This window comes from Panulirus ornatus, chromosome 64 (genome assembly GCF_036320965.1).
Source record: "Panulirus ornatus isolate Po-2019 chromosome 64, ASM3632096v1, whole genome shotgun sequence".
NCBI classification, from domain to species: Eukaryota; Metazoa; Arthropoda; class Malacostraca; order Decapoda; family Palinuridae; genus Panulirus; species Panulirus ornatus.
The window spans coordinates 21,529,643-21,601,731 of record NC_092287.1 but is presented as its reverse complement, the minus strand read 5'-3'; the positions used below and the strand labels follow the sequence as shown (position 1 = coordinate 21,601,731).

The 72,089-nt window shown below is 39.9% G+C and overlaps 2 protein-coding genes across 11 annotated transcripts in view; both read left to right on the top strand.

Annotated features, from left to right (window-relative positions):
- LOC139746342 (receptor-type guanylate cyclase Gyc76C-like) overlaps positions 1 to 24,068 on the top strand; it is a 366,650-nt gene extending 342,582 nt beyond the window's left edge. For all 10 annotated transcript variants that reach the window (XM_071657506.1, XM_071657505.1, XM_071657507.1 and 7 more), the window contains 4 exons: positions 21 to 197; positions 12,032 to 12,189; positions 15,001 to 15,282; positions 20,993 to 24,068. In XM_071657506.1, the coding sequence (XP_071513607.1) occupies positions 21 to 197; positions 12,032 to 12,189; positions 15,001 to 15,282; positions 20,993 to 21,593 (1,218 nt within the window). In that variant the 3' untranslated portion in view covers positions 21,594 to 24,068. The remainder of the gene's footprint in view (positions 1 to 20; positions 198 to 12,031; positions 12,190 to 15,000; positions 15,283 to 20,992) is intronic.
- Positions 24,069 to 40,314: 16,246 nt separating this feature from the next.
- On the top strand, positions 40,315 to 66,888 carry LOC139746147 (queuosine 5'-phosphate N-glycosylase/hydrolase-like). The gene is made up of 4 exons (XM_071657012.1): positions 40,315 to 40,537; positions 52,536 to 52,670; positions 54,640 to 55,182; positions 59,126 to 66,888. The coding sequence occupies exons 1-4, from the start codon at positions 40,394 to 40,396 to the stop codon at positions 59,321 to 59,323; spliced, it is 1,020 nt and encodes a 339-aa protein (XP_071513113.1). The 5' UTR covers positions 40,315 to 40,393; the 3' UTR covers positions 59,324 to 66,888.
- The last annotated feature ends 5,201 nt before the right edge of the window (positions 66,889 to 72,089 follow it).

Sequence of the window (72,089 nt, the reverse complement as noted above, 5' to 3'; positions counted from 1 at the left end):
TATTTTTCTTTCCCTAATAGGTGGTAAGATTCCTGAATGACTTGTACACCCTGTTTGACAAAATAATTCGTGGCTATGATGTTTATAAGGTGGAGACCATTGGTGATGCATATATGGTTGTATCGGGTTTACCTAAACCTAATAATGGGAGACATGCTGGGGAGGTTGCTTCCATGGCTCTTGAACTACTGGATGAGGTGAGTGATTCAATTTTTCTAATTAAACTGGACAGACTCGTGTCATTTATTCTAATATATTTTATATCTTTTTGTGGCTTGCCAGATTTCCTACATGTGTATGTCACTCACATTAGGTAGTAGAAGCCAGTAATAAAATTGTTTATGAGCCACTGAAGACACTGCACTAGAATTGCCCTCTACCAGTGGCCTCTTAAGCGTGAGACACTAAAGGCTGAAAGTGGCACTAGAGTTCACCAACTATGCAGACTTTTGCTATAGCTACCCCCCTTGTTGGAGACCCAAAGGGAACAGGTATCAGAAATAGATAAAGGGCTTTATATTCTCTATATTTTCTTTTACTTTTTTTGTTTTCATTAGAAATCTTTCCATTTTATCTATAACTGCTTTTTTTTGGCTGCCATGATAATGATACCAATTCTGTTTCAGAAAACAACCATATATTACCTGTAAGCAAATTATTATTATTATTATTTTCTATTATACTTAACCAGTGTTTCCTGCATCAGTGAGGTAGCACAAGGAAACAGACAAAGAATGGCCCAACCACTCAAATACACATATGTATACATAAATGCCCATACACACACACATACACATATCAACATATACATACATATACTCGAACAGACACATACATATTTATTTATTTATTTATTTTGCTTTGTCGCTGTCTCCCGCATTAGCGAGGTAGCGCAAGGAAACAGACGAAAGAATGGCCCAACCCACCCACATACACATGTATATACATACACATCCACACACTCAAATATATATATACATTTATTTATTATTCATTTTGCTTTGTCGCTGTTTCCCGCATTAGCGAGGTAGCGCAAGGAAACAGACGAAAGAATGGCTCAACCTACCCACATACACATGTATATACATACACGTCCACACACGCAAATATACATACCTATACATCTCAACGTATACATATGTATACACACACAGACATATACATATATGCATATGTATATAATTCATACTGTCTGCCTTTATTCATTCCCATCGCCACCTCACCACACATGAAAAACAACCCCCTCCCCCTCATGTGTACGAGGTAGCGCTAGAAAAAGACAACAAAGGCCACATTCGTTCACAGCTCAGTCTCTAGCTGTCATGTAATAATGCACCGAAACCACAGCTCCCTTTCCACATCCTGGCCCCACAGAACTTTCCATGGTTTACCCTAGATGCTTCACATGCCCTGGTTCAATCCATTGACAGCACGTTGACCCCGGTATAGCACATCATTCCGATTCACTCTATTCCTTGCACGCCTTTCACACTCCTGCATGTTCAGGCCCTGATCACTCAAAATCTTTTTCACTCCATCTTTCCACCTCCAATTCGGTCTCCCATTTCTCCTTGTTACTTCAACCTCTGACACATATATCCTCTTTGTCAATCTTTCCTCACTCATTCCCTCCATGTGACCAAACCTTTTCAAAACACCCTCTTCTGCTCTCTCAACCACACTTTTTTTATTACCACACATCTCTCTTACCCTATTATTACTTACTCGATCAAACCACCTCAAACCACATATTACCTCAAACATCTCATTTCCAGCACGTCCACCCTCCTCCGCACAAATCTATCCATAGCCCACGCCTCGCAGCCATATAACATTGTTGGAACCACTATTCCTTCAAACATACCCATTTTTGCTTTCCGAGATAATGTTCTCGACTTCCACACATTCTTCAACGCTCCCAGAATTTTCGCCCCCTCCCCCACCCTATGATTCACTTCGCTTCCATGGTTCCATCCACTGCCAAATCCACTCCCAGATATCTAAAACACTTCACTTCCTCCAGTTTTTCTCCATTCAAATGAATCTCCTAATTGACTTGACCCTTATCCCTACTGTACCTAATAACCTTGCACTTATTCACATTTACTCTCAGCTTTCTTCTTTCACTCACTTTACCAAACTCAGTCACCAACTTCTGCAGTTTCTCACATGAATCAGCCACCAGCGCTGTATCATCAGCGAACAACAACTAACTCACTTTCCAAGCTCTCTCATCCACAACAGACTGCATACTTGCCCCTCTTTCAAAAAGTCTTGCATTCACCTCCCTAACAACCCCATCCATAAAGATTTTAATCAACTATGGAGACATCACACACCCCTGCCACAAACCAACATTGAGAACCAATCACTTTCCTCTCTTCCTACACATACACATGCCTTACATCCTCAATAAAAACTTTTCACTGCTTCTAACAACTTACCTCCCTCACCATATATTCTTAATACCTTCCACAGAGTATCTCTATCAACTCTATCATATGCCTTCTCCAGATCCATAAATGCTACATACAAATCCATATGCTTTTCTAAGTATTTCTCACATACATTCTTCAAAGCAAACACCTGATCCACACATCCTCTACCACTTCTGAAACCACACTGCTCTTCCCCAATCTGATGCTCTGTACATGCCTTCACCCTCTCAATCAATACCCTCTCATATAATTTCCCAGGAATACTCAACAAACTTATACCTCTGTAATTTGAGCACTTACTCTTATCCCCTTTGCCTTTGTACAATGGCACTATGCAAGCATTCTGCCAGTCCTCAGGCACCTCACCATGAGTCATACATACATTAAATAACCTTACCATCCGGTCAACAATTCAGTCAACCTTTTTTTTTATATATTCCACTGCAATACTATCCAAACCCACTGCCTTGCTGGCTTTCATCTTTTGCAAAGCTTTTGCTACCTCTTCTCTGTTTACCAAATCATTCTCCCTAACCCTCTCACTTTGCACACCACCTTGACCAAAACACCCTATATCTGCCACTCTATCATCAAACACATTCAACAAACCTTCAAAATACTCACTCCATCTCCTTCTCACATCACCACTACTTGTTATCACCTCCTCATTAGCCCCCTTCACTGATGTTCCCATTTATTCCCTTGTCTTATGAACTTTATTTACCTCCTTCTAAAACATCATTTTATTCTCCCTAAAATTTAATGATACTCTCTCACCCCAACTCTCGTTTGCCCTCTTTTTTGCCTCTTGCACCTTTCTCTTGACCTCCTGCCTCTTTCTTTTATACATCTCCCAGTCATTTGCATTATTTCCCTGCAAAAATCGTCCAGATGCCTCTCTCTTCTCTTTCACTAATAATCTTACTTCATCCCACCACTTACTACCCTTTCTAATCTGCCCACCTCCCATGCTTTCATGCCACAAGCATCTTTTGTATAAGCCATCACTGCTTCCCTAAATACATCCCATTCTTCCCCCACTCCCCTTACGTCCTTTGTTCTCACCTTTTTCCATTCTGTACTCAGTCTCTCCTGGTACTTCCTCACACAAGTCTCTTTCCCAAGCTCACTTACTCTCAAAACTCTCTTCACCCCAACATTCTCTCATCTTTTCTGAAAACCTCTACCAATCTTCACCTTTGCCTCTACAAGATAATGATCAGACATACCTCCAGTTGCACCTCTCAGCACATTAGCATCCAAAAGTCTCTCTTTCACACGCCCATCAATTAACACATAATCCAATAACGCTCTCTGGCCATCTCTCCACCTCACATATGTATACTTATGTATATCTCTCTTTTTAAGCTAGGTATTCCCTATCACCGGTCCTTTTTAAGCACATAAATCTACAAGCTCTTCACCATTTCCTTTTACAACACTGAACAGATTAACAGATTGACAAAGGATATATGTGTCAGAGGTGGAGGGAATGAGGAGAAGTGGGAGGCCAAATTGAAGGTGGAAAGATGGAGTGAAAAAGATTTTTTGTGATCGGGGCCTGAACATGCAGGAGGGTGAAAGGCGGGCAAGGAATAGAGTGAATTGGATCGATGTGGTATACTGGGGTTGACGTGCTGTCAGTGGATTGAATCAGGGCATGTGAAGCGTCTGGGGTAAACCATGGAAAGTTGTGTGGGGCCTGGATGTGGAAAGGGAGCTGTGGTTTCGGGCATTATTGCGTGACAGCTGGAGACTGAGTGTGAACGAATGGGGCCTTTGTTGTCTTTTCCTAGTGCTACCACGCACACATGAGGGGGGAGGGGGATGGTATTCCATGTGTGGCGAGGTGGCTATGGGAATGAATAGAGGCAGACAGTGTGAATTGTGTGCATGGGTATATATGTATGTGTCTGTGTGTGTATATATATGTGTACATTGAGATGTATAGGTATGTATATTTGTGTGTGTGTGTGTACATTGTGTATGGGGGTGGGTTGTGCCATTTCTTTCGTCTGTTTCCTTGCGCTACCTCGCAAACGCAGGAGACAGCAACAAAGCAAAATAAATGAATGAATAAATATATATTTATATTTTTTTTTTTTTTTTTTTTTTTTATACTTTGTCGCTGTCTCCCGCGTTTGCGAGGTAGCGCAAGGAAACAGACGAAAGAAATGGCCCCACCCCCCCCCCCATACACATGTACATACACACGTCCACACACGCAAATATACATACCTACACAGCTTTCCATGGTTTACCCCAGACGCTTCACATGCCTTGATTCAATCCACTGACAGCACGTCAACCCCTGTATACCACATGGCTCCAATTCACTCTATTCCTTGCCCTCCTTTCACCCTCCTGCATGTTCAGGCCCCGATCACACAAAATCTTTTTCACTCCATCTTTCCACCTCCAATTTGGTCTCCCTCTTCTCCTCGTTCCCTCCACCTCCGACACATATATCCTCTTGGTCAATCTTTCCTCACTCATTCTCTCCATGTGCCCAAACCATTTCAAAACACCCTCTTCTGCTCTCTCAACCACGCTCTTTTTATTTCCACACATCTCTCTTACCCTTACGTTACTTACTCGATCAAACCACCTCACACCACACATTGTCCTCAAACATCTCATTTCCAGCACATCCATCCTCCTGCGCACATCTCTATCCATAGCCCACGCCTCGCAACCATACAACATTGTTGGAACCACTATTCCTTCAAACATACCCATTTTTGCTTTCCGAGATAATGTTCTCGACTTCCACACATTTTTCAAGGCTCCCAAAATTTTCGCCCCCTCCCCCACCCTATGATCCACTTCCGCTTCCATGGTTCCATCCGCTGCCAGATCCACTCCCAGATATCTAAAACACTTCACTTCCTCCAGTTTTTCTCCATTCAAACTCACCTCCCAATTGACTTGACCCTCACCCCTACTGTACCTAATAACCTTGCTCTTATTCCCATTTACTCTTAACTTTCTTCTTCCACACACTTTACCAAACTCAGTCACCAGCTTCTGCAGTTTCTCACATGAATCAGCCACCAGTGCTGTATCATCAGCGAACAACAACTGACTCACTTCCCAAGCTCTCTCATCCCCAACAGACTTCATACTTGCCCCTCTTTCCAGGACTCTTGCATTTACCTCCCTAACAACCCCATCCATAAACAAATTAAACAACCATGGAGACATCACACACCCCTGCCGCAAACCTACATTCACTGAGAACCAATCACTTTCCTCTCTTCCTACACGTACACATGCCTTACATCCTCGATAAAAACTTTTCACTGCTTCTAACAACTTGCCTCCCACACCATATATTCTTAATACCTTCCACAGAGCATCTCTATCAACTCTATCATATGCCTTCTCCAGATCCATAAATGCTACATACAAATCCATTTGCTTTTCTAAGTATTTCTCACATACATTCTTCAAAGCAAACACCTGATCCACACATCCTCTACCACTTCTGAAACCGCACTGCTCTTCCCCAATCTGATGCTCTGTACATGCCTTCACCCTCTCAATCAATACCCTCCCATATAATTTACCAGGAATACTCAACAAACTTATACCTCTGTAATTTGAGCACTCACTCTTATCCCCTTTGCCTTTGTACAATGGCACTATGCACGCATTCCGCCAATCCTCAGGCACCTCACCATGAGTCATACATACATTAAATAACCTTACCAACCAGTCAACAATACAGTCACCCCCTTTTTTAATAAATTCCACTGCAATACCATCCAAACCTGCTGCCTTGCCGGCTTTCATCTTCCGCAAAGCTTTTACTACCTCTTCTTTCAAACTATTTGCCATTTCCCGCATTAGCGAGGTAGCGTTAAGAACAGAGAACTGGGCCTTTGAGGGAATATCCTCACCTGGCCCCCTTCTCTGTTCCTTCTTTTGGAAAATTAAAAAAAAATAATGAGAGGGGAGGATTTCCAGCCCCCCGCTTTCTCCCCTATCCCCAGGGGACTGGACCTTTGAGGGAATATCCTCACCTGGCCCCCTTCTCTGTTCCTTCTTTTGGAAAATTTAGAAAAAAAAAACGAGAGGGGAGGATTTCCAGACCCCCACTCCCTTCCCTTTTAGTCGCCTTCTACGACACGCAGGGAATACATGGGAAGTATTCTTTCTCCTCTATTCCTTATATATAATTTTTTTTTATACATATTCACCATTTCCTGCTTTCTCAAGGTAGCATTTTGAAGAGAGGACTGAGCCTAAGAGGGAAAATCATTACTTGGCCCCCTTTTCTGTCGCTTCTTTTGGAAAAGCAGAAACTGAAGGATAGGATTCTTGGAAAGGTAGTATGTGTGAGGAAAGAAACTTGGATATTCTGGTTCTGAGTGGAATGAAGCTCAAGGATAAAGGGAAGAATGGTTTGGAAATGTCTTGGGAGTAAAGTCAGGGGATGGTGAGAGGACAAGAGCTAAGGAAGAGTAGCACTACTCCTGAGGCATGAGTTGTAGGAGTATGTGATAAGAGTGAAAGGAAGTAAATTCTAGATTGATATGGGTAAAACTGAAAGTGGACGGAGAGAGATGGGTGATTATAGTAACTTATGCACCTGGTCATGAGAAGAGAGATTTTAAGAGCCAAGTGTTTTGGGAGAAGCTGATTGAGTGTTTTAGCAATTTTGGTGCACGAGACTAGGTATGAGTGATGGATGATTTAAATGCAAATGTGAGTAATGTGGCATTTGAGGGTATAATTGGTTTACTTGAGGTATTCAGTGTTTTGAATGGATATGTTTGAAGAGCTTGTGGAGTTGTGTGCTGAAAAAAGGCTGGTGATTGGGAATACCTTGTTTAAAAAGAGATATACACAGGTATACTGATGTGAGTAGAAGAGATGGTCAAAGGGCATTTTTAGATTGATTGATATGCATATAAAAGAGAGACTTTTGGATGCTTATGTACTGTGAGGGGCAGCCAATGGGATGTCTGATCATTATCTTGAGGAGTCTAAGGTGAAGATTTGCAGAGGTTTTCAAAACAGAGGAGAGAATTTTGGGGAGAAGAGACTGGTGAAAGAAAGTGACCTTAGAAAGGAGACTTGTGTGAGAAAGCACAGGGAGAAATTGAGTTTAGAATGGCAAAAGGTAAGAGCAAATAAAATGAGGGAAGTGGGTTAGGAATGGGATGTATTTAGGGAAGCAGTGATGTGCAAGAGATGCATGTGGCATGAAAAAGGTGGAAGGTGGGCAAACTAGAAAGGGTAGTGAGTGATGGGATGAAGAAGTATAGTTGTTAGTGAAAGAGAAAAGAGAGGTGTTTGGACAATACTTGCAAGAAAAGGAGTGCAAATGATTGGGAGATATATAACAGAAAGTTGCAGGAGGTCAAGAGGAAAGTGCGAAGGTTGAAAAAGATGGCAAATGAGAGCTTGGGTGAGAGAGTATCATTAAACTTTAGGAAGAATAAAAAGATGTTTTGGAAGGAGGTAAATAACATGCATAAGAGAAAATGGAAACATCAGTGAAGGGGGCAAAGGGGGGAGTGATAACAGGTAGTGATGAAGTGAGGAGAGGATGGCATGAGTATTTTGAAGGTTTGTTGAATGTTTTTGATGTAGGGTGTTTTGTTCAGGATGGTGTGCAAAGTGAGAGTCAGGGAGAGTGGTTTGATGAGGAGAGAAGAGGGGATGAAAGCCTTGTGGAAGATGAAATCTGACAAAGCAGCAGATTTGGATGGTATTACAGTTGATTAGTTGGTAAAGATATTCAATGTATGTATGGATCATGGTGAAGTGCCTGAGAATTACCAAAATGCATGCTTGGTGCCACTGTACAAAGGCAAAGGGGATAAAGGTGAGCGTTCAAACTACTGAGGCATAAGTTTGTTGAGTATTTCTGGAAAATGTATGGGAGGGCATTGATTGAGAGGGTGAAGGCATGTACACACTATCAGAATGGAGAGGAGCACTGTGGCTAAGTGATAGAGGATGTGTGTATCAGGTGTTTACTTTGAAGAATATATGTGAGAAATACTTAGAAAAACAGATGGATTTGTTTGTAGAATTTATGGATCTTGAGAGGGCATATGTTAGGGTTGATAGACATGTTTGTGGAATGTCTTAAGAATATATGGTGTGGGAGGTAAGCTGCTGGAAGCAGTGAGAAGTTTTTATCAGGGCTTTAAGGCATATGTACGAGTAGGGAGAGAGGAGAGTGACTGGTTCCCATTGAAGGTCAGTATGTGGCAGGGATGTTGATTTCCCCATGGTTGTTTACTTTGTTTATGGATGGGGTGGCTTACATGAGTTTACATGAGAAAGACAGACAACAGGAGGCCTGATTGGCACATGACTGGGCTGTCTGGTGAAAAAAGAGAATTAACTTGATAAGAAAATATAATTCAACTTACCAATTTTTTAAGCTATCACCTACTCCCACTGCTGCACATTAGTCTTTTAGTGTTCCCATAATCATTGTCATTTATACAGTTTATTTCTGGCATTTTTTTCAAAGTATACCTGAATTTATAAAATAATTGTATAAACAACTTTTGAAGGTATTTATAGTCTTAGCATTCACTGATGGTAACTTATTCCAGTGCTCAACACACCTATAGGAAAAGAAGCTTTTCCCATGTCCATACTACATCATTTAGCTTTGAGTTTTATTCCATTTGTCCTGGTAACAGTATTTTCCTGTATTTTGAATAGATGTTTGTGATTTAATTTATCGAACTTGTTCAGAATTTTGAGCACTTGGATTAAGTCATCATGATGTCTATGCTTTTTAAGGGAGAAGAGATCCGGTCATTTTAACCTTTCTTTGTAGCAGATTTTTGAGGGATGGGATTACTTTTGTCACATGTCTTTGTACTTGCTTTAATTTTTCATTGTTCCTTTTATAGTATGGGGACCAAAACTGGACTGCATATTCAAGGTGTGGTCATACTAGAGAATTATAAAGTGTAAGAATTGTTCTCGTGTCTTGTAATCTTTGTTTCTGGCTATGGAACCTAACATTTGGGTGCCTTTTTTACTTGCTGCTTGACACTGTTTAGTATTTCAGGTTGTTGCTAATGACAGCTCCAAGGTCCTTTTCTTCATTTACTTTAGTTGGAGTTTCCGAATAGTTTGTCGTCATAATGTATATTCTTGACTCCAAAGTGCATATCTTTACACTTGTGTACATTAAACTTCATTTGTCATCTGTCTGACCATTCTGCTAGTAAGTTAAGATCTCTTTGAATCATTTTGCAGTACCAGTGTTTACAGCTCTACTTCCTTATTTAGTATCGTTGGTAAATTTGGAGATCTTAGATATGAAACCAAGATCTAGGTCATTGATGTATGAAAAGAATTGGGCATAGGACTGAACCCTGTAGCACATCACTCATTATATCTAACCAACTGAGGCTTTGCCATTTAATACTACATGCTGCTTTCTTCCGGCAAGCCAGTCTTTGATCCATGTACAGATTTGTTCATCAGTTCTGTGTGCTTTAAGTTTATGTAAGTCTCTTGTGAGGTACTTTATCGAAAGCCTTTTGGAAATCTAAATATACTACATCTGACGATATTTTTTCATCCCATTTCTGATAAATAGAATAAGAAATTCCAGCAAATTTGTTAGGCAGGATCTTCTTTTGCAGAAACCATGTTGATTTTCCAATAGTGTCCCTCTAGAAATGTGACAGTTTTATCATATCATTTTTCCCATTGTTCTACCCAACACTGACGTAAGGCTAATTTGGTGGTAGTTCAAGGCACACTTTTTGTCTCTTTTTTATATATAGGAGTAACATTTGCTAGTTTTCAATCGATTGGCACCTAATCATCTGATAGAGATTTGTTGAATATTTTTGTTATGGGGTATTTTAGCTGTCTCCTGACCTCCATGAATAATCTTGAGCTAAATTATCTGGGCTGTTGGATTTGCTAGAGTTAATTGGTCCAGGTATTTAAGTATTTCAGAGCTCTTTATTTCTCTGAACCTTCAACTCTTCTTCGTCAGATCCTTTAAACATACCGAATTAAAAGAATAATTTAGTATGGTAGCCATTTCCTTGTCATCAGTAGTTAGTATGTCACGTTTATTTCATAATAGTTTAATTCCTTCATTTACTGTCTTGCTTTGTCGTATGTATTTGAAGAATTAATCAGGATGATTCTTAACATTCAAGGAAATTCTTTTTTCTTCCTTGTATTTACTGTCTTATGAACTTCTTACACTCTCTTTGGATTTTGATTGATTCCTGGTGATTTTCATTGGTTCCCATTGATTTTCTTTCTTTTGGCAAATAAGTCCTACTCTCCTATTCATCCATGATGGTTTTGAAATACTGCAGGGTCTCTTTCATAATTTGTGGAATTTTTTTCATTTTCATTCTCGAGTAGTTTGTTTTTAGAATTATTCTACATTTCCTCTACTGTGCAAGCATCAAGAAGTTTTGTCCAATTGGTACTGGGAATTTCATGTCTGATGTTTTCAAAGTATGCTCACCAGTAATCTGAGATCAAGAGTTTGTTGTCATTTATTTCATAATCTAAATCTTTCTCTAATATAATCGAACTGTAATTGTTGTTTGACAAACTTTCACCTACTTTGCAATAGTTTATTGAGTTTGTGTCACTGGTGAGGACAAGATCAAGAATGTTTTTAACTCTAGGTGGTTTTTTGATTAACTGTTCTAGAAAAGTGTCTTCAATCATTTCCATTAGTATCATTCCCTCTTGATCACCTGTTGACATATTCCCATTTATGTTTGGACTGTTGAAGCCTCCTACTATTATAACATCTTTACTGTTTACTTTAGTTTTGGTTGGTAGGTAAATGCTAGAGTTTTGGAGAGAGGGGTAAGTATGCAACCTGTTGGGGATAAGAGGGCCTGGGAAGTAAGTAAATTGATGTTCGCCATTGATACAGCACTGGTAACTGGTTTGAATGAGAATTACAGAGGTTGGTGACTGATTTTGGAAAAGTGTTTGAAAAGAGAAAGTTAAGGGTAAATGTGAATAAGAGCAAGGTTATTAGGTTCAGCAGGGTTGAGAGACAAGTTAGTTGGGATGTAAGTTCGAATGGAGAAAAATTGGAGGAAGTGAAATGTTTTAGATATGTGGGAGTGGACTTTACAGTGAATGGAACCATGGAAGTGGAAGCGAGTCATAGGATGGGGGAGGGGGCAAAGTTTCAGGGAGTGATTGTGTGTGTATATGCATATATGTATATATGTGTATGTGAGTGGCCGAGTCTTTCTTTGTTTGTTTCCTGGCGCTACCTCACTGACGGGAAACTGCAATCAAGTATGAAAAAATATATTATTTATTGTTAATTTTAAAGAAAAAACTGACTTACAAATATAACATTTAAAAAGAATTCCACTTGTAGTTGAATCATGTGTTTTGGATAATTTTATTTAATTCTTTATTGTAGGGACCAAGATTCTTTGGAATTTCCATTAGATTGATTTGATGCAATTCAGGATATATGAATGATTTCAGTCTTATACTGTATTCATCTCAACTGCACAAGATCTCATCTATGCTGACATTTCTGTGTATTAAATTATGGAGATATGTTTTTTTTATTTATTTGTAATTTCTTATATCTAAAGGTTAAAAACAAATTCATCATCCGACATCGTCCTGATAAAAAGCTTCTGTTACGTATTGGCCTTCATACAGGCCCAGTGATTGCTGGTGTTGTTGGCCTCACCATGCCAAGATACTGTCTGTTCGGTGATACTGTGAATACTGCATCAAGAATGGAGAGGTAAGTACCAAACATAGCAGTATTTCTAAATCACAAATGTTAATGATGTGGAGATCAGTCGTTCTAGCAATCTGATGTTGTATGAGTTATTGAAACTAATGATATATGGGGGTTATATTCCTATCCAAAAATTTGCCTCTCCAAAAACCTTACCTAAACCTATAGTGGGGAGGACTAAGCTGATCAAAGAAGTGACATACCATAAAAGTAAGATGAACACTTTTAAAAATCAACAGAACCTGTGAAAACCTTATGTAAAGAGAAGTGTGGTAGTTAAAGGAGAATTTGTAAGAGAGATCAGTAGGTTGGGCTGAAATTATTGTGACATATTGAGAGAGAATGAGGAAAGGATAAATGAGAGGGTATAGATACTAGAAGGGGAGGGAAGAAGGAAAAGGTGGAAATGAAGAAGGAGGTGCAAGAATTGAAGGCTTGGGGCATTAACATGCAGGAGAGTATGAGGCACAGAAAGGGTAGAGCAAATTATGGGGATGATGTACTTTAGGTAGGCTGAACCAGGGCATGTGATGTAGTTAGGGGAAACCATGGAAAGGCTGTAGAGCCTGATTGTGGATAGGACACCAAGGTTTCTGTGCATTATACATTACAGCTAGAGAGTAAATGTGAGCAAGTGAGGCCATTTCTTCATCTGTAGCTGGTGCTATCTTGCTAATGTGGGCATTGGTGAAAGAGACTTCCACCCCCTGCATCATTGGGGTAGCACCAGGAAACAGATGAAGAAAGGCCATATCTGATCACATCCACATATGAGCTGTCATATGTAATGCACTGAAACCACATCTCCCTGTACACATCCAGGCATCACAAACATTTCCATGGTTTACCCTGGATGTTTCACATACCCTGATTCAGTCCATTGATGGCATGTTGACCCCAGTAAACCTCATTGTTCCAATTCACTGCATTCACATGCATGCCTTTTACTCTCCTGAATGTGCAGGCACTGTTCATTCAAAATCTTTTTCACTCCATCCTTCCATCTACAATTTGGTTACCCAGTTCTCTTTGTTCCCTCCACTTCTGACACATTATCCTCTTTGTCAATCTTTCCTCTTTCATTCTCTCCATATATCCAAACCATTTCAATACACCCTCTTCTGCTCTCTCAACCACACTCTCTATATTTCCATACATCTCACTTAACTTTTCATTATTTACTTGATCAAACTTCCTCACACCACACATTGTCCTCAGGCATTTACTTTCCACACAACCTTATCTATAGCCCATGTCTTGCAACCATAAAATACTGTTGGAACTACTATTCCTTCAAACATGCTCATTTTTGCTCTATGAGATATTCTCATTTTCCACACATTCCTAGAACATTGGCCCCCTTCCTCACCCTCTGAGTCACTTCCACTTCCATGGTTCTATTTGCAGGCCAGATCACTCCCAGATATCTAAAACACTTCACTTCTTCCAATTTTTCTCTATTTAAACTTACATTCCAACTAACTTATCCCTCAACCCTGCTGAACTTGATAACCCTACTCTTATTCACATTTACTCTCAACCTTCTCTTTTCATACACTCTTCCAAACTCAATCACCAGTTTCTGCAGTTTCTCACATGCATCATACACTGAAGCTGTATCGTCAGTGAACAACAATTGAGTGGCTTCCCGGGCCCTCTCATCCCCAACAGACTGCATGCTCACTTCTCTCTCCAAGAATTTGTATTTACCTCCTTCACCACCTCATCCATAAACAAATTAAACGACCATGATGACATCCTACACCTTTGCTGCAAACTGACCTTCACTGGGAACGAAACTTTCTTGCTACTCGCACACACATTTTTGATAAAGATTTCTCACTGCTTGTAGCAGCTTACCTCCCACACCATATATTTGTAAGGCCTTCCACAAATCATCTCTTATCATCCCTATCATATGCCATTTCCAGATTCATAAATGCCACATACATATCCATCTGTGTTTCTAATTATTACTCACACAGTTTTCAAAGCAAACACCTGATCCACACATCATTTACCACTTCTGAAACCACACTGTTCTTCCCCAGTCTGTTGCTCTGTACATGCTTCACGCTCTTAGTCAATACCCTCCCATACAATTTACCAGGTATACTCAACAAACTTATGCCTTTGTAGTTTGAACACTCGCCTTTATTCCCTTTGCCTTTATACAGTGACATGATACATGCATTCCTCCAATCCTTATGCACTTCACCATAATCCATACTTGCATTGAGTATCCATACCAACCAATCAACAACAGAGTCTCCCCCTTTTGTAATAAATTCAACTGCAATAACACCCACTCCCACTGTCTTGTTACATTGCATCTTCTGCAAGGCTTTTACCACCTTTTTTTCTCTTCACTATACCGCTATCCATGACCCTTTCACTTCACATACCACCCCAACCAAGACACCATGCATCTGCCTCTCTTCATCAGACATATTCAGCAGTCCTTCAGAATACTCACTCCATCTCCTCCTCACTCCATCAATACCTGATATCACTTCCCCCCTGGAATCAGTTTCTCATGAGAAAGACCATTGAATGGTTGAAACATTGAGGTATATCTCAGCTCCAACCTGTTTGTTTCCATACCATCCTGTTTTCCACATGTCTCATTATGTATATGCAAATACTCCAAAATCTGAAAAAATCCAAAATCTGAAACACTTTTGGTCCCAGGCATTTCAGATAAGGGATACTCAACCTGTGATTTAATTTCTCGTTGATGATATTAGCTTTATACCGTATGACATTGTAACACTGTCATCCATAGTATGAATTACCTTTTTTTCCCACATAAAGTAATGGAGAGCAACTGAAGATCCATATATCTAAGGAATGCCACCAAGCACTATCAGATCTTGGCGGATATGTGATGGAGGAGCGTGGACTAGTCAAAATGAAAGGGAAAGGAGAAGTCCTCACATACTGGCTTATATCAGCTACACTTCAGGCCATACAGCGTAGAGATTGCAGTGAATCCCTGTCACCGCCTTTGCTCCAGCTCAGTGAGTACGACTCAGAGGCGAAGCGTCGTAGCCCCAGACTTTCATCTATGGGTGGCCGGACATCAAGCAATCCCAGGTGAGCTTGATGCTAAGTGTAACTGATATTTTTACTCTTCAGCTTAACATATGGATGTAATGTAAATGACTGCAGCTGTTCAGTCTAAAGTTTTAAATGTACACCATTTCAGGAAATATATTTTTCTCCTCAACTAATATAAGTTTATAATGATGGAAAAATTCATTAAATATTCTCCCATTTGGTTCTCACCATTCAGATCTTATGTACAGAATAGGTAAGATAGTAAATGAATCACCATCTCATTATTAAAAGAAAGAAATGTAATAATTTCAGAATGATAGCCTGCTGTCTTTTATCCTTAAATAGTGGTAGTTGTATTTATTTGACTAACTGGGAAAGTCTTTGCATTCTTTCTACATTGCCAAACCACCTCAAAGTATTATGTTTCACGAATTCTACCACTCCACAATTCATTCCCTTTGCATTCCCTGCCATACCACATCTCTCATACATCCCTTTATATATTTTTAGTCACACCACATGTTCTTCTCAAATAGCTCATATCCACAGCTTAGATTCTTGAACCCTGTGACTCATTCCATGTCCATGTTTCAGTGCATAGGGTAGGGTTGGGGGTACAATGCTGTCCCTTAATCCTCTCTTCATTTCCATATTTACACCTCTACCCTTCATTATTCTATTAAGGGACCCAGTGACTCTTCTACCCTGTACTGATGTCTCCCTTCTCTCTCCTTCCAGAACACCAAACTTACCCAAGACAGCCCCTAATACTTAAATTCTTTCACCTCTTCCAGTCTTTCTCCCTCATATCCAAAGCACAATTTAGTACACTTTCTTCTTTCAATCTGGTTTTACAAAATCTATACTTTCACTCTGTTTCCTTTCAAACACCATTACTTTGCTTTTACTTGCATTTACCTACCTTTGCCTATGCTTACACACATCACAAAACACATTTACAACCTTCTGCATCTCCTCTTCACTCTCAGCACAGCAAACAACACAGTATCATTTGCAAACAGGCTTGCCACTATCTACCATATCTCACCACCACATTCCATCTCTGCACTCCTTTTCCCTAGTTTTGCTTTCATCTCTCTCTTATCACTCCATCCACATATATATCAAAAATCCATGATGACATAACACAGCCCTACCTCACACCTACATCCACTCGTACACATGCATTTGTTCCTCTGTAAAAGGTTTTCTCACCATCCAACAGTTGTCCTTAACACATCCCATAAAGCATTCCACTCGATGTCATCTTTACCACAAAAATCTGATCAACACCTTCCCTACCTTTCCTAAAACCCCCTGCTCTTTATTTACTATGAATTCAGTCACTTCCATCACTCTGTTAATTAAAATTCTTGCATACACTTTTCCTGGTAGAGGATGTGTGGATCAGGTGTTTGCTTTGAAGAATGTGTGTGAGAAATACTTAGAAAAGCAAATGGATTTGTATGTAGCATTTATGGATCTGGAGAAGGCATATGATAGAGTTGATAGAAATGCTCTGTGGAAGGTATTAAGAATATATGGTGTGGGAGGCAAGTTGTTAGAAGCAGTGAAAAGTTTTTATCGAGGATGTAAGGCATGTGTACGTGTAGGAAGAGAGGAAAGTGATTGGTTCTCAGTGAATGTAGGTTTGTGGCAGGGGTGTGTGATGTCTCCATGGTTGTTTAATTTGTTTATGGTTGGGGTTGTTAGGGAGGTGAATGCAAGAGTTTTGGAAAGAGGGGCAAGTATGAAGTCTGTTGTGGATGAGAGAGCTTGGGAAGTGAGTCAGTTGTTGTTCGCTGATGATACAGCGCTGGTGGCTGATTCATGTGAGAAACTGCAGAAGCTGGTGACTGAGTTTGGTAAAGTGTGTGAAAGAAGAAAGTTAAGAGTAAATGTGAATAAGAGCGAGGTAATTAGGTACAGTAGGTCAAGTCAATTGGGAGGTAAGTTTGAATGGAGAAAAACTGGAGGAAGTGAAGTGTTTTAGATATCTGGGAGTGGATTTGGCAGCGGATGGAACCATGGAAGCGGAAGTGGATCATAGGGTGGGGGAGGGGGCGAAAATCCTGGGAGCCTTGAAGAATGTGTGGAAGTCGAGAACATTATCTCAGAAAGCAAAAATGGGTATGTTTGAAGGAATAGTGGTTCCAACAATGTTGTATGGTTGTGAGGCGTGGGCTATGGATAGAGTTGTGCGCAGGAGGATGGATGTGCTGGAAATGAGATGTTTGAGGACAATGTGTGGTGTGAGGTGGTTTGATCGAGTAAGTAACGTAAGGGTAAGAGAGATGTGTGGAAATAAAAAGAGCGTGGTTGAGAGAGCAGAAGAGGGTGTTTTGAAATGGTTTGGGCACATGGAGAGAATGAGTGAGGAAAGATTGACCAAGAGGATATATGTGTCGGAGGTGGAGGGAACGAGGAGAAGTGGGAGACCAAATTGGAGGTGGAAAGATGGAGTGAAAAAGATTTTGTGTGATCGGGGCCTGAACATGCAGGAGGGTGAAAGGGGGCAAGGAATAGAGTGAATTGGATCGATGTGGTATACCGGGGTTGACGTGCTGTCAGTGGATTGAATCAGGGCATGTGAAGCGTCTGGGGTAAACCATGGAAAGCTGTGTAGGTATGTATATTTGCATGTGTGGACGTATGTATATACATGTGTATGGGGGTGGGTTGGGCCATTTCTTTCGTCTGTTTCCTTGCGCTACCTCGCAAACGCGGGAGACAGCGACAAAGCAAAAAAAAGAAAAAAAAAAAACTTAAGAGACATATTTCTCTATAGTTCTACATACATTCTTAGCACCGTTTCCTTTGAATAATGGATCAATAATAGCTTTCACCCCATCCTCAGGGACAACCTTCTGTTTCCATGCTAAATTGCTTATAAGATGAATCCACTCTATCCCACTTTCTCCTCCATACTCCAGCATTTCAGCCATAAACCCATCTACTTCAGGTGCCCTCCTACCTTCAGCCTCATTATAGACCTTCTTACCTCCCTTTTTGCTATAGGCCCTTGCGCTTATATCCTCTTGCTTCCATCCTCCATACCCATGCATGTAACAGCTGCTGCCTTCCCTTCTCCAACATTCATTAGTTCTTCAAAAAACTTTTTCCATTTTTCCTTCACTTCCTTCTGATTCAGCAACTCCCCTTCCTTACACCTCACATTAACGTTTCCACTCTTGCATCCACCTCTTTCCTTTTTTATCTCCTTCCAGTATAGTTTCTTATTATCACAAAACATTTCATTTTCTTCCAAAATCTTCATCTACTCTTTCTGTGCTTTCCTCTATTAGCTTCTTAACATTCTTCTTGCATATTTCATATTCTTCCCTCCTCTGCTGAACTTATACTGGTACATTCTTATTGAGTAATCTACCATATGCCTCTTCTTCCCTTCCACAGCATTTCTAATGTGTTCTGTCCACCATGCACTGCCCTTGTTATTCCTATATCTCATGGCCCTGTATCCAACTACTAATTCTACAACCTTTGATAATATTTCTCAAAACATTTGAAACACTTCATTCACACTTGACTGCATTCCTACATTTACTGCACTTCCATCTAAGCTTTCAGTTACCTTCCTTTCATACTCCTGCCTACATTTTTTTCCGATTCATCTTCTTACTTGCCAACACTTTTACCTCTCCATTCTTCCTCACATCATACCTCCACTTCTCCCTGATCTCATCCCCACAAGAACCACAAAATGGCCAGTCTCTCCAAAGAATCCTCTCACAACTCAAGCATCTATCATGGCCTTCCTCAATTTTTCATCCACTTCCACATAGTCAATCAAAGCCTTTTGCTATTCTGTTGCATCATTGCTTATCCATGTATATCTGTGGATCATTTTGTGCTGAAAAAAGGTGTTTGCAAAGAATAAACTTCTCTGAGGACAAATATTGACAAGAAAACTTTCATTTACTCCAGGCACTCTCATTTCCCAACCATCTCACCAATTTCATCATATCCCACTTATGTGTTCATATCACCCAAAATGACCATGTTCCTCTCATTCTCGAACCCGTTTATACAGTCATTCAAATTTCTCCAGAAAAGCTTCATTTCATTCTTATCTTGTACAGTCCTCAAACCACTTATTGCTCTCAAACATTTCATCTCCAACACATCCATCCATCTTCACACAGCATCTTCTATAGCCCATGCTGTGCATCCATGTAATATTTTTTGGACTACTATACCTTTAAACATACCCATCTCAGACAATCTTCTCTCTTTCCACACATTCTTCAATGCTCTCAGAATCTACTATCATACAACCTTAAAACTTTATGTATGCTGTCTGCATTAACCATGTCCTCAGTCATACATGTATTTCTTTACATCCTTTTTAACAAGTTTTTCACTTCTATGCCCACATTTTTCTAAGAACTGGTCATCATCCATGTTGCTGATTGCTCATAATTTTAAAGGTCACTCCCTCACTCCCTTCTTTTTCAAGGTAGGTGATGATAAAGCATCCAGCCTTTGTAATTTAGCTCTCTTAAATCTAGTACCATCTTTGTTGCCTTCCTAATCTTGTCTGTTAGCTCTTTGTGCTTTTATAGGTGCAGTAACCAAACTTGAGAAGCGTGTTCTAGTTTAGGACTTTTGTAGGATATGAATAACTTCTTAAATTTTTCCTTATCTGTATATATGAAGGCTATTCTGATGTTTGCCAGAAGACAGTATGTGTCCTTAATTACTCTCTTAGTATGGAGCTCTGGCAAAATATTTAGGATGATGTTGACTTCCAAGTCCATCTCACACTCAGAATACTGAAGCTTATTTTTTGTTAAATTATTGTCATACTGAGGCCATCTTTTGCTCTGTCCTATCTCCAGTACTTTGTGTTTGCTTGGGTTGAAGTTCATTAACCATGACCAACTTTGGAGTGTGCTTAGATCCCTCTGTAATCTTATGAATTCCTTCTCATTTTTCACTTCCCTCATGACTTTTGTATCAACTGCAAACTATTCAGGGAGGAGTTCATAACTTCAGCAAGTCATTTATATAGATTAAGAAGAGTAATGGTCCCAAAATGGAACCTTGTGGCACTCTCCTGGTCACTCCCCCATTTGGAAAAGGTCCCTGTAAGATGCAGGTCTTCCTTACCCTATAGGCAGGTTCATGTGTAGAAGGGTTACATGCTGAATGCTTAGGCATAGTGGTGACTGGTATACATGGGCACAAGTTTATAATTATACAAGTGGTGAATGATACATCCTTACTTAGTGAATGCTAGCAAAGTATTGATGCAGTGATCAGTGTGGCATTGGGAACACCAGCACTGTGCAGTCAGCTAGGCTTATTTTCTGTCATGATGGGAGTAATTTACATGCATGGTCTACATCAAGACTGTTATGTCTAATCGTACTTTATCTTGACACATTTGTACCTTCTTTGGGGATATTTCATCTGTTGAGCCATTTCTTTCATTTCACTGATTAACTTGTCATTTTTTTTTTTTATATTGTAAGGAACAATAGATACTTGTAAAACCTGAATTACTTACAGAATTATTAAAAACTGTTGAAAGCGTTATTCTTACATGTCAACATGGTGATGTGCTGAAATCCTTTATGGCTAATAAGATTTTGTATGGGTCACTTTATGTTAAACATGACAGACACTTTACTTGATACAGATATATAAATTACTATGAGCTTTTAATTGGTAGCATTAATCTTTGTTAACTTTACAATAGAACTTAACTAACTTTTCTGTACAGGAGCATGGATGACCCCGGTGATGTTAATGGTGGGGTGCCACAGTTCAACTATGATGAGCCAAGGGATTCCCCACGTTCTGAAATATTCCATCGCCGACGTCTTAGCAGTAATCTGCGCACTTCCAGCATAGACAATACCCCAAGAGGCAGTCTGCTATGTCCCCCAAAGCAGGATAGTGCCCCTGATATAGTGCATCAAAGTGTCAGTCTTGATGAATTACACCACTCAGGTGTTCGCCTAGAGGTGCCAGCATTACAAAATGTCACCACTGCTGCAACTCCCTCTTCTTCAGAACCAACACTTCCAATAGAAGATGGACAGCGTGGGGTTAACTTTTGTCCATCAGCTTACAATGAAGACACTTCTGGTAACCATGGTATTGGTGAAAGAGATCCCATGTTAAAAGGAGATGAAGTGGAATTGGAGGAACAGGGCATTTATACTGGAGAAAATAGCCCTCATTTGCCTGGTGCTGGAAACAAAAAATCATCCAAGATAAGATCTTGGTTAGCTGGCATCCTTCAGTACTCACGTCCTGGTTCACGAATAGCAATAAATAAACTTTCTGTGAATGGTCTCAAAAGAGAAAGTCTTGTTTAGTATAGTTACAAAATAAATGAATATTTATGATTGCCCTTATTATTCATTGATGATTTTATTGTATTCCTTCTTGCTTGTAAAAAGAAAATGTTTTATTATTATTATGACTTGAAAATATTCATCATAGATCTTTTACTGGCTGTCAGTATTATGCTGTAATCAACAAATAAAAATAAGATAATGGAAGTACAAAAAATGTTTGACAAAAAAGTGGTCGATAAATGTATGTAATGAAGTGAGAGATAGACATTTCATCTACATATTTATGATTATTTTTCCTGTAAAAGATGAAAATTGAGCATAGTAGAAAATTCATGGTCAGTACAGGTATGAATGATGTGGATCACTTTCTAATTATGTTCAGTTCAAGTCATTGCTATAATCAGGAGTACATACTAAACACCTCATGTCATTGCTCAGATTATATAAACTATAGTATATGTATATTAAGTTGGGTATAACATAAATTTCTTAAAGATGAGATTATTGCATTGATATGAAAGTATTAATGGCTGATATTTGGATGTTGGGTATTATTGCCTTATACAGATGAAGAAATACAACCATAGGTACTGGCCCTGTGATATTTTGTTAAAACATTTTTGTTGCCAGTCCATTAATATTGGTTATAAAACTAACTTGTATTTCTTGCTTTATATCATCAGTTTATCTTGAAAAGGTATGCAGTTTAATGATGCAAAATGAAGTTTGTGAGTGGTCATTGGCTACATGATACCTGAAAAGATTTCAAGTGGACTCAAATGGACAGTGGAGGATCAGACTATTTTATGTGGCAGCATATATTTATGCATCTCCTCACTTATGTCCATCTTTATGAAAATTGAATGCACCAGTTTCTATTTTTTGTTAATATTGTAAATTTGTGTAAATTAGTATCATAGAAAATATAGAATTTATATTAATTTGATATAATGAAATTATAGTTATATGGAATAAATTACAGAAGACTTCTGTAAGTTCACAGTGTATTAAAGGCGAGTTCCCTTGAGCTTGTGGTTACTCAGTTTATGGGGTCAATTTGTTAGTCTCAGTGCCTAGTTTACAGTTTTTGTTCAAGACATGTGCATGAGATGCATACAATTAAGACTGCTTATCTGCCCTCATATTTCAGCCTGCTCTGCTCAGGCTGAAACATGGTCAGTTTACTACCTTACACAGTTCTGCAAGCATTCTTCTGCCTTTTTTTTTTTTTTCTATATGCAATACATGCATTTCAGTGCCTTATTTGCAATTTTAAAACCTATTGTATTCACAACAACATCACTGAAGTGAGCAAGATGCAGCTTGGTCCTATTTGTCTTTCTTACTTCCATACCTGTTTGCCACTTCCTGTTGTAGCAGTGCAGCACCAAGAACACATGCCAGGACTTAAGAGGAAAATCCCAATTGACACCTTCCTCTGCTCCTTCTTTTCATAAATATTGATACAAGGGTGTAAGATTTCCAGCTTCCTCTTTACTAGCCCTCTTATTTGCCTTCTATGAAATGTAGGAAATACACAAGTAGGAGTACTTCTTCCCAGTCTCTAAGGAAGGTCTTGTTGGTATCAACATGAAATGCTACAGATTTGAAAACAAAGTTAATGCCTCAGATTGCCTGAATCATGGCAAGTCTAGGGCTACTGTTTCTCAGGAGGTGTACCTTAAGAAAAGTATCATAAGATCAAGGGGAAATCCAGAAAACTAGATAAAAGTTAGATAATACCAAATTTTTTGAAAAAACAATAGACCATATCACCACAGTCATGAACCATATCAGAAGATTGTAAGACTAATAAGGTAAGTGCTGCCTTACAAAGACTTCACTGTGCTTTGTACAATACTGAGTAAATACAGTGTTAGAGGTGTACCTTTAGGAATATTAGATGTACATACATTTCTTTTTCACAATTCAATCACCTTAATTCCTGTACAAAAAGCAGAATTAAGAAGTCCCATAAACATATCTATTTCCCATAAGTTCTGAGGAAGTGACATTCACAATTCATTATTTAGTATGGTTCAGGAACCAACCCTGTGAATTAACAGGAGTCTTCATTATCTTAAAGGAAGAAGTCATAAGGATGATCTTTTAGAGATCACTCCATATTTTATATTGTCTCTAAGTTCACTTATACCAGACTGTGATACAGAATGAGGGGTGTGTTTAGAAGATACAGAGTTGAGTGGCTGTGGAGACACTCCACTATTCCAGGTATGAAATTGATGAATTTGTAATCTTTGTTAAGCAATATCTAAATCAACATGTAAATCAAAGATATGATGTAGAATGAGCTACAAATGAATTGTATATTACAGACCAGTTTTCTCTGTATACTTTATCCAAACACTGCAAATGAGTGTTTGAATGTGCCATAATCTGTAGCATTTTTTGCTGAAATGAAAAGTAGTAGATTGTGTCTGTGCCATCATACTATTGTAAAAAGTGACTTCTTAGCTAAATTTTGAAAGCTTTTTCTGTGTTTCACATTTGTCCAAGTTTTTTCCCCACACTGTAGAAGTTTGTGTTGGGTTACATTAGTGACCAAAAATTAACAATGATTTCTGAAAATCTAAAGGTCATGGTTTCATCCCATACATCAGAGGGAATCTTTTATGCTGCAAAATAGGCACACTGATTCATGGTGCAAAATATATATAATGGTGCATCTTTCAGAGTACAGAAAATATTTTTTGCAGCTGAATGTTCATATTTACCTGTGCTGTGCAAAACTCATAGTGATCCAAAATTCAGAGCATATATAACATATGATGTAGATCACACATGTGGATCAATGAGAGAGAGAGAGAGAGAGAGAGAGAGAGAGAGAGAGAGAGAGAGAGAGAGAGAGAGAGAGAGAGAGAGAGTTGTATGGGCATTACTTACAGGAAAGCAGTGTGAGTTATTGGAAGTAGTATAAGAGAATCAGCAGAGGTCAAGAGGAAGATGCAGGGACTGAAAAAGAGGCTAAGTAGGACTTTGGGTGAGTGGGTATCATCAGACTTCATGAAGAATAAGAAAGTGTTTTGGAAGGATGTTAAGAGTTTGAGTAAACAAGAGAATATGTAGGAACATCAGTGACTGGGACTAATGGGGAAATGGTAACAGGCAGAAGTGAGGTGAAGAGGATATGGAGTGAGTATTTTGAAGGATTATTTAATGTGTTTGATGATAGGGTGACACATGTGAGATGTTTGGGTTGGGCAGGTATGTGGAGTGAGTCATGGCAAGTGGTTTGGTGAAAAGAGAAGAGATGGTGAAAGCCTTTTTAAGATGAAAAATGACAAGGAAACTGAACCAGATGGTATTACAGCAGAATTTAAGGAAGAAGGTGACTTTATTGTTGACTAGTTAGTTGGGAATTTTAATGAATGCATGGATCACAGTGAGATGCCTGAGTATCGTCAGAATGCCTATAAAGTGTCACTTAAAAGGCAATGGGGAAAAAGGTGAGTGTTCAATTTACAAAACTATAAGTTTCCTGAGTGAAGGAATGTGGCCTGTCTTGTCTGTTTTCCAAGCATTACCTCGCTGAAGCAGTGGGTAGTGATGCCATTTCCTGTGGGGTGGGGTAGCAACAGGAATGGATGAAGACAAGCAAATATGAATTTGTACATGTGTATATATGTATATGTCTATGTATGTGTATGTATGTTGATATGTATAGGTATGTACATGTCATGTATGGGCATCTATATGTATGTATATATTGTTTATTATATTTATTATTTATCATACTTAATCGCTATTTCCCGCATCAGTGAGGTAGCGCAAGGAAACAGACAAAGAATGGCTCAACCCCTCATATATTTACACATATACATACATAAATGCCCATGCACACACATATACATACATATACATTTCAATATATACATGTATATACATGCACAGACATATACATATATACACATGTACATATTCATACTTGCTGCCATCATCCATTCCCGTTGCCACCCGACCACACAGGAAACAGCATCCTCGCCACCAGTGATGTAGCGCCAGGAAAAGACAAAAAGGCCACATTCATTCACACTCAGTCTCTAGCTGTCATATGTAATGCACCAAAACCACACCTTCCTTTCCACATCCAGGCCCCAAAGACCTATCCATGGTTTACCCCAGACGCTTTACATGCCCTAGTTCAATCCAGTGACAGCACATTGACCTTGGTATGCCACATTGTTCCAATTCACTCTGTTCCTTGCACCCCTCTCACCCTCCTGTATGTTCAGGCCCCGATTGCTCAAAATCTGTTTCACTCCATCTTTCCACGTCCAGTATGGTCCCCCGCTTCTCCTTGTTCCCTCCACCTCTGACACATATATCCTCTTTGTCAATCTTATCTCACTCATTCTCTCCATGTGTCCAAACCATTTCAATATGCCTTCTTCTTCTCTCTCAACCACACTCTTTTTATTACCATACATCTCTCTTTCCCATTCATTACTTACTCGATCAAACCACCTCACACCACATATTGTCCTCAGACATTTCATTTCCAACACATCCACCCTCATCTGCACAACCCTATCTATAGCCCATGCCTTGCAACCATATAACATTGTTGGAACTACTGTTCCTTCAAACATACCTATTTTTTCTCCGAGATAATGTTCTTGCCTTCCACATATTCTTCAACACTCCCAGAACCTTTGCCCCTTTCCCCATCCTGTGACTCACTTCTACCTCCATGGTTCCAACCACTGCTAAGTCCACTCCCAGATATCTGAAACACTTCATTTCCTCCAGTTTTTCCCCATTCAAACTTTATTTATTTATTTATTATACTTTGTTGCTGTCTCCCATGTTAGCGAGGTAGCTCAAGGAAACAGACAAAAGAATGGTCCAACCCGCCCACATACACATGTATATACATACACGTCCACACACAGCACATATACATGCCTATATATCTCAACGGATACATATACATACACACACACATATACATATATACACATGTACATAATTCATACTGTCTGCCCTTATTTATTCCTGTCGCTGCCCCGCCACACATGAAATGACAACCCCCTCCCCCTGCATGTGCACGAGGTAGTGCTAGGAAAAGACTACAAAGGCCACATTCGTTCACACTCAATCTCTAGCTGGCATGTATAATGCACCTAAACCACGGCTCCCTTTCCACATCCAGGTCCCACAAAACTTTCCATGGTTTACCCCAGACACTTCACATGCCCTGGTTCAATTAATTGACAGCACGTCGACACCGGTATACCACATTGTTCTAATTCACTCTATTCCTTGCATGCCTTTCACCCTCCTGCATGTTCAGGCCCTGATCACTCAAAATCTTTTTCACTCCATCTTTCCACCTCCAATTTGATCTCCCACTTCTCCTCGTTCCCTCCACCTCTGACACATATATCCTCTTTGTCAATCTTTCCTCACTCATTCTCTCCATGTGACCAAACCATTTCAAAACACCCTCTTCTGCTCTCTCAACCACACTCTTTTTATTACCACACATCTCTCTTACCCTTTCATTACTTACTCGATCAAACCACCTCACACCACATATTGTCCTCAAACATCTCATTTCCAACACATCCACCCTCCTCCGCACAGCTCTATCTATAGCCCATGCCTCCCAACCATATAACATAGTTGGAACCACTATTCCTTCAAACATATCCATTTTTGCTTTCCAAGATAACATTCTTGACTTCCACACATTTTTCAATGCTCCCAGAACTTTCGCCACCTCCCCCACCCTGTGATTTACTTCCGCTTCCATGGTTCCATCCGCTGCCAAATCCACTCCCAGATATCTAAAACACTTCACTTCCTCCAGTTTTTCTCCATTCAAACTTACCTCCCAATTGACTTGTCCCTTAACCCTACTGTACCTAATAACCTTGCTCTTATTCACATTTACCCTCAGCTTTCTTCTTTCACACACTTTACCAAACTCAGTCTCCAGCTTCCGCAGTTTCTCACCTGAATCAGCCACCAGCGCTGTATCATGAGTGAACAACAACTGACTTCCCAAGCTCTCTCATCCCCAACAGACTGCATACTTGCCCCTCTTTCCAAAACTCTTGCATTCACCTCCCTAACAACCCCATCCATAAACAAATTAAACAACCATGGAGACATCATGCACCCCTGCTGCATACCAACATTCACTGAGAACCAATCACTTTCCTCTCTTCCTACACGTACACATGCCTTACATCTTCGATAAAAACTTTTCACTGCTTCTAACAACTTACCTCCCACACCATATATTCTTAATACCTTCCACAGAGCATCTCTATCAACTCTTATCATTTGCCTTCTCCAGATCCGTAAATGCTACATACAAATCCATTTGCTTTTCTAAGTATTTCTCACATACATTCTTCAAAGCAAACACCTGATCCACACATCCTCTACCACTTCTGAAACCACACTGCTCTTCCCCAATCTGATGCTCTGTACATGCCTTCCCCCTCTCAATCAATACCCTCCCATATAATTTCCCAGGAATACTCAACAAACTTATACCTCTGTAATCAGAGCACTCACTCTTATCCCCTTTGCATTTGTACGATGGCACTGTGCAAGCATTCCGCCAATCCTCAGGCACCTCACCATGAGTCATCCATACATTAAATAACCTTACCAACCAGTCAGCAATACAGTCACCCCCTTTTTTAATAAATTCCACTGCAATACCATCCAAACCCACTGCCTTGCCGGCTTTTTATCTTCTGCAAAGCTTTTACTACCTCTTCTTTGTTTACCAAGTCATTCTCCCTAACCCTCTCACTTTGCACACCACCTCGACCAAAACACCCTATATCTGCCACTCTACCATCAAACACATTCAACAAACCTTCAAAATACTCACTCCATCTCCTCACATCACCACTACTTGTTATCACCTCCCCATTAGCCCCCTTCACTGATGTTCCCATTTGTTCCCTTGTCTTATGCACTTTATTTACCGCCTTCCAAAACATCTTTTTATTCTCCCTAAAATTTAATGATACTCTCTCACCCCAACTCTCATTTGCCCTCTTTTTCACCTCTTGCACCCTTTCTCTTGACCTCCTGCCTCTTTCTTTTATACACCTCCCAGTCATTTGCATTATTTCCCTGCAAAAATCGTCCAAATGCCTCTCTCTTATCTTTCTCTAATAATCTTACTTCTTCATCCCACCACTCACTAGTGTTTCTAATCTGCCCACTTCCCATTCTTCTCATGCCACGAGCATCTTTTGCACAAGCCATCACTGCTTCCCTAAATACATCCCATTTCTCCCCCACTCCCCTTACGTCCTTTGTTCTCACCTTTTTCCATTCTGTACTCAGTCTCTCCTGGTACTTCCTCACACAAGTCTCCTTCCCAAGCTCACCTACTCTCACCACTCTCTTCACCCCAACATTCTCTCTTCTTTTCTGAAAACCTCTAGAAATCTTCACCTTTGCCTCCAACTTACCCCCAATTAACTTGTCCCTCAACCCTACTGAACCTAGTAACCTTGCTTTTATTCATGTTTACTCTTAACTTTCTCCTTTCACATTAACTTTCTCCTTTCACACACTTTACCAAACTCAGTCACCAACCTCTACAGTTTCTCACCCGAATCAGCCACTAGCATTGTATCATCAGGAAACTACAACTGACTCACTTCCCAGGCCCTCTCATCCACAACAGACTGCATACTTGCCCCTCTCTCCAAAACTCTTGCATTCACCTCCCTAACCATCCCATCCATAAACAATTTAAACAATCATGGAGACATCATGCACCCCTGTCACAAACCGACATTCATTGGGAACCAATCACTTTCCTCTCTTCCTACTCGTACATATCCCCTACATCCTTGGTAAAAACTTATCACTGCTTTTAGCAACTTACCTCCCACGCCATATACTCTAGAAACTTTCCACAAACCCTCTCTATCAATCCCATCATATGCCCTCTCCAGATCCATAAATGATGCATACAAATCCATCTGTATTTCTAAATATTTCTCACCTACATTCTTCAAAGCAAACACCTGATCCACACATCCTCTACCACTTCTGAAACCACACTGCTCTTCCCCAGTCTGTTGCTCTATACATGTCTTTACCCTCTCAGTCAATACCCGCCCATATAATTTTCCAGGAATACTCAACAAACTTATGCCTCTATAATTTGAACACTCACCTTTATCCCCTTTGCCTTTGTACAATGGTACTATGCATGCATTTGCCCAATCCACAGGCACTTCACCAAGATCCATACATATATTGAATATCCTTATCAACCAATCAGCAACACAGTAACCCCCTTTCTTAACAAATTCCACTGCAATACCATCCAAACCCACCCCACAGGAAGCAGCATCACTACCCCATGCTTCAGCAAGGTAGTGCCAGAAAAACAGACAAAAAAGTCCACATTCGTTCACACTCAGCCTCTACCTGTCGTGTGTTATGCACTGAAACTATAGCTCCTCAGCTACATCCAGGCCTCGTAGACCTTTCCATGGTTTACCCCAGAGGTTTCACATGCCCTGGTTCATTCATTGACAGTATGTCAACTCCTGTATACCACATCGTTCCAATTCACTCTATTCCTTACATGCCTCTTACATTTTTGTATGTTCAGTCCCCAATCTCTCAAAATCTTTATCACTCCATCCTTCCACCTCCAATTTGCTCACCCACTTCTCCTTGTTCCCTCCACCTCTGACATATCCTCTTTGTCAATCTTTCCTCACTCATTCTCTGAATACGACCAAACCATTTCAACATGCCCTTTTCTGCTCTCTCAACCATACTTTCTTTATTTCCTTACATCTCTCTTACCCTTTCATTACTTACTCGATCACACCTCACACCCCATATAGTCCTTAAACATTTCATTTCTAACACATCCACCCTCCTTTATATAACCCTATACATAGCCTGTGCCTCATAACCATATGATATTGTTGGAACCACTATTCCTTCATACATACCCATTTTTGCTCTCCGATATAACATTCCTCCTTCCACACATTTTTCATTGCTCCTGGAATCTTCCACCCCTTCCCCCACCCTGTGATTCACTTCCACTTCCATGGTTCCATTTGCTGCTAAGTCCACTCCCAGATATCTAAAATACTTCACTTCCTCCATTTTTCTCCAATCAAACTTACATCCCAATTTACTTGTCCTTCATCCCCACTGTACCTAATAACCTTGCTGTTATTCACATTTGATCTCAAATTTCTCCTTTCACACACTCTACCAAAGTAAGTCACCAACTTCTACAGTTTCTCACTTGAATCAGCCACTAGAGCTGTATCATAGGCAAACAACAACTGACTCACTTCCCAGGCCCTCTCATCCCCAACAGACTGCATACTCAACCCTCTCTCCAAAACTCTTGCATTTACCTCCCTAACCATCCCATCCATAAACAAATTAATCAACCATGGGGACATACCCCTGACGTAGACCAACATTCACTGGGAACCAATCACTCTCCTCTCTTCCTACTCGTACACATGCCTTACATCCTTGGTAAAAACTTTTCACTGCTTCTAGCAGCTTACCTCATACACTATATACTCTTAAGACCTTCTACAAAGCATCTCTGTCAACTCTTATCATATTCCTTCTCTAGGTCCATTGTTTTTCTAAGTATTTCTCTCACACATTCATCAAAGCAAACACCTGATCCACACATCCTCTACTACTTCTAAAACCACACTGCTCTTCCCTAATCTGATGTTCTGTAAATTCCCTCACCCTCTCAATCAATACTCTCCCATATAATTTCTCAGGAATACTCACAGTGTTATGCCTATGTAGGTTGAGCACTCACCTTTAACCCCTTTGCCTTTGTACAATGGCACTATGCATGCATTCTGCTAATCCTCAGGCACTTCACCAAGATCCATGCATACACTGAATATCCTTACCAACCAAACAACAACAAAGTCACCCCCTTTTTTAATAATTTCTACTGCAATACTAACCATAACCAATGCCTTCCAGATTTCATCTTCCTTAAAGCTTTCACTACCATTCTTCCTGACCCTCTCACTTTGCACACCAACCAGACCAAAACACCCTACATCTGCCAGTCTATCATCAAACATAATCAACATACCTTCAACATACTCAGTCCATCTCCTTACCACTTCATCACCTCCTGTTATTACTTCCCCTCTTGCCCCCTCCACCAATGCTCCCATTTGTTCTCTTGTCTTACACACATTATTTACCTCCTTCCAAAACATCTTTTTATTTTCCCTAAAATTTAAGGGAACTCTTTCACCCTCACTCTCATTTGCCCTCTTTTTCAACCCTTGCACCTTTCTCTTGACTTTCTGCCACATCTCCCAGTCATTTGCACTCCTTCCTTGCAAGTATCATACAAACACTTCTCTTTTCTTTTTCAATAACAACTTTACTTCTTCATCCCAATACTCACTACCTTTTCTAATTTGCCCACCTCCCACCTTTCTTGTGCCACATGCATATTTTGTGCAAGACATCACTGCTTCCCTAAATACATCCCATTCTTCACCCACTCCCCTCACATCATTTGCTCTCAACTTTTGCCATTCTACACTCAATCTCTCCTGGTACTTCCTTACACAAGTGTCCTTTCCCAGCTCACTTACTCTCACCACTCCCTTCTCCCCAACATTCTCTCATCTTTTTTGAAAACCTCTACAAATCTTCAGTTTTGGCTCCACAAGATAGTGGCCATACATCCCTCCAGCTGCCCCTCTCAGCAGATTAAGATCCAAAAGTCTCTCTTTTAGAAGCCTATCAATTAACATGCACTCCAATAAAGCCTTTTGACCATTTCTCCTACTCACATGTATATCTCTCTTGAAACCAGGTGTTTCCTATCACCAGTCTTTTTTCAGCACACAAATCCACAAGCTTTTCACCATTTTGATTCACAACACTGAATACCCCATGTACACCAATTATACCCTCAACTGCCACATTACTCACCTTCATATTTGAATCACCCATCACTATAACCTGGTCAAGTGCATCAAAGCTGCTAACACTCTCACTCACACTTGCCTATCATTATCTTTCTTCTCATGGCCAGGTACATAAGCACCAATAATCACCCATCTCTCTCCATCCACTTTCAGTTTTACCCACATCAATCTAGAATTTACTTTCTTACACTTTGTTACATACTCCCAAAACTGCTTTAGTAGTGCTATGCCTTCCTTAGCTCTTGTCCTATCACCAACCTTTGACCTTACTCCCAAGACATTCCCAAACCACTCTTCCCCTCTACCCTTGAGCTTCATTTCAATCTGAGCCAAAACATCCAAGTTTCTTTCCTCAAATATACTACCTATCTCTCCTTTCTTCTCATCTTTGTTACATCCACACACATTCAGACACCCTATCTGAGCCTTCGAGGAGGATGAGCACTTCCCGCATGACTCCTTCTTCTGTTTCCTGTCGACCCCGGTATACCACATCATTCCAATTCACTCTATTCCTTACACACCTTTCACCCTCCTGCATGTTCAAGCCCTGATCACTCAAAATCTTTTTCACTCCATCTTTCCACCTCCAATTTGGTCTCCCACTTCTCCCCATTCCCTCCACCTCTGACACATATATCCTCTTTCTCAATCTTTCCTTACTCATTCTCTCCATGTGACCAAACCATTTCAAAACACCCTCTTCTGCTCTCTCAACCACACTTTTTTTATTATTACACATCTCTCTTACCCTTTCATTACTTACTTGGTCAAACCATCTCACACCACATATTGTCCTAACATCTCATTTCCAGTACATCCACCCTCCTCCGCACAACTCTAGCTATAGCCCACGCCTCGCAACCATATAACATCGTCGGAACCACTATTCCTTCAAACATACCCATTTTTGCTTTCCAAGATAATGTTCTCGCTTTCCACGCATTTGCAACGCTCCCAGAACTTTCGCTCCCTCCCCCATCCTAGGACTCTCTTCAGCTTCCATGGTTCCATCCGCTGCCACATCCACTTCACTTCCTCCACTTTTTCTCCATTCAAACTTACCTCCCAGTTGATTTGTCCCACAACCCTACTGTACCTAATAGCCTTGCTCTTATTCATATTTACTCTCAGTTTTCTTGTTTCACACACTTTACCAAACTCATTCACCAGCTTCTACAGTTTCTCACACGAATCAGCTACCAGCGCTGTATCATCAGCGAACAACAACTGACTCACTTCCCAAGACCTCTCATCCACAACAGACTGCATACTTGCCCCTCTCTCCAAAACTCTTGCATTCACCTCATCAACAACCACATCCATAAACAAATTAAACAACCATGGAGACATCACGCACCCCTGCTGCCAACCAAAATTCAATGGGAACCAATCACTTTCCTCTCTTTTTACTCATGCACATGCCTTACATCCTTGATAAAAACCTTTCACTGCTTCTAGCAACCTGCCTCCCACACCATATACTCTTAACACCTTCCACAAAATATCTCTATCAACTCTATCACATGCTTTCTTCAGATTCATAAATGCCACATACAAATCCATCTGTTGTTCTAAGTATTTCTCACATACATTCTTCAAAGAAAACACCTGATCCAGAGAGAGAGAGAGAGAGAGAGAGAGAGAGAGAGAGAGAGAGAGAGAGAGAGAGAGAGAGAGAGAGAGAAATGTCTGAGATACTGCAGCTACATTATTACTAGTTGTGCTTATAAGAGATTATTATTTGATGGTTGAGGATGTTCATGGGGGCCCATAGATATGGTTTAAATAAAACCCCGTAATTAAGACATTAATAACCCAACTAGGCCAATGGACCGCCAAGAATACTTCGACTACTCACTTTCCTGTGGATTAGACAAAGAAAAGCCAATAACCTTCTTACATTTAATACCAAAATGAAATGACATGAGTCCACATGACATGACAAATGGTTGTAACACTACTAACATAATCAGTCATCATGCATTAGTCCCCGGATTTTATTATACTAAATATCTAAAGCTACTCTCAGTATCAGAAATAATGTGGCATGCATCCTAACACAACTGCAAATGGTAATTAACATCCTAATTCACTATTGCAAGGGACTACTTGTTCTCTGGTGCTAAAAGTTCACTTTATGGTTCAATTTATAACATGTTCTTCGCTGGATTTTGAGTAACTGAACCTTAGCCGTGTCTCTGAGCGTAAGTGTGTCTGTGGCCAAGCGATGGATCCTTGTCCTCCACGTCAGGGCGGGCCGTGCTCGCGTTTCACACGACAGTGCGCCGTACCGTACCCGCCGAGCCAGGTACGCCATAAGCACGTCCTGAAGATTCTCCCCAGTTGGGACCCTGACTGGTGCCCTACAGGTGATCAACCCAACCAGGCTGACGTGTTGGAACTGAAGTTTTCAATATCTCTATTTATAGATAATATTAGCTCATTACGCTCCCAGGTTTACCCCAGATGTTTCACATGCCCTGGTTCAGTCCATTGACGGATCATCGGCCTCAGTATATCATATGATTCCAATTCACTCTGTTCCGTGCGTGTCTTTCATCCTACTGCATGTACAGGCCCCGATCGCTCAAAACCCTTTCTACTCTGTCATCACACCTTCAATTTGGTCGCCTTTTCCTTGTTCCCTCCACCTCTGAACATATATTCTCTTTTTCAACCTTTCCTCACTTATTCTCTCCATATGTCCATACCATTTCAACATTTCTGTTCTCTCAACCACACTCTTTTTATTACCACACATCTCACCCTTTCACTACTTACAGGTGTTTGCTTTGAAGAATGTATGTGAGAAATACTTAGAAAAGCAAATGGATTTGTATGTAGCATTTATGGATCTGGAGAAGGCATATGATAGAGTTGATAGAGATGCTCTGTGGAAGGTATTAAGAATATATGGTGTGGGAGGCAAGTTGTTAGAAGCAGTGAAAAGTTTTTATCGAGGATGTAAGGCATGTGTACGTGTAGGAAGAGAGGAGAGTGATTGGTTCTCAGTGAATGTAGGTTTGCGGCAGGGGTGTGTGATGTCTCCATGGTTGTTTAATTTGTTTATGGATGGGGTTGTTAGGGAGGTGAATGCAAGAGTTTTGGAAAGAGGGGCAAGTATGAAGTCTGTTGGGGATGAGAGAGCTTGGAAAGTGAGTCAGTTGTTGTTTGCTGATGGTACAGTGCTGGTGGCTGATTCATGTGAGAAACTGCAGAAGCTGGTGACTGAGTTTAGTAAAGTGTGTGAAAGAAGAAAGTTAAGAGTAAATGTGAATAAGAGCAAGGTTATTAGGTACAGTAGGGTTGAGGGTCATGTCAATTGGGAGGTAAGTTTGAATGGAGCAAAACTGGAGGAAGTAAAGTGTTTTAGATATCTGGGAGTGGATCTGGTAGCAGATGGAACCATAGGGTGGGGAAGGGGGCGAAAATCCTGGGAAACTTGAAGAATGTGTGGCAGTTGAGAACATTATCTCGGAAAGCAAAAATGGGTATGTTTGAAGGAATAGTGGTTCCAACAATGTTGTATGGTTGCGAGGTGTGGGCTATGGATAGAGTTGTGCGCAGGAGGGTGGATGTGCTGGAAATGAGATGTTTGAGGACAGTGTGTGGTGTGAGGTGGTTTGATCGAGTAAGTAACGTAAGGGTAAGAGAGATGTGTGGAAATAAAAAGAGCGTGGTTGAGAGAGCAGAAGAGGGTGTTTTGAAATGGTCTGGGCACATGGAGAGAATGAGTGAGGAAAGATTGACCAAGAGGATATATGTGTCGGAGGTGGAGGGAACGAGGAGAAGTGGGAGACCAAATTGGAGGTGGAAAGATGGAGTGAAAAAGATTTTGTGTGATCGGGGCCTGAACATGCAGGAGGGTGAAAGGAGGGCAAGGAATAGAGTGAATTGGATCGATGTGGTATACCGGGGTTGACGTGCTGTCAGTGAATTGAATCAGGGCATGTGAAGCGTCTGGGGTAAACCATGGAAAGCTGTGTAGGTATGTATATTTGCGTGTGTGGACGTGTATGTATATACATGTGTATGGGGATGGGTTGGGCCATTTCTTTCGTCTGTTTCCTTGCGCTACCTCGCAAACGCGGGAGACAGTGACAAAGCAAAAATATATATATATATATATATATATATATATATATATCCCTGGGAATACGTGTCATAGAAGGCGACTAAAAGGGAAGGGAGCGGGGGGGCTGGAAATCCTCCCCCTCATTTCTCTTTCCTCCAAAAGAAAGAACAGAGAAGGGGGCCAAGTGAGGATATTCCCCCAAAGGCCCTGTCTTCTGTTCTTAATGCTACCTCGCTAATGCGGGAAATGGCGAATAGTATGAAAAATATATATATATATATATATATATATATATATATATATATATATATATATATATATCTTTCTTTCAAACTAATCGCCATTTCCCGCGTCAGCAAGGTAGCGTTAAGAACAGAGGACTGGGCCTCTGAGGGAATATCCTCACCTGACCCCCTTCTCTGTTCCTTCTTTTGGAAAATTAAAAAAACAAAAAAACAAGAGGAGAGGATTTCCAGCCCCCCACTCCCTTCCCTTTTAGTCGCCTTCTACGACACGCAGGGAATATGTGGGAAGTATTCTTCCCCCCCTATCCCCAGGGATAATATTTATATATATATATATATATATATATATATATATATATATATATATATATATATATATATATATATCATCCCTGGGGATAGGGGATTAAGAATACTTCCCACGTATTCCCTGCGTGTCGTAGAAGGCGACTAAAAGGGGAGGGAGCGGGGGGCTGGAAATCCTCCCCTCTCGGTTGTTTTTTTTTTTTTTTTTTTTTTTTTTCAATTTTCCAAAAGAAGGAACAGAGAATTGTGCCAGGTGAGGGTATTCCCTCAAAGGCCCAGTCCTCTGTTCTTAACGCTACCTCGCTAATGCGGGAAATGGCGAATAGTTTGAAAGAAAAGAAAAAAAAAATATATATATATATATATATATATATATATATATATATATATATATATATATATATTCCCTGGGGATAGGGGAGAAAGAATACTTCCCACGTATTCCCTGCGTGTCGTAGAAGGCGACTAAAAGGGAAGGGAGCGGGGGGCTGGAAATCCTCCCCTCTCGTTTTTTTTTTTTTTTTTTTTTTTTTTTTTTTTCCAAAAGAAGGAACAGAGAAGAGGTCCAGGTGAGGATATTCCCTCAAAGGCCCAGTCCTCTGTTCTTAACGCTACCTCGCTATCGCGGGAAATAGCGAATAGTATGAAAAAAAAAAAAAAAAAAAATATATATATATATATATATATATATATATATATATATATATATATATATATATATATATATATATATATATATATATATATATATGTGTGTGTGTGTGTGTGTGTGTGTGTGTGTGTGCTATTTCATGTCTGGCGGGGTGGCGATGGGAATGGATGAAGGCTGCAAGTATGAATATATATATATATGTATATATATATATATATATATATATATATATATATATATATATATATATATATATATATATATATATATATATATATATTTTTTTTTTTTTTTTTTTTTTATACTTTGTCGCTGTCTCCCGCGTTTGCGTGGTAGCGCAAGGAAACAGACGAAAGAAATGGCCCAACCCCCCCCCCCCCATACACATGTACATACACACGTCCACACACGCAAATATACACACCTACACAGCTTTCCATGGTTTACCCCAGACGCTTCACATGCCTTGCTTCAATCCACTGACAGCACGTCAACCCCTGTATACCACATGACTCCAATTCACTCTATTTCTTGCCCTCCTTTCACCCTCCTGCATGTTCAGGCCCCGATCACACAAAATCTTTTTCACTCCATCTTTCCACCTCCAATTTGGTCTCCCTCTTCTCCTCGTTCCCTCCACCTCCGACACATATATCCTCTTGGTCAATCTCTCCTCACTCATTCTCTCCATGTGCCCAAACCATTTCAAAACACCCTCTTCTGCTCTCTCAACCACGCTCTTTTTATTTCCACACCTCTCTCTTACCCTTACGTTACTTACTCGATCAAACCACCTCACACCACACATTGTCCTCAAACATCTCATTTCCAGCACATCCATCCTCCTGCGCACATCTCTATCCATAGCCCACGCCTCGCAACCATACAACATTGTTGGAACCACTATTCCCTCAAACATACCCATTTTTGCTTTCCGAGATAATGTTCTCGACTTCCACACATTTTTCAAGGCTCCCAAAATTTTCGCCCCCTCCCCCACCCTATGATCCACTTCCGCTTCCATGGTTCCATCCGCTGACAGATCCACTCCCAGATATCTAAAACACTTCACTTCCTCCAGTTTTTCTCCATTCAAACTCACCTCCCAATTGACTTGACCCTCACCCCTACTGTACCTAATAACCTTGCTCTTATTCACATTTACTCTCAACTTTCTTCTTCCACACACTTTACCAAACTCAGTCACCAGCTTCTGCAGTTTCTCACATGAATCAGCCACCAGCGCTGTATCATCAGCGAACAACAACTGACTCACTTCCCAAGCTCTCTCATCCCCAACAGACTTCATACTTGCCCCTCTTTCCAGGACTCTTGCATTTACCTCCCTTACAACCCCATCCATAAACAAATTAAACAACCATGGAGACATCACACACCCCTGCCGCAAACCTACATTCACTGAGAACCAATCACTTTCCTCTCTTCCTACACGTACACATGCCTTACATCCTCGATAAAAACTTTTCACTGCTTCTAACAACTTTCCTCCCACACCATATATTCTTAATACCTTCCACAGAGCATCTCTATCAACTCTATCATATGCCTTCTCCAGATCCATAAATGCTACATACAAATCCATTTGCTTTTCTAAGTATTTCTCACATACATTCTTCAAAGCAAACACCTGATCCACACATCCTCTACCACTTCTGAAACCGCACTGCTCTTCCCCAATCTGATGCTCTGTACATGCCTTCACCCTCTCAATCAATACCCTCCCATATAATTTACCAGGAATACTCAACAAACTTATACCTCTGTAATTTGAGCACTCACTCTTATCCCCTTTGCCTTTGTACAATGGCACTATGCACGCATTCCGCCAATCCTCAGGCACCTCACCATGAGTCATACATACATTAAATAACCTTACCAACCAGTCAACAATACAGTCACCCCCTTTCTTAATAAATTCCACTGCAATGCCATCCAAACCTGCTGCCTTGCCGGCTTTCATCTTCCGCAAAGCTTTTACTACCTCTTCTCTGTTTACCAAATCATTTTCCCTAACCCTCTCACTTTGCACACCACCTCGACCAAAACACTCTATATCTGCCACTCTGTCATCAGACACATATATATATATATATATATATATGTCTTTGTATTATCCCTGGGGATAGGGGAGAAAGAATACTTCCCACGTATTCCCTGCACGTTGTAGAAGGCGACTAAAAGAGAAGGGAGCGGAGGGCTTGAAATCCTTCTCTGTTTTTTTTTTTTTTCCCCAAAAGAAGGAACAGAGAAGGGGGCCAGGTGAGGATATTCCCTCTAAGGCCCAGTCCTCTGCTTCTTAACGCTTCCTCGCTAATGCGGGAAATGACGAATAGTTTGAAAGAAGAAGAAAAAAAAAATATATATATATATATATATACATATATATATATATATATATATATATATATATATATATATATATATATATATATATATATATCAAAAGCGGTAAAAATGTGGAGATTACAGCATAATGTAAACAAGGTCTCGTAGAGTGGAACGTCCGTTCTAGTGAAGTTTACGTCCAATAGATTAGTGGAAATATGTTGTGGCCAAGGGAAGCTGGTGAATTCATCGCTTCGAGATCAAAGGACGTGAAGATTGTTGATGAGGGTCTGAGGAAAGTGGCGAGCACTCTGGCTGAGAGTGTCAGGGACGGCAAACTCGACATGGAAGGGTTTATGCAGGTTGGTTCACAGTGGCCGACGTGACCGCTGCTTTACTGATAACGTTCTTCACTTGAGCAGATGGACTGTGTAAGAGTAATTATTAACTCTGCGTCACAATGATTTCCTCGACTTACCCTACAGAAGGATAGTTATTGCAAATATGAAAATTTAGGAGCAGTAAAAGAACTGATTCATTAATTTTAGATAAGAGAGAGAAGACATGTAGAGAGACTAACTACTTTATGTGAACAAAGTAACTATGCATAGTAGACTAGAACACACTAACTTTGATACATCAACAGAAAAACGAAGGTGCTGTAGCAAAGGCAAGACCTCCCAAAGTACAACTGAACTTGTAGTAGGGCAGTTGTAGTATATCATGAAAATAGTTGGGTTCATTTATGAAAAAGGTACATAATACATTCGTAAAAAGATAGACAATGTGTGGATATCTCCCTTAACATCTCAGATGGTCAACGTGTATTATTCTAATAGAAATGTACCACTTAAACTCATGATTACAAAGTCAGTGGCACTTGATGTCGAGAAACAGCAGTGGCCATGTGATTATCTGTAGCAGACAGATTTGATGTTAGTATGATTTTACAATAATTTTGGCATCCATGTAATGTTTTTATAAGTTCTGTTGATTAAACAAAATTATCCATTGATGATTGTATTCATGTTGATAGAATTTGATGGTGATATCATTAGATTTCTTACTCCTCTCCCTTTTTGATGTAATATGGGATATTAGGTGTAACTGATCCTGCTCCAACAATTTTATCTAAAAGTTGGCAGAGAAATTGTGGGGTATAAGCATTCTTTATCAATAGCTGAGATTCTGATAAATCCATGGGTACCACTTTCATCAAAATCCTTCCTCTAGAAATGGAGGGACACATGTGTATTCCTGGAATATTTTGTAATCATCCTCAGACATTCACAAAAGATTGTCCGGTCACTTGATTTTATAGAGCTTTATTCAGTTTCTATATTGATTTGCAAACTGATTGAAGCTGTAATACAAGAAAATTTGCCTGTAGGATCTAGATATGATAAATAACTTATATTATTGATGTATTCCACAGGTTGCCTCCATGTATTACAATTTTGTGAAGTAAGATATAGGGATTGAATTACTGCATAAGAGAATCATTCTCATGTAGGGTCAGAGTCTGATATGATATTAGAATTCATATATCATGACAAGCATTAAAATAGGCAAGCTTTCTTAATGTGTTTATTATTGATAATTTTCATGAATTTTATGTAACCTCACATTTTCTTCCTCCCTTGTAATCCTACCACCAGTTGATTAGTTGATAACAAAAGCGTATGAGTGAAAATGGAACATCCACACTCTTTTATCGCTCTTTTAAGGGGCAATAATGATTCTATAGAAGTAGAACACAAATCATAAACTTAGAAATTATGAGGCTCACACTTATGCTACACAATTGATATTGTATTGTCAAAATACATTACTAACAAGATGTAATATCTGATGGAAGCTTTTTCCAAAGACCAAGAGAAAATCTGATTATTACTTAACCAACCGATTATTACTTAACCATTTTGGTGCTCAAAGTAGACATACTCACTTTAAGATTCATATTCATTAAAGACTTATGTTTGGTTTGACATACATATCCGTTTGCCATTTGATTCAGGAAGATGTGCAAATGAATACAAGTGAATGCCAACTGACAGACCATTGGGTTCTTCTAACGAGGGTATTTGTGATAGAGAAAGAGAACAGCATCTCATAGATTTGTTTGGTGGGGGTGGAAAGATGTACATACTTTTCAAAGAGGAAGTATCTGCAAAATGTTTGCATAACTAAGGAGGTGCAAATAATGTCAGTCTGAATTTGAATCAAGTTTTTATCAAGTCTGCTTAAACATATTCATGGTGCTGGTTTCATCTACTCTGATTGGTAAATCATTCCATATGTTAACAATTTTAGAGAAAAAAAGCTCTTCACCTCATTCAGAGTAAAATGTTATCTACGAGTTTCTGTCCATTGCTTTGAGTGAAATAAGATGTTCCATCCTTTAATAACTAGTGAAATTGTGATTATTTAAGCCTTTAAAGATTTTGAATACTTGTATTAGATTACCTCTGGATAGTTTCTTTTCTAAAGAAAGTGAATTTTTATTCATTTTGTTGGCTGTGATAGGATTTGTTTCTCATACCGAGAGTCATCTTGGTAGCTCACTCATACTCTTTATTCAGGCTACGTCTTTTATTAAGTAGGATGACCTGATTGGACACAGTATTTAAGATGGGGACGCTCCAGTATGTTGTGAAGAGTGAGGATAATTTTCACAGATTTGAATTTGAAAGCATTACCAATAAGTCAAGAATTTTGTTTGCCTTTTTACTGCACTGTTTACCTCATGTTAGGTCACCAGAGGTTATTACTCCCAAGTCCTTTTCCTCATATACTGTTTGTAGCTCAACAGAATCTATATTATAGCTTGCCTTTTGATTTTTACTATGAATATGTAAAACTGTGCACTTATTAGAATTCATTTGCTGCCTGTGATTCCAGTCCATTGGTTTGTCTGTGTGACTTTGAAGCTACTGATGTCTGTTGTAGATTTATATCCCAATTTAGTATTGTCTATAAATTGTGCTATCTTAAATTGCAGCTCATTATCAGTATCACTGATATATAAGAAAGAAAACTGGTTCCAAAACCAATCCCTGTTGCGCAACTTTTGTTATGTCTAACCATTCAGATGATTACCCTATGTTTACAGCCAGTCATCTGTGTTCCTTACCCCATCTATACCATGTCACATAACTTTTGTTGTTGACCTTTGATATGGAACTTTATCAAATACTTTTTGAAATCTAAATAGATGACATCAATTGCTTTGCTTTCATCATACATATTGTTTAATTCATAAAAGAAATTAAGTGGATTTATCAGACATGAGTGATTTCATTGCAAATCATTTTGAGAATTGTTTATCAAATGGTGGTGTTTTAAATGGATTGCAATATCATCCTGAATGTTGGTTTCCATTAGTTTACTAACAACAGATGTTAAGCTAACTGGGTGATAATTTCCGGGCTGTGAATCGTTTCCTTTTTTGATTATCATTGTTACATTGGCAAATTTCTATTCCTCTGGAACATTTCCTGTAGAGATTGACTTTTTGCAAAGAGCAGCCAAAGGTTTAACTGTCTCTTTTTTTGCCTCATTCAGTGTCCTAGAATAAAACTTATCTGGGCATACTGTTTTATTTACGTATATTTCATGTAGCACTGATAGCCTATCTTCATTTTTTGTGTCAATATGTCACAAAATGAATCCTCTCTTGGCAGTGGAACTTGATTTGGGACATCTTGAATTGTAAATATGTGCAAAAAATTATTTCAAAAATCTTTTTCAAGTCTTCCTTGTCTTTAATCTTCACTGTTTTCCACAATTAATTGCCAAAATAGGTTGAGTAGTGACTCCTAACATAACTATAAAACTCTTCAGTTTCTTTTGCTATTTTCAGCAAAAGTGCTTTGTACTGACATTTGCTTTGATGTCTGAGTCTCTCAGTTTAAGTAAATTCATGTGATTTACTCTTATCATGATAGATTTTGGTCTTTTTGAGTTTTTTTGTGCTACTTTCATGGACAACAAGCGCTTCTTTAGGTTATTACTCCACCACTTCATCCTTATTTAAGAGGTGGGTTGATTAGAAAGGGTAGTGAGTGGTGGGATGAAGAAGTAAGAGAATTAGTGAAAGAGAAGAGAGAGGCATTTGGACGATTTTTGCAGGGAAAAAATGCAACTGAGTGGGAGATGTATAAAAGAAAGAGACAGGAGGTCAAGAGAAAGGTGCAAGAGGTGAAAAAAAGGGCAAATGAGAGTTGGGGTGAGAGAGTATCATTAAATTTTAGGGAGAATAAAAAGATGTTCTGGAAGGAGGTAAATAAAGTGCGTAAGACAAGGGAGCAAATGGGAACTTCAGTGAAGGGCGCAAATGGGGAGGTGATAACAAGTAGTGGTGATGTGAGGAGATGGAGTGAGTATTTTGAAGGTTTGTTGAATGTGTTTGATGATAGAGTGGCAGATATAGGGTGTTTTGGTCGAGGTGGTGTGCAAAGTGAGAGGGTTAGGGAAAATGATTTGGTAAACAGAGAAGAGGTAGTGAAAGCTTTGCGGAAGATGAAAGCCGGCAAGGCAGCAGGTTTGGATGGTATTGCAGTGGAATTTATTAAAAAAGGGGGTGACTGTATTGTTGACTGGTTGGTAAGGTTATTTAATGTATGTATGACTCATGGTGAGGTGCCTGAGGATTGGCAGAATGCGTGCATAGTGCCATTGTACAAAGGCAAAGGGGATAAGAGTGAGTGCTCAAATTACAGAGGTATAAGTTTGCTGAGTATTCCTGGTAAATTATATGGGAGGGTATTGATTGAGAGGGTGAAGGCATGTACAGAGCAACAGATTGGGGAAGAGCAGTGTGGTTTCAGAAGTGGTAGAGGATGTGTGGATCAGGTGTTTGCTTTGAAGAACGTATGTGAGAAATACCTAGAAAAGCAAATGGATTTGTATGTAGCATTTATGGATCTGGAGAAGGCATATGATAGAGTTGATAGAGATGCTCTGTGGAAGGGATTAAGAATATATGGTGTGGGAGGCAAGTTGTTAGAAGCAGTGAAAAGTTTTTATCGAGGATGTAAGGCATGTGTACGTGTAGGAAGAGAGGAAAGTGATTGGTTCTCAGTGAATGTAGGTTTGCGGCAGGGGTGTGTGATGTCTCCATGGTTGTTTAATTTGTTTATGGATGGGGTTGTTAGGGAGGTAAATGCAAGAGTTTTGGAAAGAGGGGCAAGTATGAAGTCTGTTGGGGATGAGAGAGCTTGGGAAGTGAGTCAGTTGTTGTTCGCTGATGATACAGCGCTGGTGGCTGATTCATGTGAGAAACTGCAGAAGCTGGTGACTGAGTTTGGTAAAGTGTGTGGAAGAAGAAAGTTAAGAGTAAATGTGAATAAGAGCAAGGTTATTAGGTACAGTAGGGTTGAGGGTCAAGTCAATTGGGAGGTGAGTTTGAATGGAGAAAAACTGGAGGAAGTGAAGTGTTTTAGATATCTGGGAGTGGATCTGGCAGCGGATGGAACCATGGAAGCGGAAGTGGATCATAGGGTGGGGGAGGGGGCGAAAATTCTGGGGGCCTTGAAGAATGTGTGGAAGTCGAGAACATTATCTCGGAAAGCAAAAATGGGTATGTTTGAAGGAATAGTGGTTCCAACAATATTGTATGGTTGCGAGACGTGGGCTATGGATAGAGTTGTGCGCAGGAGGATGGATGTGCTGGAAATGAGATGTTTGAGGACAATGTGTGGTGTGAGGTGGTTTGATTGAGTGAGTAATGTAAGGGTAAGAGAGATGTGTGGAAATAAAAAGAGCGTGGTTGAGAGAGCAGAAGAGGGTGTTTTGAAATGGTTTGGGCACATGGAGAGAATGAGTGAGGAAAGATTGACCAAGAGGATATATGTGTCGGAGGTGGAGGGAACGAGGAGAAGAGGGAGACCAAATTGGAGGTGGAAAGATGGAGTGAAAAAGATTTTGTGTGATCGGGGCCTGAACATGCAGGAGGGTGAAAGGAGGGCAAGGAATAGAGTGAATTGGAGCGATGTGGTATACCGGGGTTGGCGTGCTGGCAGTGGATTGAATCAAGGCATGTGAAGCGTCTGGGGTAAACCATGGAAAGCTGTGTAGGTATGTATATTTGCGTGTGTGGACGTATGTATATACATGTGTATGGGGGGGGGGTTGGGCCATTTCTTTCGTCTGTTTCCTTGCGCTACCTCGCAAACGCGGGAGACAGCGACAAAGTATAATATAATAATAATACCTTATATACAGTGGCACACATGTTCTCTCCACTACTTTGAAAGTGTGTTGAGTCTTTTTCAAGCTCTACATAAACTCTTCTTTCTGTTATAACAAGTAGGAATACCCTCATCCTTGAAAACATTCCCTCGTTGTCATGCCTGTTGCCATCTGTAATCAGCGCTGCAGTTAGTGGATATGTTTACCTATGCTCAGCAGTCTGCTTATGTGGTAATTAGTTCTGTGTTTTTAGGTTGATTTTATAGACATATTATTGTTCTGTGTTATTTCTTTTGTAGGTATTTAGTTTTGTAATATGTATCATTTGATTTACTAATATTATATAGGTTTTAATGATGAGGTGGAAAATGAATGATGTCAGAATTCATCATTTTTCATAGTTTGTTTTCCTGTTCATCATTCATATGTGTGATGTCTAAGCTTGATTTTTTTTATTGTTTTAGGCAAGTTATAGATGGTATATTATCCTGTGATATTCATAAGTATGTTTTATATTCTCTTATAGGTATACATAAGCCATAAGTTTTGAGTGCTACCTTAAAGTAAGTGACACAGCATGAAATGTTTAGACTTAATCTACTAACTGTTTACACAGTGAGTGAGTAGCCATTAACTTTTGTGTTTTGATTATTTTGTTTGTAGAGGGGTATTACTGAATTGTTTCTTAACTGTCAAGAAACTACTATGTAACTTACGCTTTATATTCCATTTTGTGCTGATATAGGCCAGAGGTAATAGAATTACCTGTTTTTTGTGTGTATGATTTCCAAAATTGTCAATTTTGCCATAGCAATTATGAGTGGCAAAGGAAAGAGGGCTGCAACTGATGCCGATAGTGAAGCCATTTGGCAGCATTTGAGAGCTGGAGTATGTTTGAGGACGTTGATGATTATGCTTCATGGTTCCTCAGAAGTGCAATTGGGTGATGAGGAAGTGGAAGAGTCTGACCCACTTCCTTCAGCCAGCTCAGCTATGCCAATTCCTGTACACTTATGACTGAAGATTGAGAATATACATGGTTTCAACCTTCCAAATTTTTACTATATTTGACATATAAAAACTTTGTATGTAGCAATGGCTAATGTATTTTACATTTTGGAGATAAGCCAAATTTTTCATCAGATTTTGATGTATATAATTCATTGTGTACTTAATAGTGCGTTTTGTATTGTTATCATCATAATCTACACTGAAGAAGTTCAAAAAATAGAGACCACGGCATAATTACAGTGTGTATTTTTCAGTGATTTTCATTTTTGTGGAACATCATTCACTCATCATATCGATAGTGATATTATATAATGTATATGTTGTGGAAAGAGGTAAATAAAGTGCGTAAGACAAGGGAGCAAATGGGAACTTCAATGAAGGGCGCAAACGGGGAGGTGATAACAAGTAGTGGTGATGTGAGAAAGAGATGGAGTGAGTATTTTGAAGGTTTGTTGAATGTGTTTGATGATAGAGTGGCAGATATAGGGTGTTTTGGTCGAGGTGGTGTGCAAAGTGAGAGGGTTAGGGAAAATGATTTGGTAAACAGAGAAGAGGTAGTAAAAGCTTTGCGGAAGATGAAAGCCGGCAAGGCAGCAGGTTTGGAGGGTATTGCAGTGGAATTTATTAAAAAAGGGGGTGACTGTATTATTGACTGGTTGGTAAGGTTATTTAATGTATGTATGACTCATGGTGAGGTGCCTGAGGATTGGCGGAATGCGTGCATAGTGCCATTGTACAAAGGCAAAGGGGATAAGAGTGAGTGCTCAAATTTCAGAGGTATAAGTTTGTTGAGTATTCCTGGTAAATTATATGGGAGGGTATTGATTGAGAGGGTGAAGGCATGTACAGAGCATCAGATTGGGGAAGAGCAGTGTGGTTTCAGAAGTGGTAGAGGATGTGTGGATCAGGTGTTTGCTTTGAAGAATGTATGTGAGAAATACTTAGAAAAGCAAATGGATTTGTATGTAGCATTTATGGATCTGGAGAAGGCATATGATAGAGTTGATAGAGATGCTCTGTGGAAGGTATTAAGAATATATGGTGTGGGAGGCAAGTTGTTAGAAGCAGTGAAAAATTTTTATCGAGGTTGTAAGGCATGTGTACGTGTAGGAAGAGAGGAAAGTGATTGGTTCTCAGTGAATGTAGGTTTGCGACAGGGGTGTGTGATGTCTCCATGGTTGTTTAATTTGTTTATGGTTGGGGTTGTTAGGGAGGTGAATTCAAGAGTTTTGGAAAGAGGGGCAAGTATGAAGTCTGTTATGGATGAGAGAGCTTGGGAAGTGAGTCAGTTGTTGTTCGCTGATGATACAGCGCTGGTGGCTGATTCATGTGAGAAACTGCAGAAGCTGGTGACTGAGTTTGGTAAAGTGTGTGAAAGAAGAAAGTTAAGAGTAAATGTGAATAAGAGCAAGGTTATTAGGTACAGTAGGGTTGAGGGTCAAGTCAATTGGGAGGTAAGTTTGAATGGAGAAAAACTGGAGGAAGTAAAGTGTTTTAGATATCTGGGAGTGGATCTGGCAGTGGATGGAACCATGGAAGCGGAAGTGGATCATAGGGTGGGGGAGGGGGCGAAAATCCTGGGAGCCTTGAAGAATGTGTGGAAGTTGAGAACATTATCTCGGAAAGCAAAAATGGGTATGTTTGAAGGAATAGTGGTTCCAACAATTTTGTATGGTTGCGAGGCGTGGGCTATGGATAGAGTTGTGCGCAGGAGGGTGGATGTGCTGGAAATGAGATGTTTGGGGACAATGTGTGGTGTGAGGTGGTTTGATCGAGTAAGTAACGTAAGGGTAAGAGAGATGTGTGGAAATAGAAATAGCGTGGTTGAGAGAGCAGAAGAGGGTGTTTTGAAATGGTTTGGGCACATGGAGAGAATGAGTAAGGAAAGATTGACCAAGAGGATATATGTGTCGGAGGTGGAGGGAACGAGGAGAAGTGGGAGACCAAATTGGAGGTGGAAAGATGGAGTGAAAAAGATTTTGTGTGATCGGGGCCTGAACATGCAGGAGGGTGAAAGGAGGGCAAGGAATAGAGTGAATTGGATCGATGTGGTATACCGGGGTTGACGTGCTGTCAGTGGATTGAATCAGGGCATGTGAAGCGTCTGGGGTAAACCATGGAAAGCTGTGTAGGTATGTATATTTGCGTGTGTGGACGTGTATGTATATACATGTGTATGGGGGTGGGTTGGGCCATTTCTTTCGTCTGTTTCCTTGCGCTACCTCGCAAACACGGGAGACCGACAAAGCAAAAAAAAAAAAAAAAATATTGGTATTCAAATTAATCTTTTTTATGACAAAATTATTTTAGCCATTGTACTTCAGAAAAACTGCTTGTTTACTGAACAATCTTTATTGTTGTATATCATCAGAAATATAATCTTATGACTTTCACAGATGAAGCAAAAACAAATGACAAATAAGGGTATCTAGTTCTTTCACTTCAGAATTTCTGACCCTTGGATAAACAGCTTCACATTCTAAGGTAATAGCATTTATGTGAGAAAATCTTTTTGCATATTATCTGCATTTTTTATGTAAATCATTGTTTTTCTCTATCCAGTATGGGCTTCAAGAAATTTTAGTGCCCAGTATAGAAAATATATCTCCTAATATTGAAGGAGTGATAGAAAAGGTCTGGTTAGTAATTTCAATTTTTAGTGGAATACTAATACATTTAAGAAGCCAGCCTGAACTTCACTGAAACACCAGGAGGGTTAAAGAATTAAAAAAGAATGTATCTGCAGGTCTCCGGCCTGGATGCGATATACCTATGGCTTCTGAAAGACCAGATTTTATAGCTGGTACATTAGTAGTGTTGAGTGAGAAATTAATAAGGAATGGAGATTTCCGAGAAGATTGGAAAAGCAATTATATGCACAGCGTATATGAAAGTTGACAAATGTTAAGCATATAACCATGAATAGTGAGTTTGACCAGTGGTTTGCAGACTTTGTGAAACACATTATCAGGAACATGAAGGCAAATTGTTCTCCATAATGTGGGATTCTAACTCTTAAGATCTGTTAATTTAAATTCTAAAGATGATAGACACATGAAGTGAAGCTCTTGATTAAGGTATGATTAAAGAATGCACTTCCCTTGACTTTGTAAAAGCTTCTAACCATGAATAGTGAGTTTGACCAGTGGTTTGTAGACTTTGTGAAACACATTATCAGGTACATGAAGGCAAATTGTTCTCCATAATGTGGGATTCTAACTCTTAAGATCTGTTATTTTAAATTCTAAAGATGATAGACACATGAAGTGAAGCTCTTGATTAAGGTATGATTAAAGAATGCACTTCCCTTGACTTTGTAAAAGCTTCTGTGAAGTTACTAGCTAAACTATCATCTAATGAAAAGAAGATCAAGTGTTAGGTTGGATAACAGCATTTGGAAGAAGAGGTCATTTTAGTGGAATAAGGGATAAGTACTCTCATTCTTACAACAATATCCTCTGCCATGTGTTTGGTGGAGAGAGAAACATCACTACAAAGAAGATAGTAATTTATCCAGGAAAAGTCAGGAAAGAATTTTCGTAGGTTAAATCGGTTAGCTTTGTTGAGGTGCCTGTGGTTATGTTTAAAGGAGTTGTTAAAATAGATACATTTATGAGAGTGTGGTCAGATTTTGAAATTTTTTTTTTTTCTTTTTTTTTTGCTTTGTCGCTGTCTCCCGCGTTTGCGAGGTTGCGCAAGGAAACAGACGAAAGAAATGGCCCAACCCACCCCCAAACACTTGTATATACATACGTCCACACACGCAAATATACATACCTACACAGCTTTCCATGGTTTACCCCAGACGCTTCACATGCCCTGATTCAATCCACTGACAGCACGTCAACCCCGATATACCACATCGATCCAATTCACTCTATTCCTTGCCCTCCTTTCACCCTCCTGCATGTTCAGGCCCCAATCACACAAAATCTTTTTCACTCCATCTTTCCACCTCCAATTTGGTCTCCCACTTCTCCTCGTTCCCTCCACCTCCGACACATATATCCTCTTGGTCAATCTTTCCTCACTCATTCTCTCGATGTGCCCAAACCATTTCAAAACACCCTCTTCTGCTCTCTCAACCACGCTCTTTTTATTTCCACACATCTCTCTTACCCTTACGTTACTTACTTGATCAAACCACCTCACACCACACATTGTCCTCAAACATCTCATTTCCAGCACATCCATCCTCCTGCGCACAACCCTATCCATAGCCCACGCCGCGCAACCATACAACATTGTTGGAACCACTATTCCTTCAAACATACCCATTTTTGCTTTCCGAGATAATGTTCTCAACTTCCACACATTCTTCAAGGCTCCCAGGATTTTCGCCCCCTCCCCCACCCTATGATCCATTTCCGCTTCCATGGTTCCATCCACTGCCAGATCCTCTCCCAGATATCTAAAACACTTTACTTCCTCCAGTTTTTCTCCATTCAAACTTACCTCCCAATTAACGTGACCCTCAACCCTACTGTACCTACTAACCTTGCTCTTATTCACATTTACTCTTAACTTTCTTCTTTCACACACTTTACCAAACTCAGTCACCAGCTTCTGCAGTTTCTCACATGAATCAGCCACCAGCGCTGTATCATCAGCGAACAACAACTGACTCACTTCCCAAGCTCTCTCATCCCCAACAGACTTCATACTTGCCCCTCTTTCCAAAACTCTTGCATTTACCTCCCTAACAACCCCATCCATGAACAAATTAAACAACCATGGAGACATCACACACCCCTGCTGCAAACCCACATTCACTGAGAACCAATCACTTTCCTCTCTTCCTACACGTACACATGCCTTACATCCTCGATAAAAACTTTTCACTGCTTCTAACAACTTGCCTCCCACTCCATATATTCTTAATACCTTCCACAGAGCATCTCTATCAACTCTATCATATGCCTTCTCCAGATCCATAAATGCTACATACAAATCCATTTGCTCTTCTAAGTATTTCTCACATACATTCTTCAAAGCAAACACCTGATCCACACATCCTCTACCACTTCTGAAACCACACTGCTCTTCCCCAATCTGATGCTCTGTACATGCCTTCACCCTCTCAATCAATACCCTCCCATATAATTTTGAAATATGTATAATAATTCATTATTATTATGTTTTTGTCATGGCATACAGATGGAAATGCTTCCTGTGCATAAGGGTCTGACAGAGGCACAGCTTGCTGACTGGATGTTTCTTATTGACTCCCTAAATTTTAACTTCTGGATGCCAAATGGAGTACCCAAGTACTCTATTGTGTATGAAGGGAAGGTGAGTTTTTATGGTGTTAGTTAACAACTTGAAAGTTAATCATGATTATGAACATATTTGAGATAAAATGTTTTTGGATAACTCATTATTTGAAAGCAGACATTGCCATTGAAATGTAATATGATAATAGTTGACACAGTAATGTAGAATTAGAATAGTTGATTTAATCATTGCTGATGCTGCCCTCGTTTGTGTATTTTGTAAAAGAACAGTGATAGTGTGTGTGTGTGTGTGTGTGTGTGTGTGTGTGTGTGTGTGTGTGTGTGTGTGTGTGTGGAATATTTGGAATAGATCTTAACTTGCCACCTCAAAGTATCCCTTGAATTTCATAGCAAACCACAAATTATTATCCTAGTTAAATAGCACTTTAGCAAACCAAGTGTGGCCCCTCTGGATCCAAACCTAATGTGAACTGGGCAGCTACTAGTGTCACTCACTCACTGTAAATGTTTACTGTTTTAATTTGTAATTTATTTTGTCAATGAAATTATTTTTTTAACACATCAATGTTTGTCTGTGATTACTGTGATAATGTTTACATTAAACTCTGAATGCTAAGAGAGGGAGAGAGAATGACGACATATTTGCCATGCATGGCATAGACAACTTATACCACATGATGAATCTTGTTCCATATCCAAGTCACTAAACACACACACACACACACACACACACACACACACACACACACACACACACACACACACACACACCCACCCACACCCACAAAGGAGGGCAACAAATATAGTATCAAAATTTAGAGAGATGGTTCATAGGGAAAGGCTAGAGGCTTTAGATTTGCCAGCATGGAAGAGAGAAGAGTAAGGAGTGACCTAATCTTAACCTTTAAGATTTTAAACTGGATTGATGACACAAACAGTGAATAGTCCTTTGATGAAAGTAGAAATAGAGTAGCCAGAAGACTTAACATGATATTAAGCAAGAAACTTGTTAGAATAGATGTGTAAAGAATTACTTTTATGGCATAAGAGAGGTGGATGAATGAAATAAAATGACTCTAGGCTTGGTTAATGCAAACGGCATACATAAATTTAAGTTGTGTGATAGCAGAGAATGTTTTAGAGATAGGGACCTTCAAGTGTGTTACAAATAGGTAATTAGACACACACACACACACACACACACACACACACACACACACACACACACACACACACATATTAAGAATGTAACACAGTGAAAGAAGGCCGCAGTATGATTATTATCTAGCATGAAACAAGTTTCAGGATTCTGTGTGTGAGAAGGACTTGGGAGTTATCCCTAGCCTCTTGCCAGTATCCCACAATAAGTGAGAGAGTAGTTAAGGAGATGAGCTGTTATATTTTCCTCTTATAAGGTTTGCTGAGAATTCTTCCAACTACAAGTGGTCACGACCTACAGGGTCAGTCCTAGGCCCAATTCTTTTTATAATATACAGTAATGACCTAGAACTCGTTCTCATATCTAAGATCTTCAGATTTGCTGATGATACTAAATAAGAGGTAGAGCTGTAAACAGGCAGTACTGCGAAATGATTCAAAGAGATTTTAACTTACTAGCAGAGTGGTGAGACAGATGGCAAGTGAAGTTTAATGTAGACAGGTGTAAAGTTATGCAGTTTGGATGCAAGAATATATGTTATGACTACAAATTATTCGGAAACTCTCTATCTAAAGTAAATGAAGAAAAGGACCTTGGAGTTGTCATTAGCAGCAATTTGAAATACACTAAACATTGTTAAGCAGCAAGTAAAAAAGGTAACCTCTCCCTAAAACCGTTGTCTCTCTCACTTGGGTAATTTCACCTTTAGAAAGTCTTCCATTTGCTTTCTGATTAAATTTTCCAGCACCTCAGAGACCACAGATCCTACAGACCACACATGTATGCTTGCATGAATATTTGTGTGTGTGTGGACAAATTTCATTTATTTTTCTTTATGCTTTTGAATCTTATCTTTGTCTTTAAACAGGAAAGGACAGGTTACCTTGCTATGGTTGCTGCTGTCAACCGGGCTATTGACGAGGGTAAGATGATATATGATCCCAAGTTTTACAGCAGACTTACTGTTGATGACATCAAACACATATTCCGTTCTGACACCACATCACCCATGCCAATGTTAAGTGAGCGTGTTCAGGTGCTGGGAGAGGTGGGAAATACATTAATTGAAAAATATGATGGATCATTTTGGAATGTCTTGGGAAAGGCAGATGGTAGTGCAGTGAAATTGATTAAACTTATAACAAGTGAATTCCCATGCTTCCAGGATACTGCCATTTATGATGGACAGATAGTTGCTCTGTTTAAAAGAGTGCAAATTTTGGTTGCTGATTTGTGGTTGCTTTATCAAGGAGAGGGTTTAGGGGCATTTACAGATGTAGACACTCTCACCATGTTTGCTGACTACAGAGTTCCTCAAGCCATGGCATATTTTGGAGTCTTAGAATACTCTGACACCTTAATGGAGAAGCTGAGAAGTGAAAAGGTTTTTCAGTCTGGAGATCGAGAAGAGGTAAGTGACCTAGTTTTCTATAGTCTTGTTTATTATTTGATAATGTTCTTTAACTTAACTAATCCACTTCTTCCACTTCAGGGGGAAAGCGGTAGGTGAAAATACTTTCAATCTTTGTTTTAATGGGAAACACACTTCAGAAAGCTTTTGCACAATATATTTGAGTGATTGGTACTTGAACGTGTAGGAGGGTGAGAGGTGTGCACGGAATAGAGTGAATTGGAATGATTTGGTATGCTGAGGTCAACATGTCATCAGTGGAGTGAATCAGGGATGTGAAATGTCGGGTAAACCATTGAAAGGTCTGTGGGGCCTTGATGTGATTAGGGAGTTGTAGTTTTGGTGCATTACACGTGACAGCTTGTGCCATGGTTCAGTCCATTGACGGCACTCTGTCCCATGCGCACCTTCCTCCCTCTTGCGTGATCAGGCCCCTATCTCAAAATCTTTCCCATTCCGTCCTTCCACATCTAATTTGGTCCTCTGCTTCTCCTTGTTCCCTCCACTTCTGACATATATATCCTTTTTATGTTAGCCTTTCCTCTCTCAATCTCTCCATATGTCTAAACCATTTCAACCTACCCTATTCTGCTCTCTCAACTACACTTTTTTTAATGCCACACATCTCTGTTATCCTTATTATGTTATCCTTATTACTTACTTGATCAAACCACCTAACACCACATCTTGTCCTCAGACATTTCAATTCCAAGACATCCACCCTCCTATGCACACCTCTATCTATAACCCATGCCTTCATCCATATGTTGGGACTACTATTCCTTTAAACAGACCCATTTTTGCCCATCCATATAATATTTTCTCTTTCCTCATTCTTCAGAGCTCCATGAACCTTTGTCACCTCCTCCCTATGACTCACTTCCACTACCATGGTTCCACTCAGTCATGTTGACTTAACTTCCTCCAATTTTTCTCCATGTAACCTTACACCCCAACTAACTTGTCTCTCAATACTGCTGAATCTAATAACCTTGCTCTTATTCACATTCACTTTCAACTTTCTCATTTCATACACTTTCAAACTCAGTCAGGAACTTCTGCAGTGTCTCACAGGAATCTGCCACCAGTGCTGTATCATCAGCGAATAACAAATGACTCAAATCCTAGTCCCTCTCATCCCCTACAGACTGCATACTTGTCCCTTCTCTCCAAGCTTGACTCTCACATTTTCCTCCCTCACCACCCCATCCATAAACAAACAACTATACTGACATCACACATGACAGCTACAAACCAATCTTCCAATCTTCACTGGGAACCATTCACTCTCTTCTTACTTGTCCACAATTCTTACATCCCTGATGTAAACTTCTCACTGCTCCTAGCTGCTTTCCTCCCACACCATATATTCTTTAGACCTTCCACAAAGCATTTATGTCAACCCAGTGATATGCTTTCTCCAGATCCATAAATGCCACATTCAATTTCTTCTGCTTTTTTTCAGTATTTCTCACAGAAATTTTTTAAAACAAACACCTGATCCACACATTCTCTACAACTTCTGAAATCATACCGCTCCTCCCCATCTGATGTTCTGTATGTGTCTTCACCCTCCAAATCAATAGCCTCCCTTACAGTTTACCAGGTATACTCATCAAACCTGTACGTCTTTAGTTTGCACACTCACTTTCATCTCCCTTGCCTTTATACAATGGCACTATACATGCATTCTGATAGTCCTCAAGCACCTAACTGTGATCCATACATACATTTAATTGCCCTTACCAACCAATCAGTAACACAGTCACCCACTTTCTTGATAAATTCAGCAGCAATACAATTCTCTTCAGCCACCTTGCATCATTTCATTGTATGCAAGGCTTTCCCCACCTCTTCTCTCATAATCAAACCACTCTCCATGACTCTCTCACTGGGCACACCACCTAGACCAAAACACCATACATCTGCCTTTCTATCATCAAACAGTTAACAAACCTTCAAAATACTCGCTTCATCTCCTCACTTCAGCACTACCCTGTTATCACTTCCCTTTTTGCCCCCTTCAACGATGTTTCCATTTGTTCTCTTGTCTTTTTCACAGTATTTACCTCCTTTAAAATATCTTTATTATTTTACCTAAAATTTAGTGATACTTACTTACCCCAACTCTCACATGTCTTCTTTTCCAACCCCTGTAACTTCCTCTTTGCCTCTTGCCACTTTCTCTTATACATCTCCCAATCACTTGCGCTCCTTCCCTGTAAGTACTGCCCAAATGCCTCTTTTCTTTTTTGCTTGTCAGTGTATTTTTTCATCCCACCACTCACTACTCTCTCTAATCTGCCCACCTTCCACCTTTCTCATGCCACATGCATTTCTTGCTCCTGCCAGCACAGCATCCTTAAATACCTCCCTTTCCTCACCCACTGCCCGTGCTTCATTTTCTCTCACCTTTTGCCATTCTACACTCAGTCTTGCTGGTATTCCTTCACACAAGTCTCCTTTCTAAGCTCTCTTACTCTCACCAGTCTTTTCTCCCTGGCATATTTTTCTCTTTTTCGAAAGCCTCTACGAATCTTCATCCTTGCCTCCATAATATAGTGATCATACATCCCACCAGCTTCCCTCTCAGCACATTTACATCCAAAAATCTCTCTTTTACATGCCTGTCAATCAGTATGTAACCCAGTAATGCCCATTGACCATCTCTCCTAGTCTCATACATATACTTGTGTATATCCATCTTTTTAAACAATGTATTCCCAGTCAACAGTCTTTTTACAGAACAATCCACAAGCTGTTTATCATTTCCATTCATAACACTGAATACCTCATGTGCCCCACCTATACCCTTAATGGTCACATTACTTACCTTTGAATTTTAATCACCCATCACTAATACCTGGATTTGCATTACTTACCTTTGCATTTAAATCACCCATCACTAAAACCCAGTCTCTTACATCAAAACTGCTGACACACCCACTCAGCTGCTCACAAATCACTTGCCTCTCATGATCTCTATTTTCATTGCCAGGTACATAAGCACCAATGATTACCTCCTCAAGTTTAATGGAGTATGCCTTTGAGCTAGCACCAGTCATTGCTTGCCTATTTTGCCTGTGTTTAAAAACCTAGCGTTTTTTTTTTTCTACATGTAAGCATGTCTTTGTGTAGCCCATCCATATGAGAAAAGATTCCTCAGACCTCTCCACCTATTGCCCAATTACTTTCATTCTGCTGTTTCCAAAAGGTTTGAAACTTTTACACTAGAGCTTTCACAAACATTAAGAATCCCATTTCTGTCTTTCAGATCACCAGTATCAGTTCTTGCAGCGTTAGGTCTACTGGTGATCCCTCTCTGGGATTTTAGTAAAACTTGTCGTAGGCCTTGACTTCTCCAAAGGCTTTGGCAGGGTGTGCCATGAGTCTTTGCTTTCAGATTTTCCTTCCATTGGTGCTACTGCTTCTCTCTAATCTTTCTCTATGCAGGAAATGTTAGATGGAGGAACTTCCCTTTCCTGTCCTATTAGTTAGTAATTGTGTTCCTCAATGCTTGCTTGCTTTCTTTCTGCTTTTAATAAATGATCCTATCTCTCACTTCAAACCCAATACACTCTTTTGCTGATGATTTCTCTCTACTTACCTCAGCTGATTGTCGATCTTTGCCACTTGTTGTGAACATGTTTGTTTGTCAAAATATTTGCAGAAAATTTGCACTTATGACATAGCTTTGAAGGACAGTAGTATGATGAAATAATTTAGAAAAAAATAGAATGTGTTGATGAAATCAACTTGGGTTAATGATTTTCACATGCTTTATTAAAATATAGATTTATAGAGAATGTTTAACTGAAACTGTCAGTTTTTAAGGTACAAAATGATATTACATGAAGCATTTCTAGTTTAAACAGTTGACACGATGCTTCTTTTGTTCTTTCTTTGGCTGTAATTGTTTATCTTATACTCGCTGTGTTCTTAGGTGGAGATCCGTGGCTGCTCTATCCATGCAGCTGAATTAATTGTGGCCATGACTCGTAAGATTTTAGCCTCATGGAAGCTCCCAACAGAAGGTCTTAATAGTGTTAAGGTTGACTACTTTCTCTGGGAGTTCAGGCTTCAGAATGCCAAAAAATTGGATGATGTTCCTTACCACAGAGTACGATGTATTTATTATTAGTATATTATTTTGTTAAAAATATCTTGAAATATTTTGAACGTCTTTTTTCTATAATGTTTAGGGTAAGTTGTAAGGATTTTTAATGTATTTTGTTGGTATAGGTAACTTCTCAAATGTGCTTCATTTAACAATGTTCTGGTGTGACACAGACAAGAATATTTTGGTTAAAGTTAATATTCTAGAACAAAGCAGTATCAAGCTTGATTAAAGATATCATGCCCTGAATGTGTCATACATACAATAAATAGTTGACGCACAGTACATGTCTCATTTTTGTGTCGGTGACAAGGGCAGCTTTTTTAGATTCAGAATACGCTCTTACTTTTAAGTATATTGAAAGGCAGTAATGAATCTGTTGATTTTTATTTCCTTTTTGTAGATTTTTTTTCTTTCATACTGTTTCCTGCATTACAAGGTGGTGCCAGGAACAGACAGAGAAAGGCCTCCTCCGCTCACATTCATTCTCTAGCTGTCTTGTATAATACACTGAAACCACAGCTCTCTAATCATAACCAGGCCCCATAGACGTTTCCGTGGTTTACCCTGAACGTTTCACATGCCATGGTTCAGTCCATTGACAGCACATTGACCCCTATTTACCATATCATTCCAGTTCACACTATCTTGTGGTGCCTTTCACCCTCTTGCATGTTTTTTATAGGCCCCGATCACTCAAATTCTTTTTTGCTCCAGATTAGAAAGGGTGGTTAGTGGTGGGATGAATAAGTAAGATTATTAGTGAAAGAGAAGAGATAGGCATTTGGACGATATTTGTAGGGAAGTAGTGCAAATGACAGGGAGATGTATGAAAGAAAGCAGCAGGAGGTCAAGAGAAAGGTGCAAGAGGTGAAAAAGAGGGCAAAATGAGAGTTGGGGTGAGAGAGTATCATTAAATTCTAGGGGGAATAAAAAGATGTTTTGGAAAGAGGTAATTAAAGTGCATAAGACAAGAGAATAAATGGGAACATCGGTGAATGGGGCTAATGCTGAGGTGATAACAAGTAGTGGTGAAGTGAGAAGCAAGGTTATTTGGTTCAGTAGGGTTGAAGGACAAGTTAATTGGGAGATAAGTTTGAATGGAGAAAAACTGGAGGAAGTGAAGTGTTTTGGATATCTAGGAGTGGATTTAGCAGTAGGTGGAACCATGGAAGCAGAAGTGCATCACATAGTGGGGGAGGGGGCAAAGGTTCTGGGAGCATTGAAGAATGTGTGGAAGTCAAGAACGTTATCTTGGAGAGCAAAAATGGGTATGTTTGAAGGAATAGTGGTTCCAACAATGTTATGTGGTTGCAAGGCATGGGCTATGGATAGGGTTGTGTGGAGAAGGGTGGATGTGTTGGAAATGAAATGTTTGAGGACAATATGTGGTGTGAGGTGGTTTGATCGAGTAAGTAATGAAAGGGTAAGAGAGATGTGTGGTAATAAAAAGAGTGGTTGAGAGAGCAGAAGAGGGTGTGTTGAAATGGTTTGGTCACATGGAGAGAATGAGTGAGGAAAGATTGACAGAGAGGATATATGTGTCAGAGGTAGAGGGAATGAGGAGAAGCGGGAGACCAAATTGGAGGTGGAAAGATGGAGTGAAAAGGATTTTGAGTGATCGGGGCCTGAACATGCAGGAGGATGAAAGCCGTGCCAGGAATAGAGTGAATTGGAACAATGTGGTACACCAGGGTGGACGTGCTGTCAATGGATTTAACCAAGGCATGTGAAGCATCTGGGGTAAACCATGGAAAGTTTCGTGGGTTCTAGATGTGAAAAGGGAGCTGTGGTTTTGGTGCATTACACATGACAGCTAGAGACTGAGTGTGAAAAAATGTGGCCTTTGTAGTCTTTTCCTAGCGCTACCTCGCATGCATGTGCGGGAAGGGGGGGTGCTATTTCATGTGTGGTGGGGTGGCAACGGGAATGGATGAAGGCAGCAAGTATGAATATGTACATATATATATATGTATATGTCTGTGTATGTATATGTGCATGTGTGGGCATTTATGTATATACTGCGTATGTGGGTGGGTTGGGCCATTCTTTCATTTGTTTCCTTGCACTGGCGTGGGAGACGGTGATTAAGTATAATAAGTCATTATAATAGTATCTATCTCCAATTTGATCTCCCTGTTCTCCTTTTTTCCCTCCACTTCTGACATATATTTCCTTTGTCAACCTTTCCTCACTCATTCCTTCTATATGTTCATACCATTTCAGCACACCCTCTTTATTTCTCTCAACTACACTTTTTATTACCACACCTCTCCCTAACCTTTTCATTACTAACTCGATCCTACGTCAAACCACATGTTGTACTCAAACATTTAATTTCTAACACACCTACCATCCTATACTTAATATTCTCTATAGCCCATGCCCTGCATCTGTATAATAAAATTGGGACTCTTATACCATCAAACATACCCATTTTTGCCCTCCCAGGTAATGATCTCTCTTTCCACATTTTTCAGTGCTCCCAGAACCTTCACCCCCTCACCCACCTAATGACGCACTTCTGCTGCCATGGTTCCATTCACTTTATGTCCACTCCCAGATATTAAAACACTTCACTTCCTTTTATTTTTCTTCCTTTAGACTTACACCCCTGCTAACATATCCCTCGTTTGCAGCTGCTGAATGTAATAACCTTGCTTTTAGTCACATTTACTCTTAACTTCCTCCTTTCACAACATTCCAAACTAAATCACCAACTTCTGCAGTCTCTTTCTCGAATCTGCCAACAGTGCTTATCATCAGCAAACAACAACTGACTCACTTATCATCAGCAAACAACAACTGACTCACTTCTCATGCCCTCTCATCCCCTAGAGATTGCAAACTTGCCTGTGTCTCTCTCACCACCACATCCTTAAACAAATTAAACAACCATGGTGACAGCACACACCTTTGCCGCAAATCAACCTTCACTTGGAACCATTCACTCACCTCTCTTCTTACTAATACACTTGTCTTACACTCTTGATAAAAACTCTTACTGTTTCTAAAAGCTTTCCTCCCACACCACATATTTGTAAGACCTTCCACAAGGTATCCCTATCACTCCACTGGGTATCCCTATCACCCCTGTCATATGCTCTCATCCATAAATGTCACATACAAATCCTTCCATATTTCTAAATATTTCTCTCACATTCTTCAGTACAGACACATGATCCACATATCCTCTGCCACTTCTAAAGCCACACTATTCCTTCCCAGTCTGATGCTTTGCACATGCCTTCAACCTCTCAATCACTACCCTCCCATTCAGTTTTCCAGGAACACTCAACATACAGTACACTGAGTCTTATAAACTAGGTGAGAATCAAGATTAAACAAAGTTTTATTTCATAAGAATAGAAAGGCATTGATCCATTAAGAAAAAGTGGGACGTTAGTGTAAACTCAAGAGCACTTGTTCACGTAAGATGAAAATATGTGGACATTTATACTTTATGTAATCTGTCTCAGTCTACCTTAGGAAAGTAAACTATTCATGAGATCATTTCTTTTAACAGTTTTTATTTCAATACACATGATGGAAGGATTTTCAATGTATGTATGGATCATGGTGGTGCCATGGAGTAAAAGCAAGTGGGATGAAGGTGAAAGTTTAAACTACAGAGGTGTAAGATTGTTGGATTTAGAGGTGAAGGCATGCACAGAGCATCAAACTGGGAGGAGCAGTGTGGTTTCAGAAGTGGTAGAGGTTGTGTTTATCAGGTGTTTCCTTTAAAGAATGTTAGTGAGAAATACCTAGAACATATGGATTTGTATGTGGCATTTATGGGTCTGGAGATGGAAAATAATAGGGTTGATAGACATTCCTTATTGCTAGAGGCAGTAAGTTTTTATGAAGGGCGTAAAGCATGTGTATGAGTATGAAGAGAGGAGAGTGAATGGTTGCAAGTGAAGGTTGGCCTGTGGCAGCGGTGTGTGATATCACCTTGGTTGTTTGATTTGAATGGTTCCAAGTGAAGGTTATTCTGTGGCAGAGGCATGTGATGTCACCTTGGTTGTTTGATTTGATAATGGTAAGGGTGGTGAGGGAGGTAAATACCAGTCTTGGAGAGAGGGTTGAGTATGCAGTCTGTGAAGGATGAGAGGCATGGGAAGTGATTCTGTTGTTGTTTGGTGATGATACAGCACTGGTGGCAAATTCAAGTGAGAAACTTCAGGAGTTGGTAGCATAGTTTAGAAGAGTGTGTGAAAGGAGGAAGTTGAGAGTAAATGTGAATAAAAGTAAGGTTATTAGATATAGCTGAGTTAAGGGATTGGTTAATTGGGATGCGAGTTTGAATGAAAAACAATTGGAGGAAGTGAAGTGGTGAAGTGTTTTGATATGTGGGAGTGGACATGGTATCAAGTTGAACCATGGAAGTGGAAGTGCATCGTAGGGTGGGTAAGGGGAGCACTGAAGAATGTGTGGAAGAACATTATCTGGGAGGGTAAATATTTGTGTTTGAAGGTATAGTAGTCCCACCAGTATTTTGTGGATGCATGGCATGCATTACAGAAAAGGCTGCAGAGGAGGGTGGATGTGCTGGAAATGAAATACTTGAGGATAGTATGTGGTTTGATTGAGTATGTAATGACAAGGTAAGAGAGATGTGTAATAATAAAAAGAGTGTGGTTGAGAGCACTGAAGAGGATGTACTGAAATGGTTTGGATATATGGAGAGAATGAGCGAGGAAAGGTTGACAAAGAGGATATATGTATCAGAAGTGGAGGGAACAAGGAAAACAGAGACCAGATTGGAGATGGAGGGATGGAGTGAAAAGATTTTGAGAGATTGGGGCCTGAACATGCAGGAGGTTGAAAGGCGTGCACAAGGTAAAGTGCATTGGAATGATTTGGTATACTGGGGTTAACGTGCTGCCAATGGACTGAACCAGTACTTAAGAAGTGTATGGGGTAAACCATGGAAAAGTCTGTTTGGCCTAGTTGTGGATAGGAGGCTGTGATTTCAGTACATTACACATGACAGAATGGATGTGAGCAGATGTGTCCTTTCTTTGTCATTTCTTGGTGTTACCATGCTAATGCAAGAAACAGTGATCAAATCTCAAAAAAAAAGTTAATGCTTTCTGTAAGCTACTATAACCAGATAACCATTTAAACCACTTCAGGTGTTTTGAACACATTATTATTGGCTTCTTGTGTTAATTTCAATAAAATGGCATTGATTCATTAAGTTGGACATAAATGTAAACTTCACAGCACTTGTCCGCATCAGAAATATATGAATATTCAGTACTCTTACATAAGCTGTCTCAGATTACTTGAAAATTTTTGTTAAAGGGATGCAAACTATTCCTGAGATCATTTCTTTTAATATTACTTTCAGTACACTTGATTTATATTTATACACATTGAAAAGAAAAATCAGGATTTACAGTTAGTGTAACATAAAGGAAAAGGAAAATTGGATTGGGTTACTTGCTTATAACTTAAAGATTCTTGTAAAGTTTGTAAAACATATCTTCCAAGTTTTTGTGCAGAAGACTATCCAAGACCAAAAAAAGGAAAGAAGAAAAGAAAAGAAGAGGGATTTATGTATTGCAAGATTTTGTTTACCAGATCATCCCAGACAAAAAAATGGAAGGATTATAGTATGTAAGTTAAACCTATTCTGCATGAGTGATTCAACTTAAGTGATAGATGGAGATAGCCAGATGCATCATTTGCATTGTCAAATTGTGAGTCTTACCACCCAAGATCATATATTTTTATCATTTCATTTTTCGTGAGTATTGTTAGATAATTACCTCTGTCATAAGGTACTTGTTAACTGATAATGATGAATATCTTGAAAATCCCATAGTAATGCAATACATTACAATTGGTCACATATGCAGCAGGAGAATCAAGTTTGAACAATTTGGTTTCCTTTGCTTTCTAGATTTTTTCCCTTTCAGTGAGATGCTGTTGCAATATTTCTTACCTTAAGCCAATTAAGGTTTAATGGTCATCTTGTGTAAATATCAATAAAAAGGCATAGATCGAATAAGTAGGACATTAATGTAAACTTCACAGAACCTGCCCACATCATAAGAAAAAATGTAGATGTTCTAACTCGTAAGTAACTTAGATACCTTAAATTCTTCAATAAAGGAAAGCCAACTTTTCATTAACTCAATTCTTTTAATAATTTCAGGACACAATGCATATTGATGCCCAAAAAAAAGATTTACAAAGCAATAGATAAGAAAAAATGAGTTAGGTTTCATGCTTATAAGTTAAGGATTCTTGGAAGGATTGGTGTAAAGGGGCAAAGGTTCTGGGAGTGATGAAAAATGTATGGAAGGAGAGAACGTTATCTCGAAGCAAAAATGGGTATGTTTGAAGAAATAGTAGTTCCAACAATGTTATATGGCTGCGAGGCATGGGCTATAGATAGGGTTGTACAGAGGAGGGTGGATGTGCTGGAAATGAAATGTTTGAGGACAGTATGTGGTGTGAGGTGGTTTGATCAAGTAATTAATGAAAGGGTAAGAGATGTGTTGAAGTAAAAAGAGTGTGGTTGAGAGAGCAGAAGAGAGTGTGTTGAAATGGTTTGGACATATGGAGAGAATGAATGAGGAAAGATTGACAAAGAGGATATATGTGTCAGAGGTGGAGGAAACAAGGAGAAGCAGGAGACCAAATTGGAGGTGGAAGGATGGGGTGAAAAAAGATTTAGAGTGATCGGAGCCTGAACACACTGGAGGATGAGAGGTGTGTGAGGAATAGAGTGAATTTGAACAATGTGGTATACTGGGGTCGATGCGCTGTCAGTTGACTGAATCAGGGCATGTGAAACGTATGGGGTAAACCATGGAAAGGTCTCTGGGGCCTGGATGTGAATAGGGAGCTGTGGTTTTGGTGCATTACACATGACAGCTAGAGGTTGAGTATGAATGAAAGTAGCATTTTTTGTCTGTTTTCCTGGCACGTACATGCACATATACATACAAATACATGTACATATCAGCATATACATACATATATATATACATATACATATCAACATATACATACGGATGTACACAAATACAGAGAAATATACATATATACACATGTATGCTTGCCTTCATCCATTCCTGGTGCAGCCCGCCCCACAAGAAACTTCATTGCTACCCCCTGCTTCAGTGTGGTAGTGCCAGGAAAACAGACAAAAAAGGCCATATTCATACTCAATCTCTAGCTACCATGTGTAATGCTTTGAAACCACAGCTCCCTATCCACATTCAGGCCTCACAGACCTTTCCATGATTTACCCCATGTGTTTCACATGCCCTGGTTCAGTCCATTAACAGCACGTCGACCCCAGTATACCACATCATTCCAATTCACTCTATTCCTTGCACACCTCTCACCCTCCTGTATGTTCAGGCCCCGATTGCTTAAAATCTTTTTCACTCCATCCTTCCACCTCCAATATGGTCATCCGCTTCTCCTTGTTCCCTCTACCTCTGACACATATATCCTCTTTGGCAACCTTTCCTCACTCATTCTCTCCATCTGTCCAAACCATTTCAACACTCTCTCTTCTGCTATCTCAACCACACTCTTTTTATCACCACACATCCCTCTTACCCCTTTCATTACTTACTTGATCAAACCTCCTCACACCACATAGTGTTTTCAAACATTTCATTTCCAACATATCCACTCTCCTCCACGCAACCCTATCTATAGGCCATGCCTCACAACCATATAACATTGTTGGAATCACTTTGCCTTCCACACATTGTTCAACGCTCCCAGAACCTTCGCCCCCTCCCCCATCATGTGACTCACTTCCACCCACTTCCATGGTTCCATCTACTGCTAAGTCCACTCCCAGATATCAAGAACACTTCCTTCCAGTTTTTCTCCATATATATATATATGTGTACGTGTAGGAAGAGAGGAAAGTGATTGGTTCTCAGTGAATGTAGGTTTGCGGCAGGGGTGTGTGATGTCTCCATGGTTGTTTAATTTGTTTATGGATGGGGTTGTTAGGGAGGTGAATGCAAGAGTTTTGGAAAGAGGGGCAAGTATGAAGTCTGTTGGGGATGAGAGAGCTTGGGAAGTGAGTCAGTTGTTGTTCGCTGATGATACAGCGCTGGTGGCTGATTCATGTGAGAAACTGCAGAAGCTGGTGACTGAGTTTGGTAAAGTGTGTGAAAGAAGAAAGTTAAGAGTAAATGTGAATAAGAGCAAGGTTATTAGGTACAGTAGGGTTGAGGGTCAAGTCAATTGGGAGGTGAGTTTGAATGGAGAAAAACTGGAGGAAGTGAAGTGTTTTAGATATCTGGGAGTGGATCTGGCAGCGGATGGAACCATGGAAGTGGAAGTGGATCATAGGGTGGGGGAGGGGGCGAAAATTCTGGGAGCCTTGAAGAATGTGTGGAAGTCGAGAACATTATCTCGGAAAGCAAAAATGGGTATGTTTGAAGGAATAGTGGTTCCAACAATGTTGTATGGTTGCGAGACGTGGGCTATGGATAGAGTTGTGCGCAGGAGGATGGATGTGCTGGAAATGAGATGTTTGAGGACAATGTGTGGTGTGAGGTGGTTTGATCGAGTAAGTAATGTAAGGGTAAGAGAGATGTGTGGAAATAAAAAGAGCGTGGTTGAGAGAGCAGAAGAGGGTGTTTTGAAATGGTTTGGGCACATGGAGAGAATGAGTGAGGGAAGATTGACCAAGAGGATATATGTGTCAGAGGTGGAGGGAACGAGGAGAAGTGGGAGACCAAATTAGAGGTGGAAAGATGGAGTGAAAAAGATTTTGTGTGATCGGGGCCTGAACATGCAGGAGGGTGAAAGGAGGGCAAGGAATAGAGTGAATTGGATCGATGTGGTATACCGGGGTTGACGTGCTGTCAGTGGATTGAATCGGGGCATGTGAAGCGTCTAGGGTAAACCATGGAAAGCTGTGTAGGTATGTATATGTGCGTGTGTGGACGTATGTATATACATGTGTATGGGGGTGGGTTGGGCCATTTCTTTCGTCTGTTTCCTTGCGCTACCTCGCAAACGCGGGAGACAGCGACAAAGCAAAAAAAAATATATATATATATATATATATATATATATATATATATATATATATAGCGCTGCCTCGCTAACGTGGGAGACAGCGACAAAGTATAATAAATAAAAAAATATATATATTTTTTCCCTGGGGATAGGGGAGAAAGAATACTTCCCACGTATTCCCTGCGTGTCGTATAAGGCGACTAAAAGGGAAGGGAGCGGGGGGCTGGAAATCCTCCCCTCTCGTTTTTTTTTTTTTTAATTTTCCAAAAGAAGGAACAGAGAAGAGGGCCAGGTGAGGATATTCCCTCAAAGGCCCAGTCCTCTGTTCTTAACGCTACCTCGCTATCGCGGGAAATGGCGAATAGTATGAAAAAAAATATATATATATATATATATATATATATATATATATATATATATATATATATATATATATATATATATATACACATATCCCTGGGGATAGGGGATTAAGAATACTTCCCACGTATTCCCTGCGTGTCGTAGAAGGCGACTAAAAGGGGAGGGAGCGGGGGGCTGGAAATCCTCCCCTCTCGTTTTTTTTTTTTAATTTTCCAAAAGAAGGAACAGAGGGGGCCAGGTGAGGATATTCCAAAAAAGGCCCAGTCCTCTGTTCTTAACGCTACCTCGCTAACGCGGGAAATGGCGAATAGTTTGAAAAAAAAAAATATATATATATTTATAGATATATATATATTATGATTATATTGAGAATATTTCTTTTATGATTATAGCCGTCATATCCCTTATGCCAAGAATTGGAATTTGAGAAGACTGGAAAGATATTCATTCTAATTTTTTGTCGTTGCCAAGTTTCAAACACTTAATGAGACAGGCGAAGATCCGAACTCATATATGCGTCTTTTAAAAGATTCAGTTGGGCGCTTTTCAATGCATCTTGTCTCATTAGAAATGTGTTACGTATTCTCTTGTCCTGCGGCCAAGTTTTCCCTTCAAGACGAAACGACGCGATAATTTGTCAGAAAACTTTGGTATACCTCGGCATCTGTCACCAGGGGGGTTTATTGTTTGACATCCTCTCCAGCAGGGGCTCGAAGCCGCGTCCTCAAGTTATCGATTGAGTGAATTCTTCGTGGCCGCTATTTTCTCACACATTGTCGATTCTCTTTTGATGACTGCTGTTGGCACTGGAAAGATATGCTTGTGTCTTGTGTGACTGTGATATATATATATATATATATATATATATATATATATATACATAGCTTGGGAAGTGAGTCAGTTGTTGTTCGCTCATGATACATCACTGGTGGCTGATTCATGTGAGAAACTGCAGAAGCTGGTGACTGAGTTTGGTAAAGTGTGTGAAAGAAGAAAGTTAAGAGTAAATGTGAATAAGAGCAAGGTTATTAGGTGCAGTAGGGTTGAGGGTCAAGTCAATTGGGAGGTAAGTTTGAATGGAGAAAAACTGGAGGAAGTAAAGTGTTTTAGATATCTGGGAGTGGATCTGACAGCGGAGGGAACCATGGAAGCGGAAGTGGATCATAGGGTGGGGGAGGGGGCGAAAATTCTGGGAGCCTTGAAAAATGTGTGGAAGTCAAGAACATTATCTCGGAAAGCAAAAATGGGTATGTTTGAAGGAATAGTGGTTCCAACAATGTTGTATGGTTGCGAGGCGTGGGCTATGGATAGAGTTGTGCGCAGGAGGATGGATGTGCTGGAAATGAGATGTTTGAGGACAATGTGTGGTGTGAGGTGGTTTGATCGAGTAAGTAACGTAAGGGTAAGAGAGATGTGTGGAAATAAAAAGAGCGTGGTTGAGAGAGCAGAAGAGGGTGTTTTGAAATGATTTGGGCACATGGAGAGAATGAGTGAGGAAAGATTGACCAAGAGGATATATGTGTCGGAGGTGGAGGGAACGAGAAGTGGGAGACCAAATTGGAGGTGGAGAGATGGAGTGAAAAAGATTTTGTGTGATCGGGGCCTGAACATGCAGGAAGGTGAAAGGAGGGCAAGGAATAGAGTGAATTGGATCAATGTGGTATACCGGGGTTGACGTGCTGTTAGTGGATTGAATCAGGGCATGTGAAGCGTCTGGGGTAAACCATGGAAAGCTGTGTAGGTATGTATATTTGCGTGTGTGGACGTATGTATATACATGTGTATGGGGGTGAGTTGGGCCATTTCTTTCGTCTGTTTCCTTGCGCTACCTCGCAAACGCGGGAGACAGCGACAAAGCAAAAAAAATATATATATATATATATATATATATATATATATATATCCCTGGGGATAGGGGATTAAGAGTACTTCCCACGTATTCCCTGCGTGTCGTAGAAGGCGACTAAAAGGGGAGGGAGCGGGAGGCTGGAAATCCTCCCCTCTCGTTTTTTTTTTTAATTTTCCAAAAGAAGGAACAGAGGGGGGCCAGGTGAGGGTATTCCACAAAGGCCCAGTCCTCTGTTCTTAACGCTACCTTGCTAACGCGGGAAATGGCGAATAGTTAAAAAAAAAAAATATATATATATATATATATATATATATATATATATTCTATTTATTTTACTTTGTCGCTGTCTCCAGGTAGCGCAAGGAAACAGACGAAAGAAAGGCCCAGCCCACCCACATAGCCCATATATATATATATATATATATATATATATATATATATATATATATATATATATATATTGGATCGATGTGGCATACCGGGGTTGACGTGCTGTCAGTGGATTGAATCAGGGCATGTGAAGCGTCTGGGGTAAGGTAAACCATGGAAAGTTGTGTGGGGGCTGGATGTGGAAAGGGAGCTGTGGTTTCGGGCATTATTGCATGACAGCTAGAGACTGAGTGTGAACGAATGGGGCCTTTGTTGTCTTTTCCTAGCGCTACCTCGCACACATGAGGGGGGAGGGGGATGGTATTCCATGTGTGGCGAGGTGGCGATGGGAATGAATAAAGGCAGACAGTGTGAATTGTGTGCATGTGTATATATGTATGTGTCTGTGTGTGTATATATATGTGTACATTGAGATGTATAGGTATGTATATTTGTGTGTGTGGACGTGTATGTATATACATGTGTATGGGGTGGGTTGGGCCATTTCTTTCGTCTGTTTCCTTGCGCTACCTCGCAAACAGCGGGAGACAGCGACAAAGCAAAATAAATAAATGAATAAGATATATAAAAGAAAGAGACAGGAGGTCAAGAGAAAGGTGCAAGAGATGAAAAAGAGGGCAAATGAGAGTTGGGGTGAGAGAGTATCATTAAATTTTAGGGAGAATAAAAAGATGTTCTGGAAGGAGGTAAATAAAGTGCGTACGACAAGGGAGCAAATGGGAACTTCAGTGAAGGGCGCTAATGGGGAGGTGATAACAAGTAGTGGTGATGTGAGAAGGAGATGGAGTGAGTATTTTGAAGGTTTGTTGAATGTGTTTGATGATAGAGTGGCAGATAAAGGGTGTTTTGGTCGAGGTGGTGTGCAAAGTGAGAGGGTTAGGGAAAATGATTTGGTAAACAGGGAAGAGGTAGTAAAAGCTTTGCGGAAGATGAAAGCCGGCAAGGCAGCAGGTTTGGATGGTATTGCAGTGGAATCTATTAAAAAAGGGGGTGACTGTATTGTTGACTGGTTGGTAAGGTTATTTAATGTATGTATGACTCATGGTGAGGTGCCTGAGGATTGGCGGAATGCGTGCATAGTGCCATTTACAAAGGCAAAGGGGATAAGAGTGAGTGCTCAAATTACAGAGGTATAAGTTTGTTGAGTATTCCTGGTAAATTATATGGGAGGGT

Bases quoted from the DNA above. Each gene is read 5' to 3' on its own strand.
- LOC139746147 (XM_071657012.1), top strand. From the start codon at position 40,394: ATGTTGTGGCCAAGGGAAGCTGGTGAATTCATCGCTTCGAGATCAAAG. The intron at 40,538-52,535 runs GTTGGTTCACAG...CATGGCATACAG, and splicing joins ACATGGAAGGGTTTATGCAG to ATGGAAATGCTTCCTGTGCA. The intron at 52,671-54,639 runs GTGAGTTTTTAT...GTCTTTAAACAG, and splicing joins CTATTGTGTATGAAGGGAAG to GAAAGGACAGGTTACCTTGC.